We start from the raw sequence: 64,624 nt of genomic DNA, 5'->3' as shown, positions 1-64,624 counted from the left end.
GGCGCCATCTTTGTGATGGAGGGGGTGGCTCTCGCAGCGTCAGCACCTCGCACGTTTGTGAAGAGGGCAGCATCGCCGAGATGGCTGACGGGCTGGTGCACCCGCCCAGGTGAGGTCGACGAGGGGGGAGAAGGAGAAGGAGGGGGGGGGTGGGTTTATTGAAAGCTCCCCCCGTGGTTGGGTTAAATGGTGATTGCCTTGATGGTTGTGGGCGGCTCGAACCACAGCATTATATTTGCTGACGACACCATCGTGATGGTGGGGCTGATCAGTAAGAACGAGGAGGCAGCATACGGTGATGAGGCGTAGTCGCTAACGGGCTGGCGCATGGCCAACAACCTGGATCTGTATGCTAGCCAAACAAAAAAGGTGGTCTTCGGTGTGCGGGAAGCCGAGGCGCCGCTGAGTCCCTGGCGAAATTCTCCGCCAAGTGCACTCCAGGCGGCTTGGTGGCAGCTCCAGAGCCCAGCGGCGCCTCGGCTTCCCGCGAAGGCCTCTCTACGTCCGACGGAGGATGGATCGAGAGCGTCCGGTCCGACTGCATCACCACCCAGTTTGGAAGCTGCAGCCCCTCATACCAAAAGGGCCCACGGAGGAGTGAAGTCAGTGGAAAAGATCGTTGGGGGCTTCTCTTCAACAGACATTCGATGCAGGCAAAAGGCATTAAACATTGTGAAAGACTCACTAAACTGTTCTCCCTTCTCGCATCTGGTAGGAGGTACCTTAGCACTTGGGCCCTTACATCCAGATTGGGCAACAGCTTCTCCCCCCCTCCCCTCAAGCCATCAGGATCCTAAATTCCCAGAATATTTGTGGACAGTGTACCTTATACGTCCTAATATTTCAATGTGTTTAACTTCTATTCTAACTTATATTTATGTAAATAGGCTTGTGGACCTGGAGAAACAAATAAAGATAACTTGACGTAAGAATGGGAAAAGGCATTAAAAACTGCCTTAAGACCTGAGAGCCATTCAGCCCACTGTGTCTGCCCAACCATTCTATCATGAGCCTGATCCATTTTCAAACTTTGTTGCTCTGGCTAATCAAGAACCTCTGTCTTAAATACACCCAATGACACTTGGGCTGCACAGTTAGTGCAACGCTGTCACAGAGCCAGCGACACGGGTTCGAACCTGCCAATGTATGTAAGGAGTCTGTACGTTCTGCGTGGATTTCCTCCAGGTGCTCTGATTTCCTCCCACCCTTCAAAACATAAGAGGGATAGTAATTGGGCGGCTCGAGCTTGTGGGCCGAAAGGACCTATTACTGTGCTGCATGACTAAATAGAAAAAAAACACACCTGTGGTCACAAATTCCACAGATCTACTACCCTCTGGCTGAAGAAATTCCTATGCATTTCTGTTCTAAGCGGACAACCATCAATACTGAAGTTGTGCCCTCTTGTCTGACTCTCCCACAAAGGGAAATAACCTTTCTACATGTGTTCTAGGATAGGGAGAGAAGAGTGAGTTGAGAGAGGTGGTAAAGGGAGTGGAGAGAGGGAAAGAGGAGAAAGTGAGAGATGAAAAGGGAGAAAACATTTTTTATTATTGTCATGAACAAGTCACAAAATTTGTTGTTTTGCAGTAGGATTCAGTGTGCAAACATTCATATAAATTACCTTACAAAAATAAATTAAAGAAATAATGCACAAAAAGTCAGTAAGGCAGGAATCCAATGGCGGAGGGGAAGAAGCTGTCCTTGTGCTACTGAGTGCTTGTCTAGGCTCCTGTACTCCCTTCCTGATGGTAGCAGTATGAAGAGGGCATGGTCTGGGTTGTGAAGTCCTTGAGGATAGAGGCTGATTTCTTGAGACATCGCCTCTTGTAGATGGATTGAAGACTGGTGTCGCAGGTTGAGTTAACCACCCTCTGGAGTTTTTTTTCTTGTCCAATGATGCAACCAGTCAGAATGCTCTCCATGGTACACTTGTAGATCTTTGGGGTGTTAACATCACAGACCAGCAGCAATAGAATCACCAAGACAGCTTTATTTTTTAAAACAATAAATTTATTAATATCTCTGTGTGTGTGTGTGTGTGTGTGTGTGTGTGTGTGTGTGTGTGTGTGTGTGTGTGTGTGTGTATGGATTACCCAAACCATTACAGCTTAGGCACAATGGAAATCCTGTGTTGAAACTCAGACTTTTAAACTTGCACAGAAGTTATCAGGTGAGACACTGAGTGCTGAAAATTCACAAATTGTTATTGAGTTGCTTCCTCAGAACTGTCCTTTCATATTAATGTCACAAATCCCTCTTCTTTGCTTAGGGGAAACAAAACATGTGTTTCATGATCCTTTCCAAAACCCAAGCATGATCAATCGAAATGGTCACGATCCAATGAGGGAATTCTCTTGTTTTCTTTACCCAGATATGGGTCAATCATTTCACCTCTGTGTTCGTGAGCTGACTGGACAGTCAATAATTAATCCTGTTTATCCTAAACATATGACTTTCTTTATATTATATATTACTTATTACAACTTTACAAATTACAACTTATATTACTCACTTACCACCTGTTTTTCTGGATAAACAACCATTCTTCCAAACCATCACTTTGTTTATAGTCAATTCTTAATGGTGCCACCCCATCTCACACAAGCTGCGAATGGTTAATCCTTAAAATGGACAGTCACTAAAAGAAATGTGAGCTTGTAATAGGTGACATACCAAATCTCCTCAAACACCTCACAATGTCTTGTATTACTGTCTTTCTGTGCCTTTCCTGTCTTTGTCCAGCTGCCACTTATATAATTGCATTGGAACACTTGACTGGAGACACTGCTAATTCTGGAGCACAGGTCTCCAGTACCTCAGCTGGAATGCTGTACCATAGCATTTGCTGTATTCAGTCACTCATTTGGCTTCAGTGATGGTGAGGAATTTGGGATGATGTAGAGATCTGAGTTGCTCTAAAGATTGTGGGGGATGAGCTCCCAATGCTACACAAATTCTCTTCACAGCCTCTGACGACCAAGTCAAACTCCAGGCCTTCACATGTGGCATAGTTCTCGTGCCCGGTGGAGCTGTTCTCAGACAGAAGGGGCAAAAGAGCACCTTGAAATCAGTTGCTCCAGGCAGATGAGGCTCGTTAACTCATCTAGGAGAGGGAAAACTCCGATTTCAAACCTCTGCTGCCTTGTTCATGGAAAGGCTTTGGAGTAAACCCCAAAGAAAAATCCAGAGTCCCAAAGGCAGCTGACTGCTGTACCCAGTACTGGCACAGCAACTCCTGCGATGTTGCTGGCACCAAACTGCATTGACTGGTTGTTCCTTTGGACATGTCATTAGCATTGGAGGAGGGGTGCTCACTGCATGGGCAACATATCAACTCTGCCCTGGCTTGCGTCTTAGAGAGGCCACTCCACAGTGACTACCAGAGGCCCAGCACCCATGCTCAACCATGAGCCACACAGATCAGGGCGAACGTGCTGCACCCCACCATTGTCAATAAAGGGGGTGTTTCTTGAAGATCCCTTGTCGCATCTGCTATTTAATTCACAACTAGATGTTGGTAAACTGTAGGTGGTGAGATCATGTCACTTGGACTGTTGGATGCTCTATCAACTGAGCTATCAATCTCTGCTAAAAACACCCAATGACTTGGTCTCCACAACTGCCTGTGGCAACAAATTCCACAGATTCATTGCCCTCTGGCTGAAGAAATTCCTCTGCATCTCTGTTCTAAGCGATGCCCTTCAATCCTGAAGTTGTGCCTTCTTGTCCTAGACCTGGGTGGGAGAACCACAGGCCACATGATCCAAATTTATCCGACAGTACTTGGGCTGCCCCCTCAATATGAGGCTCTTTTCCCCCCCCCCACCCCATCCGCTGTTCCAAATTCATTGCACAGCTCCCCACCCCCCTCCCCGTGCGAGCTCCACCTGTGTGTGGCTCCGCCCCTCTGCATCGAAGACCCCCTGCCTTCTGTTGTGGATACAAACACCACCCCTCGCTCTCTGTGAGAGACTCCTCTCCCACCCTCTGAGCGAGAACTCCCCTATCCTCTGTGCAAGACTCCCCTGCCCCCTGCGTGAGACCCTCGTGTTCCTCCCCTCTCCCACAGTGTCATTCGCCCCCCTCACGGTGACATCCTCCCGCTGTCTGTGAGAGCCTTCTCCTCTGCATGAGACCCGTGATTGGGAATCTACCTGCCTCTTTCTGAAACGTTCTTTCAAATTTTCTGTGTGGTTCTCTCTCTTGAGCTCTCTTTCGCTTCCGGTTTCTGTATGAGACTTTTTCTGTGTGTGTTTATGACACCATCTCTCTGTGTGATTCCTCATCTCTGCAATTATCTGCCTCCCTGGGTTGGACTCCCTCTCTCTCTGTCACTTCCTCTATGCGTGAGCCTCACCCTCTCTCTACGTGACGTTCTACACCCTCTTTCAGTGTATTTTCTGGTTGCTTGACACTCTTACAATGCCTAACTAATACACTTGCATTTAGAATAAACAATTTAAAATACAAAAATACTGTACTGTAATCGCACTGAATAAACTTCACTTACATGAATATATAAACCTTAAAGCATTTTACTTTATTTTCAGTCACGTTCATTGAAAACATTTAACTGTCTCTGCATCTGCAGGTTCCTCCCCCTCCATGGAGCCACCCAAAAGAAGAACAATATCAATATAGATAATTAATCCTTACTTAGTAGGGGACAGTTTGAGAGTCACCCCAACAGTGAGCAGCATCAACGCCATCTTATTCAAACACAACTTTATTCAAACAGCTGCTCCAAGCAAACCACTCTGCTGTCTGAATATAAACAAAGGTTTATGAGTTACTTCAGAGAATTTATTATTTTCCTTGATTTTTTTTTCTGCCGGTTGCTTGAGTTCCAGATGCCATGGAGCTTCAGCCAAGATTTAGCACCATTCTCTGGAATGGGGACTTGAACCAACAGTTGCCCTTTTTCACAAGGAGCTATTGAGCCTTTGCTGCCACCTGGGATAGCCCTCCTGAGCCTGTATTATATAAGATAGTCCACATTACATTCAAACCTGGTCCCTAATTTTCTCTCCAATTAAAAATTGTCTGTCCCTGTGTCATTTTAGATTAAAATGTAATTGAAGATTAGGATTAATTTCCATAAAAAGTATATATCAATATGATTAAAACAGAGACCTGGTGGTTAGCATTTAAAAATGGGCAGTACGGTTGGTGTAGCGGTTAGCACAATGCCTTTACAGCACTAGCAATCAGGACCGGATCGGGGGTTTGAATCCTGTGCTGTCCTTAAGGAGTTTGTATGTTCTCTCCATGTCTGCGTGTGTGAGTTTTCTCTTAGGGCTCTGATTTCCTCCTATCGTTCAAAACTTATGGGGAGTGTAGGTTAATGGGGTGTAAATTGGGTGGCATGGACTTGTGGGCGAAATGACCTGTTACTGTGCTGAATGTCTAAATTTAATTTAAAAATTTAAATACTTAAATTTAAAGCTCTGACAGCGATAGGACAAGTGTTTAAAGCTTTCAAAATTGGCGCCATCCATTGAGGAAAGGTATACAATGTGGGTTCACCTTTTTGAGTCCCAGCTGGTGTATTAAGTCGTCGCGTAGTGGAGACTTGAGGCCAGAAAAGATGCAAAAGTTCTTTATTTGCACAATAAGCAGGCATTCCCATTAAGGAGTTGAACAAGAAAATCTGTAGATGCTGGGGTCAAGTGCAGAACATACTAGAGAACATGCTAGAGAAGCTTGCCTGCAGAAAGCAGAGGGTAGTAGTAGATGGAATGTATTCTGCCTTGAGGTCAGTGATCAGTGGAGCTCCACAGGAATCTGTTCTAGGAACTCTGCTCTATGATTTTTATAAATGACCTGACAAAGAAGTAGAGGGAAGGTGTAGTTAAGAAGGTTTATGGTACACTGGCCTTCGGGGGATTGAGTTCAAGAGTCAAGAAGTGATGTTGCAGTTCTTTAAACTCTGTTAAGACCACATTTGGAATATTATGTTCAGTTCTGGTCTTCTCATAGAATGTAAGCTATGAGAAGGGTGCAGAGGTGATTTATGAGGATGGTGCCTGAATTGGAGAATGTCTTATGAGGCAAGGTTAACAGAAACTGGGGTTTTCTTTTGTTGTGAAGAAAGATGAGAGGTAACTTGGACAGCCAGCGCCTTTTTCCCAGAGCAAGAATAGCAACACCAGAGGTTATCTGTTCAGGCTGAGGGTAGGAAAGTTGAGGGGAAATGTCAGGGTAAGTTTTTTTTACACAATGGTGTTTATGTTAGAGCAAGGGGTGTGGAGTATCATTGTGTTAGAATTAGTAGTATTTAATGGAATAGGCAGTGGAGCATAGCTGCATATCAGGGCAGTATGGAGGGAAATATATGTTGTCCTTTTGTACCTTTATTGAAAATAGTTTTCTTGTTTATTTCTTATTCACTGTACACTCTGGTTACAGCAGGGCGTCCATGGAATCCCATTTTCACAGACTGCAGTGGCGTATGTATCTTGGAGATTATCCATTGTGATCAGTCAGTGGGAGCTTGGAGAAAGAATATTCACGATATTCTGATTAGCAGAATATCTTTCTCTGAAAGATATCTGGGCCAGATGAAGCTATACCTAGCTTTATCTGGCTAAGGTATTAGTGTTAAGGTATTGATTGTGTGTAATATTTGAGAAGGAGGGGAGGGAAGCCGGAGAAGGAGGAGTGGGGAAGAGGAAGATGGGGAAAGGGGAGGGTAGGGGAAAGGAAAGGAGGGGTGGGGGAAGGGAGAAGGAGTGGGGAAAGGAAAGGGGGTGGGGAAGGGAGGAGAAAGGGGAAGGGGAGGGGGGTGGGGGAATTATAAAAGAGGGAGGGAGGGAGGAGTGGTGAGAAAAATAGGAGGGAAGGTGGAAAAGAAGGAAGGGGAGGGAAGCAAAGAAAATGGGGAGGGTGGGATGAAAGGCGAAAAAGGGTGAAAAGGTGGGAAAGGAACTGGGGAGAGAGGAAAGTGAGAGATGGAGGGAGTGAGGGAGGAAGAGGGAAGACTTACCTCATTAAAGAGAGAACTGTTTCTCTGTGTCCGCAGCCTGTAGGCTGTAGGTGATCAAGTTCTGAAACCAGTTTTGCTGTAACTGTTTTCCTGCAGTGTATCTCATCTGGGAAGACTCTAATGAGGCTTCAGCTGATAGTTATTCCCCACATACCTTGCTGGCGAGGAACTTAAATAGATCTGCTTCTGTGCACTGTCAGTTCTCCACCTGACATGCCCCTTCCCATCTACTGCTGAGAATCTGCAGGACGGGGCAGAGGTTCTCCAAGACCTTTTAAATCTGAATTAGAAATGGACACTTTCTCTTGTTACCACAAAGGCATTTTGGAACCCTTCATTTGGCAAGAAGGAAATTTTGACCAGACCTGTTTCTGCAGCCTTTCCGAGGACATTCTGAACAAGATGGGGAGGGGGAGGTGCTTGGGAGACGCAAGGTTAGACCCTTTGATACCCTGATCATTCTCTCACTCCTCCAACAAAAACAGCTCTGTAATTTGCAACACACAAACATGCAGCAGAAACTCAGCAGATCATGCAGCATCCATAGGAAGTAAAGGGTGACTGACATTTCGTGTCATAGCCCTTCATCATGTGCAACTCTGCTCTGGTTTCCTGAGGAAGGTTATCTGGAAAGAGGAAAATTTTGTGGTAAACTGTCCCAGGTCAATGGCGGCCACCTTTACATGTGGAGTAATTCTCTCTCTCTCTCTCTCTCTCTCTCTCTCTCTCTCTCTCTCTCTCTCTCTGAATCATCTTCCATCCATCACTCTGGCCCTGACAATCCTTCTTTCACATACAATTCAAGATTCCTTTAAAACTGCAATATTCCAGAGGATTGCCTTTTGTCTGCTAAATTGCCAGTCAGAGAAAGAGAAGCAAACAAGAGTGTTGTTTCCCCCCCCCCCCCCCCCCCGAGTGAACGTGGATTCACCTCCAGCACTGTCACAGCCCCCGTAGTTACACAGACTCCAGTCTAAATCCTCAGCAACCTGAGCTCCAGATCCCAACCCCCGACCCGATTGGGAGACCCTCTTGCATCCCAGTTCTGATACCTGGTACCCCTTCAGCCAGTCTCCAGCAGTCAGCTGCCTGGTGTGAATCCTTCAACCGCCGTCGCTAGCAGCCCGCATCCTGCTTTTGGGTTCCTTGCCTCGAGTCACCAATAGCCCACTGCCATTGTGCTCTTCAGCCACACAGCCCCTCGCTAGTCTGTCGCCGTGATCATTGTCCCGTGGGTCTTCTCCTTCTGAAATGGTGGGGGGGGGGGGTAGGTTCTCCCAATTTTTGGGTGTCCTGCAGCAGACCTCCACTTCCCCAGAGACTGCAACCCCTCATGGCTGCTGCCGATCATAGACTCCGCCGTCTTGGGCAGAGACCCCGCAATCGCAGAATTTGTAAATAGAACCATGGTCGGCTCCTTTAACAGGCCATTTAAAGCATCCAGTGACCCAGGCTTTACTCCTTCACAGAAGGAAACACTAAAGTCTGCGGCCACTGTGATTACAGTAAATTCCAGAGGAACTCAGCTGGTCTCATGGCATCCGTAGGAGGCAAAGATTTATTACTAACGTTTCGGGCCTGAGCCCTTCAGAGCTTAGGCCCAAAACATCGGTAACATATCTTTAGCATCAGTGGACGCTGTGAGACCAGCTGAGTTCCTCCACACGTTTCTGGAAAAGCAAGATTGCAGCTGCAGGAAATCTGAATGGAAATATTCAACTCTGGCGACATCTGTGGAGACAGAAATGGTTACTATCTCAGCTCAGAAGTGGTTGGAAGGTCTGCAGGATTTGGCCAATGATGCTAGATTGAGAAGCAATGAACAAAATGCTGGGAGAACTTGGGGTGAGGGGCTGGGGGCATCAAGCTGCTTGGTTCCCTCTCTCCACCCAACCTGGTGCTGCAGCATCTTCTATTTCCTTATTTCCACTTTTACTCAGATCTCAGCCCTAACAAATCCATAGGAAAGTGCTTCATATTGATCTATGATTGTAACTACTTGACAAAACATGGGGGAAGGTCAGGGACCGGGGCGGTGGGTGCAAGAGTGGGGACTCGGGGATGGGGTAGGAGTGGGCAAGGACTGGGAGGATGGGGAGGGTGAAAACGGGGGGGGATGGGGGCCAGCGAGGATTGGGGGGGGGATAGAGGAGGGAGGACAGGACAGGGGAGGGATGGAGGAGAAGCAAGGACTAGTGGGGAGGAAAGTGAGAACTGAGGCAGGGAGGGGGAAAGCCAAGCAGAGTTAATGGAAGAGTGATTGGCTGCAGGTGGGTCTTTGGGGAAAGGCAGGGGAATTGGGTCTAGTAGGTCTACAGGACACAAACCCAGACATCACGCACCAAGGACAATTCAGTACTTAGGAGCACCTTGCACCTCCACAATTGAAATGAGGCAGGGATCTCAATGAACAAACAGTCAGCAGGAGTTTGTCCAACTGTTTAATGATAAATATGTGATCTCAGCTACTGTACAGAGTTCCTGTGTGAGTCAGAAACCGTGGCTGGTGGCCAGGAAGGGTCATTCTGCAACTCTTGGTGGAGCCTCTTGTGCTTCACCAGGGAGGCAGATGGGCAGTACACACGGCTCAGCCAGTTCCACAGTCGGTGGTTGTTGGTCACCATCTCCTGCAAAACATCAAAGCCTCAGACCCGAGACCAGACTTTCCTGTCCTAAATATGGTCGTGATGAAGCTTGGAGAAAGGGGATCCGGGGGTGGGAGGGAACAGGGGCACAGTGAGGGAGCGGACTGGGGAACGGGTCAAAGAGGGGACAGAATGGGGAAATAAAAGGATTGTGAAAAGATGCTGTGACATCCTCCTGGAGGAGAGCAGGGAATATCAGTCGGGTTACAGCACTTTCTCGGCACCATCACCCAGAAGGAGTTTGTTAAAAGAACTATCGGAACCTGTGTCAATGAAACAATTGACAAAGTTTAAATCTTACCTCCAGGAAGACAGACAATACAAAATGAGAAATGACCATGAGCAAAATGTAGATCCTCCAAATGTATGGGATGCACACAAACTGGGAAAGAGAGAGAGAGCAGTGAAGACGCCACAGGACTGAACTGTGGGTCAGATCACGACCATTCACACCAATAGCCCCAACGCAGCAGTCAATCCAGACTCCACCCGCCCCCCCCCCCCCCCCCCCCGCCTCCGCTCTTCCTGTATCTGACCCCCCCACAGCAGGCTCCCTGCCCCAGGTGAAGACACCGGACCAGGCTTGGTGGCAGCTTCGATGAAAGGCATTTCCTCTCAGCAATATACAAGGGAAAAATCAAACCACTGACTGGACTCTGTGAGGCGAGGCAAGAGTACCCAGTAAGACAATAAGCTGAGGTTCCTTCAGCGGTTCTAACTCACATACCACCTTAAGTAATCCCTTACTGACCATCGAGTCCCTATGGCGTAGGTCATGGGTTAGTGAGGGATTACTTAAGGTGGTATGCGAGTGGGGAAAAAAGGTTGAGAACCATTAGTCCAAGGCAGTGGTCTTCAAACTTTTACCACTCACATCCCACTTTAAGTAATCCCTGCCATAGATGCTCTGTAATTTCTTAAGGTGGTATGTGAGTGGGAAGGGAATGTTGAGAACTTCTGCTCTAGACCCAATAAGTCAATTAGGTACGATTAAAACAGTGGTTTTCAAATTTTTCTTTCTACTCACAGACCACCTTAAGTAATCCCTTACCAATCAGAGCACCTATGGCAGGGGTGTCAAACTCAAATTCACGGAGGGCCAAAATTAAAAACTTGGACTAAGTCGAGGGCCAAACTAAATATTTATTGAAAATTTTCAACAACATCTGCATGTTTTCTCTTCTTTCAACATATGTAATGTTAAACTTTTTCTTATTAAAATAAATGTTTAATAATAGTTTTGGATAAACTCTTTCATTGTCATTGGCCCATTTCCTTTCGCGTCTGAAACCGTGCACATGACGAGTCAATGAGGGATGAATAAAGCAGTGGTCTTCAAACTTTTTCTTTCCACCCACAGACCACCTTAAGCAATCCCTTACTAATCACAGAGCACCAATGGCACAGGGATGCGAGTGGAAAGAAAAAGGTTGAGAACTGTTGTATTGTGGTAACTCCACATCTGATTAGGTTAATTGTTAGGCAAGTGGTCAGAGAAGGACACCCCCCACCCCAAGAAAGGCTTAAATCACAGGAACAAAATAAGCTTCCGTCTCACTCCTCCCAATCTTACACACAGTCCTGATGTGGAATGTGGGGTCGCAGCTCCACGTTCACCCGAGTTCAGGTGCTGTCAGTGTGGAGTTGGTACGTTCTCCCCTTGTCTTGGACCAACAGGTCGGTCTCCTGACGAAGGCACCCGAACCCCCCGTTGAAACGCCGGCATCCGGGGCGGTGGAGGAATTGGCTGAGAAGAGTGCGTTGCTCCCATCCCCCTCCCATGGTTGGAGAGGGATTAAACTGTGATCTCACGGCGCCGGGCTCGTCTCCATCAAAAGGAGCGGGAGGCAGGGTCAGCCGCGCACGGAGCGAGGGGGAAGGCATCGCCAACGAGACGTTCGGTCTGGCGTCGCCGCTGAAGCGCAGACCCAGCGAGGATGGTCCCCAACTCCAGCCGGATCTGTGTGTCCGGGAGCCGAGCGGGCTGAGTGCGGCACTCCGATCCACGGGATTCGGGTCTCTGAGATCCCTCCACACCTCCGGCGTCTTCGTTTTCACCTTCAGTGTGCATACGCTATACTGGCGCGGCGGCCAGCGGGCCAACTCTAATATATATTTAATATGATCTTGTGGGCCAAATATAATTATATCATGGGCCAAATTTGGCCCTCGGGCCAGAGTTTGACATGTGTGACCTATGGCATTGGGACTACTTAAGGTGGTCTGTGAGTGGAAAGAAAAAGTTTGAAAACAACTGGTCTAAGGCTTCCTTTTTAGACCCAATGGCATTGAAGGGAGATCACTGGGGTTATAGAACTTGCAGTCAAATTATCCACCGCAATCTCCCTCAGAGAGTTGGATGTAATGACCACATCACCAGTATATGAGATGATTAGATGACATTGCTTGAGATCAACACAAATAGTGATCATGGCCCTCCCCAAGCACTACCCTTCCCACAGTGTGGGGCTCCCTCACAGCCCGTCTTTCAGTATTGTCCCTCCCTCCCTCACACGTCCATCTTTCAGTTCTGCCTCTCCCACAGGGTAGAGCTCCCTCAGTACTGCCCCTCCCAAAGGCCAGAGCTCCCTCTACTGCCCCTCCCATGGGGTGGAGCAACCTCAGTACTGCCCCTCCCATGGGGCAGAGCTTCCTCAGTACTGCCCCTCCCATGGGGCAGAGCTTCCTCAGTACTGCCCCTCCCATGGGGAGCTCCCTCAGTACTGCCCCCTTTTTCCCCCCAAAGTATATTTTTTATCATGTGTACATCTTTCTACAAATACACCAAAGTCATCAATTACAATTTCAAGACATAAAACAAGACAACTATATTAAATATAGATGATGGCAACATCATCTGTAAAAGGGCAAGGAAGTGGAAGGTGTGGAGCAGTAACCTGTATTGGAACTTCCTCACTGCCCCTTGGAATGGCACAGAGGGTGTTGACGAGAGATGGCTCAAATTGTGCAGGGCAAGTTTCCGGGTGAGAATCTGGGGCCTGGGTCCAACAGGCTAGTCCTCTAGTGGAGGGGGATCCTGGCCAGAGGCAACCATGTTCCAGACTTTTAGTAGGTTCCAGTAATAGTTGGGCAACCCCCACAATGTGGGGCTCCCTCAGTACTGCCCCTCCCAGTTTGTGGCTCCCTTGGTGCTGAAATTACCAAGTGGAAGTTGCATCCATGAACCAATAGCCCCTTACACACTGCCAACCCTCCTAGAGAGTGGGAAAACCTACACTTCAGGAGCCTTCATTATTTACCTGGTTCATTGGCAACCTGGCAATTTTAAGGGAGGGGGTCCCACCTCCAGCTGAGAGAGCAGGTTGTGCTTTTGCACCGCCAGAAGTTAGTTAACTCATCTGGGCTCTGACACTTACCCCCACCTAGTGTCAGAGCCCAGTTGAATTTAACTTTCCCTGCCAGGTTGGGACATTTCTCACCTCACAATCACTGGGAATGGACCCAGTAAATTAGCTGGTGTGAAAGGGTCTTTTGATTCGACAGTAACTCATGAAGGACAGGGCCATATGACAAGAGCAAGAGATGGATTACCTCAAAAAATGTGTCAAGTCTGTTGCTTGGAAAGAGCATCAGGAAGAGGGTGAAGAGGTAAAGGACGATGAGAACAGCCAGGAACAAATCTGGGAGGAAATGCAAATCAGTGTCACCTTATGCTTGCACAGGCCAAAACACACAGATTAAAAAGGAAATTGCAACCTCTTTCAATAAAGGTACAACCAATAATGAGGGATGTCTTTACATAGGGATCGGGCCAGTCAAATTAGTAATAAGACAAGGGAGGAGGAAGACTTGGACGTTTTGCTAGATGATGTTCCAGAACAATACAGTGAGGAATGGTTGAAAGTGAAGGCACTTCTAGACTGGGCATTGTATCCTGAACGGGTTAATTGGCAAACTCAGTAGATGGGAGCATCTTGGGGAAGAGCGATGATGATGTTGGAGAATTCCTATGAAGATGGATGATGGAACAGATTTTAAAGCAAGGTTTCTGAATCTAAACGAGTGGTTCTCCAAATGCAATAGGCAGTATGTGAGTGGAGGTTGGGGGGTGGGGGGGAAATGATTGAGGACCACTGATGAAAACCAAGAGGCTGCAAGACAAGAGAGTTGGCTGAGATTGATTACTTATGCAGAGTGAGAATAGATTGGCAATGACAAACTGTAGTTGTTCTCTCCTGCCTGGGTAGCATGGTTAGTGTAGAGGTTAGCGCCAGCTACCAGGGTTTTAATCCCACAGTCTATAAGGAGTTTTTACATTCTTACCGTGTCTATGTGGGTTTCTTTCGGGTGCTCCAGTTTCCTCCCACCATTCAAAACACCCATTATCCGAGAATTCAATCAATCAGAAACTCAAACAACCAGCAAAAAAAGGAAATAAATAAATTACATGTAAATAAGACTGGGCAGATAGACCCCGGGGGGGGGGGGGGAGTGATGAGACTTTGTTGAACAAGCGCAGGTTTGCCCTGCTCTATTAGCAATGCCCCTCAATTCACACGCATTGTGTGGAGGTGAGCCAGGTGGTCAGCAGCAGGAAGGTGTGCTGATGGCCTGAGGTAGGTCAGGTTGTCAGTGCGGGGAAGGTGCATCGACTTTCCCAAAGTATCTCCCTATCCCTGCCTAGTAAGAGACTATATTAGTATTCAGTATATTAGTAAGGCTTTAACCATAAACTGTGGGGGTGGGTGCATGGTTAGTGCAACACTGTTACAGCACCAGCGACTGGGAATAAAACTAAATTTTTAGTTAATGGGAACTACCTGATTAAAGTGAACTTTACATAATTAAAAAGTACAATACTAATTTTTTTCTAATTTCTTTACAGTTTTCACTGTCTTTATCTTTTAAACTGTGTATTCTAAAAGCAGATGTATTAGTGTAGTGTGGGGGGGGGGGGTCATGTGACCTCTCTGCCTGGAACCTGCTGGGAAGGTGCTTCACTTGCCAGTCAAATTTGGACTCTGCCCACCTGACCATTGGGCCCTGTTAATTGCCCAGTGATACCTGGGCCAGACCTCCCAGCTTGCTGCAGTATAAAGCCCACCAGATGCAGCCGACCGGTCTCTCTGCTTCTTGGTCCTGATTACAAACACTGCTCTATGCCAGGTCGTGAACTGTGGACATCTCTGGAGGAGTTGTTGGTAAGGTGTGCACTACACTGAGAGTGGAATACTTAGCATTGAGTTGCACCCCACTTGGTACAAGAAATTGAAGACTGTGTCTTGTAAGAGTGCTAGTTACCAAATATATGTAACAGATAGTTACTAGTAACAGGTGGTTACTAGTATTGAGATTGCTGTATCCAATGTGAATGCCTATATAGTATTAATATCAAGTGTTGTTTTGTGTATTCCCCATTATGATTTCCTCATGTGTGCAATAAAGGTCATCCTTTGTTTGTTTAGCCTGTCTGGACTCGCTTCTCTGTGAACCCGATTTAAATCTCACATAATAGTTAGGCATTGGAAGAGTCTCAGTCAACCGGAACATTCACAATCCCCGTAGGTGCTGGAAATCATGGATTTTACTGTATTTCTTTCAAATTTTTGTTTAACCTGGACCCTTTGCTATGGCCCAATATTTATAAAAGGACAAAGAGAGAGAAAAAGGATAGTTTAGCCCAATCTTGGAAGTGGGGAATAATGGGGTCCTGTCAAGATGCAGAGAGAGGAACCAATAAAGTTGGCATGGATTTACACAGGGAGATCCCGCTGGACAAATCTACTGGAACAGTCTGAGAATGGAGGCAGTGATGTGGCTGGGAACAGCGGACTGCCCACTCACAGTTGGTGTTAATAGGCTTGCGGAAGGGTTTTCCTATGGAGAAGACGAAGGCGATAGTGATGTACTGGAAGACAGATACGAAGAAGATGGTGGTGTTCACATAGTTGCTGATCTTCCACTGCACATTGAAGAGGGCACCACTGCCGTCACGCTGCTTGGGAGCAGGAGCTCCATAGAACGTGTCGTTGAAGGCACAGGCTCTGCAAACACACAACTATCGTTAGAATCACACCCCATTGAGTACACACCAGACATCAAACACACATCCATGTTACTCCCATATCTGCATTAACTCCCTGAAACCACCAGCGTTTTACCCACTGATCCCACGTCTTTGGGAACATGGGAGGAAATTGAAGCACCCGGAGATGGGGAAACACACAGTCTCAGGGAGAATGTGCAAACTCCACACTGTATCTGTAATGGGGATCGAACCAGGAGCTGGGAGACAGCGGTGAATAATGATCGGTGAATCATGCCACCACCTGCAGACCAGCCCTAACTCCATGAAGCTTCTCCCAAACCTACATGTATGGGAAGATGGTGAAATAGACAAGATTCCGTTATTGTCACTCAATAGCACAGTTAGTGTATCGGTTAGTGCACTGCTGTTACAGCACCAGTGACCCAGGTTCGAATCCGACACTGTCTGTAAGGAGTTTGTATGTTCTCCCCATGTCTGCGTGGTTTCCTCCCACCATTCAAAATGTACCAGGACTGGAGGTTAATTGGGAGTAATTGAATGGCATGGGCTCATGAGTTGAAAGGGCCTGTTTCCTGGCTGTATGTTTACTTTTTTTGAAATTTAAAAGAACATGTAATATTACATGAAATTGCCTTATGCCTGCTGCAAGGGAGACAAAGAGTCACTTGGTTCCCCCTTCAGTACGGGATAGAAGATAAAGAGTCCCTTTAGAGTCATTGTGTGTCCATGGATTCGCCTCCAGTGCTCCCACAGCCTCTGCAGACACAGGGACTCCTGTTCAATCCATCGGCAACCCATGCTCCAGATCCAAACCTCCAACACAATCAGGAAGTCTTCAGTGCCTTTCTTGACCTCATCAGCCTCGAATCCTGGCTCCAATACACCTTCTTGTCCTTCAGCCGCTGAGCCCCTCGCAGATCTGCTGCATTTGTCACCGTTTCTCCACATACCTGGACGTGTGTGACATTGTCTAGAGCATAGTTTCCTCCACAGTGTGAACCAGCCACAAAATGCTCACAGATGCTGGCACACGCTGCTGTCTCCCCTCCGAGCCACAAACCACTCTTGATTTGGAAATCTATCGCTGGTCCTGCATGTCACTGGCTCTGAATCTAAACCTGCACCACACTGAGACAGCAGCTCAGGAAGGGTGGTGAACTCCAAATACCCTGTCACTCTTATCGCCCATAGTTAATCTCTACCCCTCACACATACTGTGGAGTCACCCACCCACCCACCCCATCTCCCCAGAGTCACGTACTGTGCTCCCTGGTCCCAGGAGTTGTACCATGGCTGCATCTGGACCAGAATGAAGCCCATCAGCTGGAAAGTTGAACAGAGGCCAATGTGCATCAGGACAGAGACCAGGAGCTGGGGCGAGACCAGGTTGGCGTTGGGGCGATGTGACACCAGATGTTCATAGGCCTTATTCCTGCTCACTGAGGAAGGGAGGAGAGAGAGGGTGAGTTTGGTGCATCCTAACCAATACCCCTCCAACACAGAGTCCCACCACACCCAGTGGAGTTCATCTCAGTACAATGCTCTTCTTCACCTTACCAGCTCCTTTATACCCTGACCCCCAACATTCATCTCATTTTACCCAGATACTCATGTAATCGTTGATACCATATAATAGTCAACACCCCACCCCCCCCCCATCTTTTCTGACCCAAAAAATATAACGTAATTTGTATGACCCATGTAAAAATTGATCCCCATATTTTTTGGCCCCAGCCACAGCCCATCCTAGCTCTCAACACCCAGACCGTGGATCCTCGCCCTGGCCATCTGCTCATCTGAGTTCCCATCCTCGGATCCTCACCCCAACTTCCCAACCACAGATTTACCACGTGGTCCTGGCCATCTGAGGTCCAAACACCTTGAACACTGCAGGTACTTACCGTGGTCAAAAGTTTGACCCATGTAAAAGTTGACACCCTCCCCCCTTTTTTGGCCTGAAAAAGTGGTCCATAAAAACTTGACAATTACACGAGTGTACATGGTATTGGAAACATTCTTAAAATGAGAAATTAGGCAAGTTTGAGAAACGAAGGACGAGGGGTCACCCTCGCTGACCCCTCCCCATCCTCACCTCTGCCCTCACTCAACTGCCTCCCTGTCCTTACCCCCACCCTCAGTGAGTCCAATGTCCTGACCTCACCTCTGTTCTCACTACCCCATCTTCCTTGCCCCCTTCCCAGTAATTTCTGAGCACCACCTGCCCTCTCCATCGACCCTCTCTCCATCGGCCCATCCTCCCTGTCACCCCAATTCTTTTCCCCATCCCCAATGCCCCATCCCCACCACCAACCCCATCATTCCTGGGACCCCACCGAGCCCCTTATACATCCTCACATCCACACCCATTAAGCTTCTTTCCTGTCCTGTCCATCCCCACATCAGTCCCCCCTCCACGAGCTCTCTCCCCAACTTTGGCCTGAGCCTCTTCTTTCCCCACCTCACCAGTCCCCCCTCCCCATCCTTCCTGGGCTACCACCCCATCCCAACGTTCTACCACCACCCCATCCAGCCCATTCCCCTTCCCTGACCTACCCCATCCCAATTGATTCCTCCATCTCCACTGTCGAGCTCCTTCTCTGTCCTTTGCATCCCATCTGAGAACTCCCTCTTTGTCCCTTCCCTTCCTTGACCCACCAAGGCTCCTCCCCAATGCCCCCACCTCCCCAATCCCCCACCATGAGCAACAGGTTGTGCAACAGGCAGGTGCAGACCAGACTCAAGTGGGTGCATGAATAAATGCTGAGTTGTTCAGACCCTCATTCCCACAGAAACATTCAGAGGTCCGTGCTGAACCTCAGCATGCCCTGGATCCTCCCTGCAGTTGGAATTCTGGGATGCTGAGGGCAGATTTCAGGGAGCCTTGGGATACTGGGGCAGGAGCCTTTGACAGCAGGGGAAGCAGGGGGGCTGAGGGAGAGCGAGAGGCCGTACTGGTGATGGCAATGGCACTGGTGATGAACAGATCCTCGTACAGGAACTCCCAGTTCCCCAGGTTGCTGGAGATCTGCAAACACAAAAGAGAGGAGCATTAGGGGTTTCGGGCAGCATAGGGGGGGGGGGGGTCCGGGTAGACAGGGGGTCATCGATGTTCACTGCAGTGTCAAGGGTCAAGGAAGTGTCAGATGGTCAGGGGAGCGTTCCCCCACCTCCCCCCGGCATGGTGATGAGCACAGGACTCACCCCACAGCAGAGTGGTCACTCTCAGGGTCAAGTAGAGACACCATCCCCACTCCCTCCTCCACACAGGGAAGCAGCATTACATGAGGGGAATGGGTACAGCAGGTGAGGGGGGGAGATGAGGGTCAAGGAGGGGAAAGAAAAGTCAGGGGTGTAGGGGAGGGCCAGAAGAAGGGGTGAGGGAGTTTTGGGGTAGAGGGGTGAAGGAGCACCCTGGAGGGTGGGGTGGGGGTGACCCAGGAAGAAGGGAGAGGAGCAAGGGAAAGAGTGAGAGAGGTGGGTGAATCATGTGGGATCATGCTATGTGCTGACCTTTGACCCCCCCATCCTCGATGATTCCGTCAGGAACCTCCACGTGTTTCTGATCACAGACTATCTGCTGGACAGCGCAGGCCTGGATTTGGTGTGGGCAGCACAGCATCTGCAGGGTTGTTCAGAAACCCTGTGGCGGGGGTAGAGAATGGAAGGCCGTGTTCAGGAGTTCCCAAACCCTGGACCTGGTGGAAGGTTTCTCAGAGACCCAAGCAGAGCCAGTACTCACGTAGTACAGGATGAGGACACTAACGTACTGGATCATGCTGTACAAAGCCATGTACTTGAAGGCACAGAAGGAGGTCACCAGTGCTGCACGTCCCTCCCTGTGATGGAGAAATCAGTGATTCAAGGCAGCATTCCCACACAGACCCGACCCCTCCGCACCATCCTGTCACACAACCAGGGTCAGACCCAGTGTGAAGCTCCCTCCACACCGTCCCATAACACACTCCCAGGTTCAGATACAGAGTGAAGCTCCCTCCACACCGTCCCATCACACACTCCCAGGGTCAGATACAGAGTGAAGCTCCTTCCACACCATCCCATCACACATTCCCAGGGTCAGACACAGAGTGAAGCTCCCTCCACACCATCCCATCACACATTCCCAGGGTCAGACACAGAGTGAAGCTCTCTCCACACCATCTCATCACACATCCCAAGGTTCAACACAGAGTGAAGCTCTCATCACACATCCCCAGGTTCAACACAGAGTGATTCTCTCTACACACTGTCCCATCACACATTCCCAGGGTCAGACACAGAGTGAAGCTCTTTCCACACCATCCCATCACACATCCCCAGGTTCAACACAGAGTGAAGCTCCCTCCACACTGACTTATCACACACCCTAGGCAAGAACACTCCTCTGGTGATACCCGTCCTCTCTGGGATCTACTGATCATCGGCGGTAGTGGGATTTTGGGAGCTTCCCGTACCAGGTCACTCCCACAGGAGGGAGTGGAATTCCTACTACTGACCTGATCAGGATGGGGATGCACTCGATGGTGGGCCGCTTGGAGGTGAATGGAGAGGCCACAGAAGCTTCCAGTTGAGCCAGAGAGATTCCCACGTGGGCCGTCCTCAATGCCTGTGGGTGTAATTGGACAGCACGAGCTCATGACCCTGTATCTCTAGATTTATAAATTTAACTTGTACATTTAAATTTATATAGGTCAGCACAACTTCATGGGCAGAAGGGCCTATGCTGTGCTGTAATTTCTTTTTTTTTTATTTTTTATTTTTCACACCATAAATCACGTTAGCCATGATATACACTTTTTCTTTTTCACACATATACAGTGACTTTTTCTCCCCCCCCCTCCTCCCAAGCCACCCCCCCACCCCCCCCCCCACTCTCATCCATTTTAGGTATACAATCTAGGTTGCATTAAGCCAGTCAGACAATGTTGTCATTCAACAAAAATACACCAGAAATTCTACTGAGTCCATTCTTTTCTTCTCTTCTCCTTCCATCAACTTAGGTAATGTTTGTTCCCGGTAGGTTTTCGCTATTGTATTTAATGTAAGGCTCCCATACTTGTTCGAATATTTCTGCTGTGCTGTAATTTTCTATGATTCTTTGCCTTATGGCAGATAAAAGTTGAAATATATCATGTATATTACATATTCAATGTGTTATAATGTGACAAGAAAAGGAACCTTTGACCCTAGTATGCCCCAGAATGGCCGTCCAAGATCCTCACGTACCAGGTTTGTGTTCATCCTCGCTGGGAATCAAACTCAGAATCTCAGCAGCCTCCCTGATCTGATGGCTGAACCCTCCTGATGAGTTGGGGGCCACGCACCACCTCTCCATCCAGAGATACAGGGCTCGTCATGGCCCCCGCCTTGGGAAAGCCAGCATGCTGCTAACTGAGATGGGTTTGACTGCCCCTGTGAGAGCAGAGGCAGCAAGTGGGTAAGACTAGGGGCAGTGGAGATACCTTCCACGGTCAAGGAGCCTCAGTCAACAGGTCAAGAGCAATTAAACTCACCCCACAGTCATTGGCTCCGTCCCCACACATGCCGACGATGTACCTGCAGAGAGAGCAGGGCAAAGATTGCTGGGCATCTTCTTGTAGACGCACAGTTTACACTAGCATACAGGAGGGAGATTGAAAACCTGGCTGAATGGTGCATCAACAACAACCTTGCACCCAATGTCACCAAAACTAAGGAGCTGATTGTTGACCAGAGGTGTATGATCCAGTGATCATTGGTGGAGAGGGGGAGCAAAGTTAAGTTTTTGGGAGTCACTATCTCAGAGGATCTTTCCTAAACCTAACACACCAATGGCATCATGAGGAAAGCACGTCAGCGCCTCGACTTTTTCAGGAGTTTGTGGAGGTTCGGTACGGACACCAGAAACCCTGGCATATTTCTGCACACATGTGGTGGAAAGTGCGCTGACCAACTGCATCACAGTTGTGGGGGAACGCCAATACTGTCCAAAAGGTAGTGGACACAGCCCAGGACATCACAGGCAAAACTCTCCCCACTATTGAGTACATCTACAGGGGGGGCGGGGAGGGGAAGCTGCCATCAGAGAGCAGCAGCGATCATCAAAGATCCACACCACCCAGCACACACTCCGTTCTTGCTGCTGCCATCAGGAAAGAGGTCTCGGGGCCACAAGGCTTGTGCCACCAAGTTCAGGAACATCTGCTCCCCCTCCACCATCAGACTCCTCCACGACAAACTCAGTCAGTTTAAGGACACTGACTTGTGCACTTTATTGATTTTCTTTTCTCTATTACACAGTCAGTTTGTTTACATGTTTACGCTGTGTACAGTTTTTTTTCACTGCCAATAATTCTGCCTGGCCCGCAGGAAAAGGAATCTCAGGGTTGGACGTGAACCATGTATGTACTCTGACAATAAATCGAATATCTGAGGCACAGCCAGGGCAATCACACAAGGTTCACACGTGTGCGGACGGGTGGAGTGAAAACATGCCAGTCTCGCAGTGACAATAGGAGGTAAAAATACAAACATTTCAGGCGTGAGCCCTTCTTCAAGGTAGAAGCAAAATACAGGAAGTCGCCAGAATAAAGTCTGACCGAGGGAGGAGTCCAGTCCACCAAAAGGTGTTAATAGGATATGATGAGAAGTGAGAATTGATTTTGGCTCTGTGAGAGGAGATGGAGAGGGGAAGGATTCAGGGAAAGGAAAGAAGAGGGTTGGGGGGGGGGGGGTTTAAACAGAGACCGCAGAAGTCGATGTTAACACCATCCAGTTGGAGAGGGCCCAGACGAAAGATGAGGTGCTGTTCCTCCAGTGAGGCAGCAGACAGAGCCGAGGTGCTTAACGAAGGTGGAGTGACCGCTGCTGTTATTCAGCCCAAGGAACCCCCCAGCACTGAGGGAGAGCTGCTGCAGGTGGACTGTGATATGGTGTGCAGGGGTCCCAGAGGGGACTGCTACAGGGAATAGGGGTCCCAGAGGGGACTATTCTACATGGGCAGTGTTTCCAGAGGGGGCAAGGTTCTCGGAGGGGACTGTTCTACATGTGGTGGGGGTCCCAGAGGAGTCTGTGCTACAGGGAACAGGGGTCCCGGAGGGGACTGCTCTACTCAGGGTGGAGGTCAGGGAGAGGTCTGTGCGACAGGGAACAGGGGTCCCAGATGTTCTAAGTGGGGCAGGGGTCCCAGAGGGGACTGTTCTACGTGGGGCAGGGGTCCCAGAGGGGACTATGCTACGGAGAAGGGGTCCAGAGGGGAATGCTCTGGGAGGGGAGTGCGCTACAGTGGGGGAAGGGGACCTGGAGGGAACTGTGCTACAGGGTGCTGGGGTTTCTTCTCCAAGGGGTGAGAATCTGGGGAACTCTTCCCCAGGGTGTGGGGGTCCAGAGGATTCTTCCTCAGGGGTCAGCATGGCAGTGGATGAGCTAGGTGCAAGAGGAAACCAGGACATAAACCCAGACCTCACCCGCACCGCTTGGAGCCCAGGGAAAGCGGAGACTCACGCACTCGAGGCTCTGCAGGCCCTTGATCAGCTTGGACTTCATGTCCGGAGACATCCGGGTGAACACCGTCCCGTACAGAGCGACCTGTGGAGGAAAAGGGAGGGGGTGGGGTTGAGACAGTTGTGGGGGAGTCCTGAAGAGGGGGGGGAGGGGGCACGAGCATCAATGGGTGGGGTCAAAACACAACACTGGAGAAACTCAGCAGGTCAAACAGTTGCCAAGGTAAAGATACAGAACCAGCGTTTCGAACTCGAGCCCTTCATCAAGGTACGGAAAAATGTCAGCAGTGCCTGTGTCAAAGGGTAAGGTAGGGAGGAGCACGGTTCCTCTGGCAGGAGGTAATAGGTGGATGAGGGAGGGAGGGTACCCCAGCCAACGGGGAGGGGGGATGGTTCTGTGAATGGAGACGAAGGGAGTGGGCCAGCAGAAACCGGGGAAGTCTATGTTAATGCCAAATAGCTGGAGAGCGTCCAGACAGACAATCAATTTGCGGGTGGTCTCGGAGGGGCGGGGCATGAGGCCATCGACAGATGTGTCAGCAAGGGAGTGGGGCGCAAAATTGGAATGGTGGGCTGCTGGGAGATCCCGGTCACTGATGCGGACAGAGCGAAGCGATCTCCCAGTCCACATCCAGTCTCTCCGATGTAGAGGTCCACATCCAAGACCCGTTGCCCCTCCCCCCCACCATTTTGTTTGGACCCCTGCTGATATTTTGCTCATAGCTCGCTTAAGCCTGTACCTTTGCTGTATAAAGGACAGAGTTTCTCCAGCGTTCCTTCAACCACGGTGCCTGCAGATGCTCGTATTTCATGTGCATCCACGACTGGGGACCCACCTTGGGCAGGAGCTCGGGGAACTTGTCTTCAATCACTGCCAGGGAGGGGCCATCGATTACAAGATGGGTCCTGGGCTTGGCTGCCTCCGTCCCGCCCTCTGGGTGAGGGACTTTGATCGTCTCACCCCTTGGGCACCGGGCTTCCTCCATCTCATTCTCCGGATGAGGGTCTTCCTGAAACAAAGACAAGAGCACTGAAGGAACTCAGCTGGACTCTCAGCATCCATAGAAGGTGAAGATACATTACCAATGTTTCATGCTGAGTCTTTCCTCAAGGTTTAAGCAAAGACCAGGTGGACTGAAAAATGGGGAAGAAGGGGAGGGTTCCAGACCAACAGACGTAAGGTGTTAATTGGATACAATAAGAGGAAAGGTAAGAATTGATTTTGGCTCTGTGAAAGGAAGGGAAAGAGAGCGAGAAGGTGGAGAAGATGGGAGGGGGTTTTAACGGAAACTGGAGAAGTCTACATTAACGCCGTCAAGTTGGAGGGGGCCCAGACGGAAGATGAGGTGTTGTTCCTCCAATTTGTGGGTGGTCTCAGTCTGGCCGTGCTTGAGACCATGGACAGACCTGTCAGCAAGAGAATGGGGTGGGAGATTGAAACAGGTGGCCACGCTGTTGCGGCGGATGGAGCTATGGTGCTCAACGAAGCAGACCTCTGTGCTTCTGCGAAGGGAGGGAACTGGAGGGGGGGGATTGGAGGAGGAGGAAGAACTGGAGGAGGGGATGATGTGGGCGGGGAACTGGAGGAAGGGGAGCTGGAAGGGAGGGGCATTGGAAGAGGGGTGTGCTGGAGGGTGGTAGGGGTGTGTTTGGATGTGGAGGGGGCTGAGAGATGTTCTGGGGCTTCTGCTCCCCCCACCCCCAGGGAGGACACAGGGCTCTCACCTGCTGTGACAGCTTTGGCCCAGTTCCCGGAGGTTCCCTCACACTCCTCCAGGTGATAGAGGCCTTAGAAGTGGCACTGGAACCCCTGGCCTTTACCCAGACCACCTTCTCTGTCGAGCTGATCATTCCCGACTCCTTGGCCACATGGATGGCCGTCAGTGTGCTGTCCCCTGTAACATTACAAATTAATTTCCTTCAGTCCACCGCAAGGCAAAGATTTGCCATCAGCAGGAATTGCCTGGCACCCCTTACAGTCAGAGAAAAGAAGCAATAGAGAGGGGTCTTTCCACCCCCCCACTCCACCCAACCAGAGTCACCAAGCGTCCGTGGATTCACCTCCAGCACTCCTGCAGCCACAGAGTCCAGTCCAACCTGAGCTCCAGATCCGAGACTCCGACACAATTAGGAGCCCTTCAGCTCCCTCGGCACCCCTTGTGTCCCGGTTCCGATACCTGGTACCAGTCTCCAGCAGCCTCGCCTCAAAGCACCAACAGCCACAGAGCCCCCTCACTGATTGCTGTCCCGAGGGTCATCCCCTCTGCTTCTCCTTCTCAAATGGAGGGTGGTCTCCATTCTCTGGTGCCCTGTGCCAGTCCTCTATTTCCCCTCACAGCTGCGGCCGATCACAAGCGCCGCCATCTTGAGCCCAGACCCTGCGGTCGCCGAACTTTAAAGACCACCGTCGGCTCCTTTAACAGCCCATTTAAAGCCTGTATGGAGCCGACAGCTGTCAGACTGGACGGTTGGACCCTGTGGGGGAGAGTGTATCTCCGCTCCCTGTTCCCCCTGGGTCCACACAGCATCGATCCTTATAAAAGGGGGGGGGGTCATGGGGAATTCGGGGAGGGTGGGACCTTGTGACTGGGCTGCTGGAAGCCAGGTGACAGCAGCAGTGAACTCGTCCAATGGACGACTCGAACAAATGTCACGTGCCCTGGGCTACAGGGAAAGGTTTGTTCTGCATGCAACCCAGGCAAGTCATCTCACTCTTAAGTACATCAGGTAGCGGAATAACCAGAGTCCATTCTTGCCATCAAGTGGACTAACAGGCTTTAATGGTTAGAGACTCAGTCACTCTCCCGGGCAGTGACCACCACCATCGGGGTGAGGGAGGGAGAAACTGACCAATGACACAACAGAGAGGGGCGGCATGGTCAGCCCCAGCGGCTGGGACCGTGGTTCGAATCCCGGGCTGTAAGGAATTTTTACGTTCTACCTGTGTCTGCGTGGGTTTTCCCTGGGGGGGGGGCTCCGGTTTCCTCCCACTGTTCAAATGGGCATAGGTCAATTGGGTGGCAAGGACTCATGGGCCGGTTTCCGTGCTGTAGGTCTAAATATTAAAGAAAAATTAAAGTGAGGGCCTCTTTGGTCGATCGGCTCGAGTAGATGCTTCTGACGTGTTGGAGGGACAGGCCTCTGTTCCCATGCTCCCTGCTGCCCCTCAAACCCCGCCCCCACCTCCCCTGGGTACCTGTGATCATGACCAGCCGGATTTCCGCCTGCAGGAGTTGTCGGAAGACGGAGGAGGTGTCCTTCTTCAGTCGGTTCTCCAGAATCACCAGGCCGGTGAAGATCATGTTCTGTTCCACAAACTCCCTGAAACACAGGCACCAACCTCAGTCACTTGCTGCTGGAAGATCCCAAGACAGCACAGAACAGGCTCTTTGGCCCAATTCACCCCTGCTGACCACAAGAAACAGGAGCAGGAGTTGGCCATCTGGCCCGTCGATGTGATTATGGCTGATGGAATTCTCTGCCCATTGAAGCAGTGGAGGTGACCTCAGTAAATATATTTAAGACCAGATTGGATTGATTTTTACATGGTTTACACGCACGGTTGGCGAAGCATTCAGCGCAACGCCTTTACAACTCCAGCGATCGGGATTGGGGTTCCAATCCCGCGCTGTACGGAGTTATGCGCACACAATGAACAGTCCAGAGCTGGCTCCTCCGTGGACATAACAGAGTCTGTCACCACCTCCAGCCCATCATTCACCCCTCCCCCACCCCACCTCTGCCTGACACCCACCTGTTGACATTATTGATGTCAGATTCCTGGAGGGAGCCTTTGAACTCTCGGAAGGCCAGTCCAATGACCCGGTATCCACGTTTCATGAAGCTCTCTGTCACTGCCTGGAAATCATCGGGGACTACTCCGAGAAATAGGGATGCCAGGGTTACTGCAGTGACCCAGCCCAGAAAACCCCAGGGAAAAGGGTTGGGGGGGGGGGGAGAGGACGTGGGGGAGGAGAGTGAGAAGGGTTACCTTTATGTGAAGGAGAGGAGGGTAGGGTGTAAGGGGGAGGGAGGGAGGGAGGGGGAGATGGAGAGGGAGGTGGGGAAGATGGAGAGGGAGAGAGGGGGAAGGGGAGGGAGAGGGAGGAGATGGGGAAGGAGGGGGGAAGGGGAAGGAGAGGGGGATGGGGAGGGAGAGGGGGGGAGGTGGGGAGGGAAGGGGGAAAAATCAGCCCTCACCCATCTCCCTGATCAGCCCTCACCTGCCCCAAACCCATCCCATGCACACCCCCAGTCCGGCCAGTTAGTCCCTACCCATCCCTACCAGAGTCGGGGGTGCAGAGCTTCACCAACGTCTCGGGAGCCCCCTTGCAGTAAGCCACCAGGCTCTGCTCGTCCAGGTTCTTGGCGATGACAGTCATGCGCTGCAGGGCTGAGGTGAAGGGGAACTGGCGCAGAATCCCAATCCCAGAGCGGAAACGGCAAAGCTGCAATGAGAGGGGAGGGCCTGAGGTCAACGGAGAGGGGAGGGGTGGAAGAGTCTAAGTGTGGCAGGCTGGGGTGGGGGGGGGGGAGGGAAGGAGGGAGGGAGAAGGCTGAGGGGAAGGAGGGAAGGAGAGAGGAGGGGAGAGTGCATGGGAGTGGGAGATGCCAGAGGGGCAGAGGGAGAGACGAGGGACCTCAGTGATGGATGCGCTCCCACTCACCTCCCCACGGCTGCTTCCGGGGTTGGGCTCGGTGCTGGGGCTCGGCTTCACAACGATCAGAGGGTTTTGCTGCATCATCCGCCGTTCCCGGGAAACCATCTCCTCCAACACCTGGAACCGAGACGGCCGGAGACATGGGTCGCGCACGAGACAGGGGGTCAGAGGCGTGGGACGCGCACAAGGCAGGGGGTCAGGGACACAGGGTATGCATGACATGGGGTCAGAGGCACGGGATGCAGGCCAGTCGTGGGATGCGTGCGGGGCTCTGTCCATTGCCTGGGAGGACAGGGGGAATGGACGGTGTCATGATAATGAATATGCATGAGATGTATGCAGATAGAGGTTGAGCTATTAACCTGACCGGAAGTTAAAGGGCATGCGCGCGAGGGGCGAAATGGTGGAATAATGGAAGCAGAGAAATAAAGACACGCTGATATTCAACGGGTAAATCATGTGTTGTTGGTGCTATCAATTTCACATTTCGGGCCACAAATGTGACATTGGCGACGAGGAGAAACATTTTGAATTTTGAATCTGTGGCTTTGAGTTGAAACGTTTCATCATGGCAGTCACTGGAGCTGAATTTCTAGCACTTCGCGGTATTCCTCGTTTTGACCCGATGGGCGATGCAAGCACTGTGAGCGTGAAGTAGAAGGCATGGCTTGAAGAGTTCGAAGCTTACGCCAACAGTCATGGCCTTTTTCTCGATGGGAGTACGGCGCAGCAGAAAGCGCAGCGGAGGGCGTTACTTCTCTTCACCGCAGGACCTGCAGTTCGGGAAACTTTTAAGACTGGAAGGAAGGAGGAATACCAGAAAGCTGTAGATGCATTGAATGCACACTATGTGGTGACACCGAATGCCACATTTCAACACCATTTGTTTCGCAAAACAAAACAGGAAGATGGGGAAACGGTCGCCCAGACGTGACGAGATTGCGACAACTGGCTGTTGGATGCAATGACGTGGCAGCTGATTTGGACAACCAGTTATTGGATCAAGTCGTGCAGCACTGCAGATCAGACAAACTCAGAAGGCGACTGCTGGAAAAAGGGGGTGAATTGAAATTTACCAATGCCTTAGCAATTGCTGCTGCATTAGAGGCTGTTGAGGGGCAATTTCATACCATGAAACTGAAAGACAACTCAAGCCAGCCCAGTAAAGACAAAGTTGGTCAACAAGTAAATAGGCTCTCGCATAGCCATAGCCAGCCAAGTAATATGCCGACATGTGACTTGGAGTGTTAAAGATGTGGAGACAGAGGTCATTTTGGAAAAGACCCATGCTGCCTAGCAAAAGGCAAAGTTTGTAGAAAGTGTGGAGGTAAAGACCACTTTGCAAAGAAGTACAAAACCAAGTCAAATGCAAACCAGAATGGGAAGAGTACAGCTTCTAACGGCAAAGCTTGGGGGAAAGGAAAGCCTCCTGGAAAGAAAGGCAATTATGGACAGAGAAACCAAAGCATTATTCTCCATATAGAAGGTGACCCAGAAAGTGACGATGATGACGACAACCAGGATGGGCAGAAATACTATCAGTTTACATTGAATGATGACCATCATGAGAAAGTCCCATTGATAATTGGTGGTGTGACAGTTCTGGTCATTGTAGACTCAAGCAGTGACAGTAATGTAATTGACCGACACTTATGGGAGAAATTGAAAAAAAAGATAATTTGTACATCAAAGAAATGTTCAAAGAAACTGTATCCATACATAGCAACCAAGCCATTGCAGACCATTGGATGTTTCACTGTGACTGTTGAAGCTGGTGACAAGCACACCGAAGCAGAGTTTGTTGTCATAGACGAGAGGGAAGAACCATTGCTGAGTAGACGCACGGCGCAAGATCTGGCAATACTTCATATTGGAGCTCGTGTCAATTCAGTTCAGTCATACGAGGATATGAAGCAAGAATTCCCCGCAGTTTTCCAGGGAGTAGGAAAGCTGAAAGGTTGATAACTAAAGCTAGCAGTGGACAAAACGGTCAAACCCAAGGCACAACCAGTTCTCAGAACCCCATTTGGACTTCGTGGGAAAGTCGAGGCCAAAATCAAAGAGTTGATTGAGGAAGACATTATTAAACTTGTAGAACATTCAACGCAATGGGTCAGCCCAGTAGTGATCGTGCCCAAACCAAATGGTGACATGAAACTGTGTGTTGATATGAGGATGGCCAATGAAGCTATAATTCGAGAACGACACCCCATACCAACAATAGAAGAAGTACTCCAGGAGTTAACAACCAGTCAGGTGTTCTCAAAAATCGATTTAAAATGGGGCTATCATCAACTAGAGCTGGACCCAGAATCCAGGGACGTGACAACATTTGTGACTCACTGTGGATTGTACCGGTACAATTGTACTGGATTGTACCGGCTATTGTTCGGCATCAATGCAACTCCTGAGATCTACCAGTATGAAATCCATCGAGTGATTCAAGGCATTCCTGGAGTCGCCAACATTTCTGATGACATCATAGTCCATGTGGCTACACAAGAAGAGCATGACAGATGGTTGAGGCTTGTGCTATCCAGACTACAGGGGACAGGCCTTACTGTGAATGGAGACAAGTGCCAGTTCGGTGTCTCAGAGATGGACTTCATGGGACTCAGGCTTACACGGGAAGGACTGAACCCAGCTGATGCCAAGGTGAAAGCTGTTGCCGATGCACGTGAACCCCAGAATGCAACGGAGATGAGGAGTTTCTTGGGATTGGTCAATTATTGTGCAAAGTTCATCCCTAACTTTGCTACACTGGCAGAACCACTGAGGAAACTAACCAGGAAAGGTGTACCATTCCATTTTGGCCCTGAGCAGAAGGAAGCATTCACAGCTCTGAAACAAAGTCTGACGAATGCCAATACTCTTTGGTATTATGATCCGGATGCACCAACCGAAGTCATAGCGGATGCTAGCCCTGTTGGTTTCGGAGCTGTGTTGGTCCAGACGCATGATGAGGGACCAAGAATCTTTGACAGACGTTGAAAGGAGATACTCTCAGACAGAGAAAGAAGCACTCGGACTTGTATGGGCCTGCGAGAGATTCCATGCATATTTGTATGGCATTGAATTTGAACTCATCACGGACCATAAACCATTGGAGGTGATCTACGCCGCCAGGTCCAAACCGTGTGCCAAGATAGAACGATGGGTGCTCAGACTCCAACTGTACAAGTACAGAGTAGTCCACATTGCTGGGAAAGCAAACATTGCTGAGCCGCTGTCCAGATTGTTGAAAGATGGATGCCCACAATCCAAGTCAGAACTGGGGACAGAAGCAGAGAGCTTTGTACGCTTCGTAGCTATCCAGTCGACACCGGGAGCTGTGACAACGAGGGAAGTGGAGAGAGAGTCCGAACATGACCCAGAACTCATGGAAGTTAGAGAATGTATCCAAAGTGGACAATGGGACAAGTGCACTCACAAGGCATATGTTCCCACTAGAGACAAACTTTGTTGCATCGTGCAGTGTGTGTTGAGGGGTTGTAGATTGGTGATACCACAGAGGTTGAGACCAAAGATCGTATCATTTGCTCATGAAGGATACCTAGGTATTGTTGGTACCAAGCAAAACCTCAGGAGTAAAGTATGGTGGCCAGGTTGTGATAAAGATGCGGAGAAATTCGTCAAAACCTGCCATGGGTGTCAACTCACAAGTAGGAGTAATCCCCCAGAGCCGATCCGGAGTACGCAACTCCCAACAGGACCGTGGATCGATGTAGCTGTTGACTTTCTCGGACCTTTACTAACTGGCGAGTTAATCATGGTAGTGGTGGATTACTACACCAGATACTATGAGTACTCTGTGATGAGGTCAATGACCACTGAAAAAACATTACAAGCATTGGCAGAGATCTTCGCGAGACATGGATTGCCTGTTACGCTATACTCTGACAATGGTCCACAGTTCATCTCAGAGACATTTGCTGAATATATGAGGACCACAGGCATCCACCGTCACAAAGTATCTCCTAAATGGCTGCAAGCCAACGGAGAAGTAGAGAGACAAAATCAGTCCATCGAAAAATGACTACGGATCGCTCATGCAGAAGGACAGAACTGGAGAGAAGCATTGCTATCTTATGTAGCTGTCTATCGGGCAACCCCTCATGCAACCACAGGAAAAAGTCCAGCAGAAGTACTCTTCGGGAGGAAAATCCGCACAAAAATGCCCGAACTGAAGGAAATCAGGGATGACCAGGAGATGAGGGACCACGATGCTGAAAAGAAGGGGGCAGCAAAGCTGGATGCTCCAGAAGCTGCAATATGGTGACAGTCAGGTCTCCAGCTGGAGTCCTCTATAAAAGAAACGTGTCTGGTGTCAAAAAGTACCAATCCAGAGCGGCACCGAGTGAAGTGGTTGGAAATCCAGTACGAGTTGCTCAACCTGAGGGACCAGACGACGTTCCAGAGGTAGTTACCAGTTTTCCTGATGAAGTGGCCAGAGTACCAGAAACACCAGAGGCCGGAGCGAGCAGTGTTTCCGGTGCTGAGGGTGAGCAACCAAGTCACAAAAGTATCATTGCAGGAAGGCTGAGACGGGACAGGAAACCACCTAAGTGGTATGAAGATTTTGTGCCATATTTCTAATTGTGCCCGCATTATCATGAAAGTGAAAGTTTGTGATAGTTGGAATGAGTTTCAATGAAGAAAAAAAAAGTGCATTGATTCAGTGGAAGCGCAGTAATGATACACGCCAAGGAAAAGTGGAAATGTGTGGTGATTGTGAAAAAAAAAGAGAAACAATGTAAAGGGTGTACGCCGAACGCTGCCCTTGTGAAAAATGCAGTGAATGCATATATGTGGATGTCAGGAAGGAAACCATCGCGAACTCCGAGAAAGAGACCTTTGTGAAGTTGTGCTATGATTACCTGGATCATCGCTGTTTTGTTGTGATTAGCGTTATTAGAAAAAGAAAACTGCACCGAACATTTATTTTATACTTGACGTGGTTTGACTTTGGAACATCAGTAGCAGTAGCCAACAATCAGAAGTATTTTTTTTTATTTTTATTTTTTTTTTAAAATTTTTTATTTTTCACACCATAAATCACAATAGCCATGATATACACTTTTTCTTTTTCAATCAGAAGTATTTTGATGCAGGAAGACGAATGATAAGGGGAACATTTGGACAGTGATTTTGATAAATACATCATAAAGTACATGTATGAGTGCTGTAAGAATTGCATTTTTGTTTTGGTCGACTCTTTGGTATTAAATGAAAAAAAAAACCATATAATTTTAAACGTTTACATTTTGCATATGAGTATTAGTATCACTACAGAAGAAATGTTGAGCCATTATTACATTTGGATATAACATGGTTACGTTATATTTTGTGAAGAGGGAATTTGATGTTGCTTTTGTTGGTTTGAAGGCAGAAAAATGCTATTGATAGTGTTAAAGTGTTTGCATTTAAACAGAAAGAAATTCAGCAATGTATTTTGTTCGGTGATATTCATACAAGATATACACTTAGATTGAAAGGTTAAGACACATAAAGATATAAAGTTTATTTCTGGTGAAAGGAGGGATGTCATGATAATGAATATGCATGAGATGTATGTAAATAGAGGTTGAGCTATTAACCTGACCGGAGGTCAGAGGGCATGTGCGCGAGGTATGCAGGCGCGGAATGGAGGAATAATGGAAGCAGAGAAATAAATACACGCCAATGTTCAACGGGTAAATCATGTGTTGATGGTGCTATCAATTTCACATTTCGGGCCACAAATGTGACAGACTGGACAAGCCTCCACTCACCCAGTTGGTGGCCCGGAACATGGCGAGGTCGAGGGGCTGCCCCTGCAGGCTGCTCTGGGACGAGGTGAGGGTGAGTGAGTGGCAGGTGGCCATGGTGGCCAGGACCTGATCCTCCGTCAGCACCCGCATCCACAGCTCCTCGTCGCTGCACAGGAAGCTGAGGCCACAGAGCACAAGGTCAGAGGTCAGGGAGCATGGGGTTATGGGGTCAGGGGGTGCTAGGGATGCACAAAGGGGTACAGGACATGGCATCAGTGGGTGCAGTAGGTCGGGTATAATTGGGATCATGGTGGGCAAGGGTTTCAGGATGGGCACAAGATCAGGGAGTGTGGGGGTTTAAGCATGGAGTGGAGGGGAGGGATCCAAGCTCGTGGCGAGGAGGGGAGGGGGTCCAAGGTCGTGGCAAGGAGAGCAGGTTCCGAACTCTGAGTAGATGGCGGGGGTCCAGAGGGAGGAGTGTGGGGTTCCGCTCAGGGTGGGAAAGGAGGTCTCAACTCAATGAAGATGGGTGCGATCTCGGGGGAGGGGGAGTAGGGATGGGGTTCTGGGGGGATAATGATTTAGATGAACCCCCCCACCCTCACTGGTGGATACTCACCGCCGGTCCCGGGCCCTCACCACGCTGTGCAGGTCCATCCCGTTCTCTGTCAGCGTCCCTGTCTGCACCAGGACAGGCAGTCAGGCACAGAACCACATCCCCTCTCCCACCTAGTAACCCCCCTCCCAGTGGGCTCACCACCTCCCCTGCCCAACAACCCCCCCATCAGGATCCCCTCCTCCACTAGGACCCTTCCCCGATGCCTCCCCTCCCATTCCAGGACCACCCCCTCCACTACTGGGACTCTCCCCATCTTCTCCCCCCATCCATCCCCCAATGGACACTGCCCTCAATTGGACTCTTCTCCCCCCCACACTGCCCCGACCCCTCCCCCATCCTTTTCCTCCCAAAACCCGCCTGCCCCACACTGACAGCCTGAACGAGGGTGAGAGGGAAAGGAGGGAGGGAACTATGCACGGAAGATGGAAGGAGCTCCGCGTGGAGGGGGGATGGTAGGGAGGGAGCTCCAGAGAGGGCAGGGGAAAGGGAGAGAGGAAGCTCCACGGGGGTGGGGGGGAGAGTGAGGGAAAGGCATTGTGGGGGAGGGGGACCCCAAATGTTGGGGTCAGGTGGGGCCAGGGAACCCTCGTTCCCCCCAGCAGTTCTCTGAGAAATGGGGGTCAGGAATCAGGGACAAACTCTCACGTGCCCCCTCTCCCCCAACATCAACTCCTCGAAGTATGGGGGTCAGGAGAACTTGCGCACCTCCCAGCAGCTCCCAGAGGAAAGCAGTGGAGGAGTCGGGGAGGACCCTGGTACCTCCTCCCCCCGCCCCCAACAGCTTCGAGAACTGAGGGGTCTCCCAGCACCCACCTTGTCGAAACAGACCAGGTCGAGCTGACCGCAGAGGTTGATGCGATGGGGGCTGATGCAATGAATGCCCTGACCCTTCAGTCGCCGCTGGGCGTACACCATGCCCACCGTCACCGCCGCAGGCATTGCTGGCGGGACCACGATGGTGATCACGTCAAAGGATTTCAGGAGGATCTCAGAGATGGGCTCCTGTGTGGGGGGAGGGGCAAAGAGTCATCTGCAAGGGAGAGGCACGGGGGCAACACACCCCTAGAATCATCGAACACTACAGCACAGAAACAGACCCCTTCGGCCCTTCTAGCCTGTGCCAAACTATTTTTATACCTCACTGACCCAGTCCCTATTCCTCCAGACCCCTCCCATCTATGTACCTGTCCAAATGTTAAAATAGAGGCTGCATTCACCACCTCAGCTCATTCCACACCCCCACCACCATCTGTGTGAAGAAGATCCCCCTAAACCTTTCCCCTTTCACCCATAACCCATTCCTCTGGTCTGTATCTCACCCATGCTCAGTGGAAGAAGCCGACCTACATTTACTCTATCCATCCCCCTCATAATTTTAAACACTTCGATCAAATCTCCCCTCACTCTTCTATGCTCCAGGGAATAAAGTTTAACCAGTCCCTGAAGTCCGGGCAACATCCTAGTAAATCTTCTCTGCCCTTTTTCTATCTCATTGATTTCATACCTGTAGTTTAGTGACCAAAACTGCACACAATTCTCCAAATTTGGCCCCACCAATGTCTTGTACAACTTTAACGTAACATCCATCTTCTGTACTCAATACTTTGATCTATGAAGGCCAATGTGCCCTAAGCTCTGTTTACAACCCTATCCACCTGTGTCAGGGAATTATGTATCCATGTTCCCAGATATCTCTGTCCCACCGCAAGTGCCCGATCATTCACTGTTTACATCTTGTCTTGGTTTGTCCTTCCAAAATGCAACAGCTCGCACTTGTCTGCGAGTTGACAACCCAACAGAGGTTGCTGAGGGAAACTTGCCTTCCCTGGGTTTCCATGTCCAACAAGGCCGAAATGACCCACTTTAGGAGGCCAAAACAAGGCTGGACGTACACAGTGAACACGGGGCTCAGCAGAGTGCCAAAGGACGGAGAGATTGAGGGGTGCTGCTATCTTCTTCTTTGACTTGGCTTCGCAGACGAAGATTTATGGAGGGGTAATGTCCACGTCAGCTGCAGGCTCATTTGTGGCTGACAAGTCCGATGCGGGACAGGTAGACATGGTTGCAGCGGTTGCAGGGGAAAATTGGTTGGTTGGGGTTGGGTGTTGGGTTTTTCCTCCTTTGTCTTTTGTCAGTGAGGTGGGCTCTGCGGTCTTCTTCAAAGGAGGTTGCTGCCCGCCGAACTGTGAGGCGCCAAGATGCATGGTTTGAGGCGATATCAGCCCACTGGCAGTGGTCAATGTGGCAGGCACCAAGAGATTTCTTTAGGCAGTCCTTGTACCTCTTCTTTGGTGCACCTCTGTCACGGTGGCCAGTGGAGAGCTCACCATATAACACGATCTTGGGAAGGCGATGGTCCTCCATTCTGGAGACGTGACCTGCCTAGCGCAGTTCAGCAGCGTGGATTCGATGCTGTCGGCCTCTGCCATCTCGAGTACTTCGATGTTGGAGATGAAGTCGCTCCAATGAATGTTGAGGATGGAGCGGAGACAACGCTGGTGGAAGCATTCTAGGAGCTGTAGGTGATGCTGGTAGAGGACCCATGATTCGGAGCCGAACAGGAGTGTGGGTATGACAACGGCTCTGTATACGCTAATCTTTGTGAGGTTTTTCAGTTGATTGTTTTTCCAGACTCTTTTGTGTAGTCTTCCAAAGGCGCTATTTGCTTTGGCGAGACTGTTGTCTATCTCGTTGTCGATCCTTGCATCCGATGAAATGGTGCAGCTGAGATAGGTAAACTGGTTGACTGTTTTGAGTTTTGTGTGCCCGATGGAGATGTGGGGTGGCTGGTAGTCATGGTGGGGAGCTGGCTGATGGAGGACCTCAGTTTTCTTCAGGCTGACTTCCAGGCCAAACATTTTGGCAGTTTCCGCAAAACAGGATGTCAAGCGCTGAAGAGCTGGCTCTGAATGGGCAACTAAAGTGGCATTGTCTGCAAAGAGTAGTTCACGGACAAGTTTCTCTTGTGTCTTGCTGTGAGCTTGCAGGCGCCTCAGATTGAAGAGACTGCCATCCATGCGGTACCGGATGTAAACAGCGTCTTCATTGTTGAGGTCTTTCATGGCTTGTTTCAGCATCATGCTGAAGAAGATTGAAAAGAGGGTTGGTGCGGGAATGCAACCTTGCTTCACGCCATTGTTAATGGAGAAGGGTTCAGAGAGCTCATTGCTGTATCTGACCCGACCTTGTTGTTTTTCGTGCAGTTGGATAACCATGTTGAGGAACTTTGGGGGGCATCCGAGGCGCTCTAGTATTTGCCAAAGTGCCACTATACGGTGAGATGAAAGTGGCGACACTGGCAGGAGTGTGGTGAGACAATGTTTGGCATGCATGCCTCCATCGGTCAGGGCATCAAGAATAGGAGCTGGGTTACAAATGTACCAAATTCTGAGACCAAATTCCAGACACCCTGGTGTTAGGTTCATAACATCACCCTGACTGGTCAGGTGGAATTATGAGAATCTGGAGAAACTGAACCTGTTCTCGCTGGAGAAGAAACAGGAACCTTCTACACCAGTGGTTCTCAACCTTTTTCAATTCTCATACCACGCAATTAAGCACAGAGCACCTATGGCATCTTAGTGGAGTTCCCTCTGCACCGTCCTGTCACACACTCCCAGGGACAGACACAGAGTGAAGCTCCCTCCGCATCATCCCATTACACACTCCCGGGGTCAGACACAGAAGGAAGCTCCCTCCGCTCTGTCCCATCACACACTCCTGGGGTCAGACACAGAAGGAAGCTCCCTCCACACCGTCCCATCACACACTCCTGGGGTCAGACACAAAGTTAAGCTCCCTCTGCACCATCCCATCACACACTAAGGGACTACATCACATCATAAGTGAGTGGGAAGATGTTGAGAACCATTGTTCTAGAGCCCCACTTTCATCATACCCCATCAGGAGGTGGTGTCCCCAGGATGCAGGTATGAGCTCCACCTTCAGAGGCAACCCCCAACCCATCCCCTAAATCTCTAGGTCCCTGACACCGGGGAAACCCGGGCGCTCTCACCTCATGGACACTGCTGACAACCACGGTGTAGACAAACCCCAGCACTGCGACCATCACCATGCAGGCAATGAAACGCCTGGCGTCGCGGAACAGCTTGAAATCCACTGGCTTGGGGAACAGGATGGACCTCACCAGCTGGCCCTTGGACGTCAGGAAACCTGCACGGGGGTGGGGGGGATGAAAGTTGGAGAGTGACCGCCACCTGCTGGGATGGAGAGCAACGCGACCGTGAGGCCAGGCCTGAGGATTGGTTAATCAATAGAACGCAGAGAGGTGAGGCACAGGGCTGTTTTTCAGGTTGGCAATCGGTGAGTGAGTGGGGGGTGGGGGGGAAATCGCTGCTGGGCCCACGATATAAACGACCTGGAAGAGGTTATGTGTAAGTTTGCTGATGACACAGAGTGGAAAAGCAAATTGTGCAGAGGGGACGGAGCGTCCTCAGAGAGATATAGATAGGTTAAGCGAGCGGGCAAGGGTCTGGCAGATGGAGGACGTGAGGTGATCCACTTTGGAATGAAAACTGGATGATCAGATTTTTATTTAAATGGAAAGCGAATGCAGCCTGCGGCCATGCGGAAGGACTCGGGAGGGCTTGTGCATTAATCGCAAAAGGTTGGTTTGCAGGTGCAGCAAGTTATCATGAAGGCAAATGGAACATTGGCCCTCACCGCTGGAGGGGTTGGATTTAGGAGAGGGAGGTTCTGCTGAAATGGTACACGGACCTGGTGAGGCCGGATCTGATGAACCGTGTGCAGTTCTGGTCTCCTTACTTGATGAAGGATGGTTTGGCTCTGGGGGCGGTGCAGAGGAGGTTCACCAGGCTGCTTCCAGAGATGAGGGGGTCGGCCTATGAGGAGAAATTGCGTCGTCTGGGACTGTACTCGTGGAATTGAGAAGAATGAGAGGGGATCTTATAGAAATGTATAAAATTATGAAAGGCATCGATAAGATAGAGGTGGGTAAGTTGTTCCCATTGGAGGGGGGTGAATAGAACTAGGGGGCCATGGCCTCAAGGTTTGTGGTAATAGATTTAGGACAGAGATGAGGAGGAACTGCTTCTCCCAGAGGGTGGGGAATCTGTGGAATTCACTGCCCATTGAAGCACTGGAGGCAACCTCAGTAAATATATTTAAAACAAGGTTGGATAGATTTTTACATAGTTGGGGAATTAAGGGATGTGGGGAAAAGGCAGGTCCATGGAGATGAGCCCATCATCAGGTCAGCCATGATCTCATTGAATGACGGAGTAAGGTCGACGGGCAGAGGGTGGGGATGGAAGGGAGGGGCAGAGGTGCAAAGGAGCAGGAGTGCGGAGGGTGGTGGGGAAGGGCGGGGGCATGAAGGGGCGGGGATGGGGAGATGAGGAGGCAGGGGGCAGAGGGAGCGGGGGGGTCTTCATACCTGTGCGGATAACAACCGCTTTGACGAAGCGCTCGTACGGACGCACTTGGATGATTAATGTCCCACAGAAGAGGACGTGGCGCTTGTAGTCCCTCAGGCGGAAGACGGGGTCGGTGTGGGTCCCAACATCACACAGGTCAGGGAGGGGGGTCTTGGTCACAGGAACGCTCTCCCCTGGGGACACAGACAGAGGTTGGTGTTGGCCCCCAACTCACCCCGTCCTCCCCCAACCCCACACCCATCCTCCCACTCACTTTCATCCCTCCCCCACCCCCACTCCCTCCCCAGACCCCCACCGTCCCCAGCCACCACATTCTCCCTCCTTCACTCCCACCATTCCCACCCCAACACAATCTCGGCCCCTTCCCCAACCCAACTCCCCTGCCCCTCCCCCCCCCCCCACACTTGCCACATTTTCCGCCCCCTCCGCACCTGTGAGCATGCTCTCATCTACCACCACTGCTCCGTTCATCAGCACCACGTCGCAGGGCAGGATCATCTCCTGCTGGGGAAGGATGATCATGTCTCCAGGAACTAGTTCCGATGAGCTCACCATCTCCGAGGCTGCGGGTAGAGCCAGGGGGGGATTGAGGGGAAGAGTCACGGACTAAGATCCCCACCCCATAGGTTGGCCTGGCCACACCCCGGGAGATGCACTTCCTCCTCGCCCCTCCTTCCATCTCCCCCTCCCCTCCCCCTCTCTTTCTCTTCCCCTCCCCCTCTCCTTCCCCCTCCCTCTCTCTCTCCCCCCTTTCCCTCCCCATCCCCCTTTTTCCCTCTCTTCCCCTTCCCCTTTTCCTCTCTCCCCCTCCTTCCCCTCTCTCTCCCCCCTCCTTCCTCTCTCTGTCCCAATCTTCCCACACCCGCCCCTACCTATCTCTATCTGCCCCTCCTCTCTTGCTCCAGGCAGTAGGATGGAGACCTCTATCCCCCACCACTGATTCGTGGGGATTGCTCCCCACCCCCCTGGGCTCTAGCAAACCCCACCCCTGGCGATTTTGGATCCTCACTGTCACCGCCACGCCCTCCCAAGCTGTGTGCCTGCAGCACTTACTGCTTCCCTTTCGGAGGACGGAGACACGGATGGAACTGTGGGACTGCACCATGTCATGAAGCATCGTGTATCGCTGGGGAGAGAGGAACAGAGCCATCGGGGTCCACAACTCCCCAGTTCATCCACTCCGGGAGCCCAACCACCCCTCTCACTGCTCAGGATCGAGAGCAAGAACTCCCTTCACCCCTTGTCGACTCACCGACCCTCTCCAAAACCAGGCTCAGTTTGAGAACCAGGGTGAATAGGGACCAAGCATCCCACTCCCCACAGCCACTGCATCCTCCCTGACCTCCGGAGAGCTTCCAGTCCAGCGCCCCAACCACTCTTTGCACATTTCTCAATAAATCCCTGCAGACCTCTATACCCCACCCCTTCTCTGTAATCCCTTTGGTCCCCTCAGCCCACCCCATCACTGTAACCTCCTCCAGTCCCCTACACCCCTCCCCATCTCTGTAACCCCCTCCAGTCCCCTACACCCTACCCCTTCTCTGTAACCTCCTCTGGCCCACCCCTCCCCATCTCCATAGCCCCGTCACTCGCCAACCTTGCGAGTGGTGTATAAAGCGAGGGTGATAGATGAAATGCTCATGGTAATGATGACTGCAGCGTAAGGGTAATATGCCTCCAGGAACCACAGGATGACGCTGAAGGCCTGGAAGGCGTAGAAAGGGTTCAGGATCTGCAGAAAGAGAGAGAGCAGTTCAGCTTTCCAGGGCCACTGCTCAATCCCCTGCCCCAGGAGTGGAACGACAGTCACTACGAAAACCCTGACCATTGTAGGATCACACTGTGCACACGTTGACCATTGCCTGCTATTCACTGCTATCCACGCTCCCTCTCTGTTGTGGAACTGCACAACCCTTCCCCCATTCCAAACACAACTGGGATTTGAGGCAATGCCTCTCCCTCAGGTAGGGTGGACAGGATTGGCTGGGAATGTTTGTCAGTGCAGGCAGCGTCTGATGGGGGAGAAACAGAGCGAGAGTGTGTGTGGGACCCGTCCCCCAGTGAGGGTCAGTGTGTGTTAGATCTGTCCCCCATTGAGGGTCAGTGTGTGTGGGAGAGAATGTTTGCTGAGATTGTTCTAACCTCTTTTCCAAGTAGTTTCCAGTATGGAGGCACCTGAATGGCGATAATATTCGGCCCATAAATCAGTTTCCTGGGAGAAACATTGGGGGTAAAAATGGAATCAGCAATGAGACAAATCTCCAGAAATGGAAAAATCTCCAGAGATTGGGAATTTCACTTTAACTTGTCAACAACCTGTTCTGAGATTCTTGGTAAACTAAACCATCCCGGTAATTCTTGTGGAGATCGGAGCAGGACACATTCTGTTCCAGACCCCTGCAATACAGCAGGATATCGGAGTAAATCCCAGATTTCGAGGGGTGGGGGGGAGGAAAAGAAAAGGGGAGAGAGGGGGTAAGGGAGAAGGGGGAGAGGAGAGTGAGAGGGAAGAGCGGAGGAGGGAAGAGCGAAGAGGGGGAGAGAGAGTAAGGGAGGAAGGGGGGTAGGACCTGACCTCAAATCCTCAATGGAAGGATGTGACAGTTTTAAGTGTCTGGGCTAAACTCAGTCAGGGGCTGTTCCCACCTCAGCTCGATGAAGGATCTCTTGTTGGGGTCCCAGATGTAGCGGACACTCTGGTGTTGCACATACCGTATCTGCAAAGACAGGAGGAACAAAGCCATGATGGGAACACACTCTGCCCTGCTCCACCTCCCTCCTCCTGTTCTCCGTCTCTGCGCCCTGGGTCCCGAGGGGCAGCCCACCCCTCCCCCTCCTACAGTGTGGGAAGAGAAGAAATTTGGTGGGTTCAAAGAGCAACAAGTCTGGACATATGCTGAACACATGATCTTTATTAAATTCACGTAAGAGGATCATAACACATGCACAAGTACGGGCAGTCTCCGGGGTTACAAATGTCTGACATACAGACAACTCATACTTGACGGACTACACACGGCTACATCTTAACGTCAGCTCGAGAAAGGAGAATGCTGTCTGCCATTTTAATGGTTCATGGTTATTAACCCTGCCTCCAAAGCGTGAATTTGATGCAAGAAAAACTCTGTACAAACCTCCCTTGATGCCTGTTTCAAGAAATTTACTGATGCTGATTGAGAACCATTCCAACTTACCTACAACTTCTATTTAAAGACTTGGGAACAGACCTTGTTCATAACCCAGGCACGGCCTGTACTCTCTGTCACACAGTCTAATCATTCACATCAGACTTAACGCTACCAGCAACTACCCGCCGTCCCTTGTCTGACATGGGCACGGCCCCAATGCTATTGAACAGCTCTGATCCCTGTGTAGCGCCCGCTTTAGCAACGACTCCTCCGGCCACGTCCACAGTTCATGACCTGGAGCAGAGCAAGGTTCCGAAATGCAAAGAGCTACTCCACGTGGTGGACTCTATAGTACAGTGAGCTGGAGGGTCAGGTCCAGGTGATTAAAGGGTCAGGTGTGCACTAATGGATGGACAGATTCCAACCTTGATTGGCAGGCGCGGCGACACCCGATGAGGTTCCAGGCTGTGCGGCCCCTCCCGCCATCCACCCCTCCCCATGCTCACCTGGATCCCAGTGAAGGAAATGTTCTTCCGCAGCAGGGAGAACTCGTCCGTGTCCTCCGGCGTTACCCGGTCCGGGCGCTGCACTTGCAGGCTGTACTTCAAGTACATGAACTTGACCTTCTGCCAGTGCCACTCCCGGAACTCGTCCTGTTCGCAGGGAGGGGGAGAAGAAGGGGCAATGGGGAGAAGGGCGAGAGATCGCCTCAGTGAGAGAAGATTCCAGATTCCTTTATTGTCATGTAATAAAGACATAGTAATACATAGAATTTGTTTTAGTCAGCACAAGGCAGATTTGCCATCGAGAGAAATTGTCCGAAGCTCCTCCCCCACCCCAGTTACCGAGCGTCTGTGGATTAGTCTCCAGCAGCCCAACAACTCAAGCTCCAGATCCGAACCTCCAACACGATCAGGAACCCTTCACCACCCTCGGCACCCTCTCACACCCCTTCAGCCAGTCTACAGCCCAGTGTGAATTCCTGGACCCCCATCACCGGCAGCCCGCGTGGGTTCTTTGCCTCGAACCTCCTTACTGGTCCGCCGCCGTGGGTCATCTTCTCTGCTTCTCAAATGGGGGGAGCTGAGGGGTGGTCTCCCCATTTTCTGGTGCCCTGCGCCAGTCCTCCGCTTCCCTGCAACCCCTCGTGGCCATGGCCGATCACAGGTGCCACCATCTTGGGCCCAGGCCCCACTGGATTTTTAAACAAAACCCCTGTCGGCTCCTTTATACGAGTCGTTTAAAGCCTGCAGGGAGCTGGCGGCAGTCAGACCAGGCGGTTGGACCCCGCGGGGGAGCACTGTCTTCCCGTGGGTCCACACCAGCAGCAGCCCTGCTATTTTCAAGGAGGGATACGAGCTTGAAAGTGACCACTTGCACCCCCAGCTCCCTCCTGCTCTTCCCCCACCTTCCCTCCCCTGTTTCTCCAGGCTCCCTCTCTGGTCTTTGATCCCAGGTGCAAAGACCATGAGGCATAGGAGTAGAAAGAGGCCATTCAGCCCATCAAGTCTGCCCCCGCCATTCAATCACGAGCTAATTTGTTCTCCCACTCAGCCCCACTGCCCGGTCTCCCCATAACCTTTGATGCCCTGGCTAATCAAGAACCTATCAATTTCTGCCTTAAATCCACCCAACGACCCGGCTTCCACACCAGACTGTGGCAACAAATTCCATAGATTCACCTCCCTCTGGTAGAAGAAATTCTGCCACGTCTGTTCTGAGTGGACACCCTTCAATCCTGAAGTTGTGCCCTCTTGTCCCGGGCTTTCTCACCGTGGGGAAACAACCTTTCTACATCTACTCTGTGCCCCCAGCTTCCAGAGTTTGACCCAGTGCCCCAGTGACTTGGTTCCCCAGATCTGACCCAGCACCCGTCCCTCCTGCCCAGGGCTGCCTGCACTCACCGTCGTCTTCATCAGGACATACTCAGCGTCCTGAAGGTCGCAGGGTGAGCAGAAGCACTTCATGTGCCACTGGGGTCTCCAGAAGAAGACCAGGGCGAAGAGCCCACAGGAGAGGAGAGTAAACAGAGCTGAGGCAACCGCTCGCAACCAACTCCAACAGTAGCCATAGACAACCTGCCAAGAGAGAGAGAGAGAAAGAGGGAGAATCCTTCCCCAACCGGCCCATGACATCTTACACCTTCCTCACTGCACCAGCAGGTCGTCCACGCCAGGCTGTTCTGTTAACGTCAGCCACACTGTGAGGAAACACATAGCAGAACCAAGTGTAGAACCTTATTCAACCTTGGTAATGCTAGCGGGAGTGAGGGGGTGATAAGAGGGGATGACTCGTTCTCGACACTGAGCCCCACACTCAAAACATTGGAATGATAACCCTACTTTTATACACATTTTGGGTATGGGGTCTGCATGACACCCTTACAAGTTTCACACATCTGTCAATTTTCTGTTTTCCATAACACGTTACCCTATGGTGTCTGGAAACATCTGGGAAATGTCCTTCATTCGAGGTACATTTACATTCTTGCAGATTTAGCTACTATCTCACTACTGTGACAGATTGTGTTGTGCTTGGATTGTATACAGATACGTTTTTGGGGGCTTGTCCGAGATCTGAACCCGGAACCTCTCACACCCCAACTTCTCCAATTCCAACTCAAAAAATCTATCCTCCAGAAAATTATCTAAGTCTTTTTCAACAAATTTTCCCTCACCTGTAAATATTTCACTATAATCCTCTGAATTTGTATATTCCTCATCCAATGTTTGACTTCACTCAGTTTTAATGCCTTGGAAATAACCATTAGTTCCTATTTTCTCTTGCTCTGCAGGTGATGGTTGTAACAAAAATGTTCCAACCTCCATTACTGCTGTTTTTTTACCAGACACCAGCTTTAAATTAGCTTGAAAAAAGAACCAATCAACAAATCACAAGAACTTTCAATCCAAAAGGACGAGGCCCCAAAAAATGTTACAAGCCGAGGAGTCATGTGATGGAGTAGTGGCCGGACGGTGAACTCCAGCCCTCTCCAGAAAAGTCGGAAAAAACAAAGGAAAACACAAAGGCACAAAAATAAAAATTAAAGTAAAGTGAGTATAAAGGTGGAAAGAAGATGGCGACGAAAAAAGAAAAATCGAAACCAACGGTAAGAAGAGAGGAAGAGAAGACAACGGAAGAAGAAGGAGAAGGCCTTACCTGTTCGAAGAGGCCCGCGGTGGAGAGAGAAACCCGCTCCCTCAGGTCGGTAGAAAGTGGACTACAAAAATGGCTCGCTGAGCCGAGTAAAAGTGCGCAACCGCACATGCAAAAAAACACACCGACGGGAGGGGGGACCAGCTGGGGAGTCGATCTCCACAGCCGGCAATAACAGCTGCAGAACAGCTGCAGCAAGAGGAGAACATAGAAGACAACGAAAACAAGAAAGAAGAGAAGAAAAGGGCAACAAAGAAACAACAGATGGCCAACCCAGAGGAAGAAGAAGAGGAAGAGGAAGAGTACAGTGAAATAGAAGAAGAAGGGAAAGGCAAGACAAAGGATATACTTTCTCTTATTAAAGAATACATGGAGTCATTTAAAGAATGGCAAGCGCAAGAATTTAATGATTTAAGAAGAAGAATAAACAATACAGAAGGGAAAATGAATAAAATAGATATGACCTTATCAGAAATGGGAAAAAGAATGGACAAGGTAGAAGAACGAGAATCAGCAGTAGAAATGGAGGTAGAGGACTTAAAAAAGAAATTAGAGGAATCTAATAAAAAAGTTAAAGAGACACAAGAGCTGTTAGCTCAGAAAATAGATATAATGGAAAATTATAACAGAAGAAATAACATAAAGATAGTGGGCCTTAAGGAAGATGAGAGAGTTTATAAAAGATTGGATCCCCAGGATCCTAGGATGTCCAGAACTGCAGCAAGAAATGGAAATAGAAAGGGCACATAGAGCATTGGCCTTTAAACCACAACCACAACAAAAGCCAAGATCTATTTTAGTAAAATTCCTAAGATATACTACAAGAGAAAAGGTACTGGAGAAAACAATGGAAAAAGTAAGAGTGGACAACAAGCCACTGGAGTACAAAGGGCGAAAAATCTTCATTTATCCAGATATAAGTTTTGAACTCCTGAAGAAGAGAAAGGAGTTCAATACAGCAAAGGCGATTTTATGGAAGAAAGGGTATAAATTTATACTAAAGCACCCAGCGGTATTGAAAATATTTATTCCAGGACAGCAAAACAGACTATTCTCGGATCCAGAGGAAGGACGAAAATTTGCAGAACAATTACAAAATAGACTGAGAGATGAAGACGTGTAACGAGTGTACAAAAGACTGCGAACTAAAAAGACACATAAGTTTTGAACTCCTGAAGAAGAGGAAGGAGTTCAATACAGCGAAAACGATCTTATGGAAAAAAACTATTCTCGGATCCAGAGGAAGCAAGGAAATTTGCAGAACAACTACAAAACAAGCAGAGAGATGAAGACATGTAATAAGAGTAAAAATGACCACGAGGTATATGTGTGTAAAGAGGTATATGTGTGTATATGTATAGTGTGCATACATGAATGTATCTGCAATTAGAGGAAAATATAGAGAGTATAGACAAGAATTAATAAGGGAAGGAAATGGAATAGAGGGAATAAGGAGGGAATTAAAAGAGTGACCTTTGTTACATATGAAAAGTGAAATCTTTTCTGGGAGGGGCTGGGTGGGGAGGAGTTACGGTCTCTGCAAAGTCAGCTGACGCTTGTGAGTGAATTCGCAAATACAAATGGAGAGGGGAGATGTGGTTGTCCGACAAGGGATAAAGGACAACTCAGGAGGGGAAGGGGAGATTGGGGCTAAAGAAGTTTTAAATAGGAGAATAAGGAAAATGTTTGATGTTTTAGGAATGTTGTCTTATAAAGGGTTCAAAACAAGAAAACAGAAATGGATAAGAAGGAAAGGTAATGATGGAGAAACGGAAAGGGAAGATAAACAAAGTATAAAATGGCTACGTTGAACTATATTACTTTAAATATTAATGGAGTACATAACCAAACTAAAAGGAAGAAACTGCTAAATTTACTGAAAAAAGAAAAAATTGATATAGCATTTGTGCAATAAACACATTTAACTGAATTGGAGCACAAGAAATTAAAGAGAGATTGGGTAGGACACGTAACAGCAGCATTGTATAATTCAAAAGCAAGAGGAGTAGCTATATTAATTAGTAAAAATGTGCCATTTAAAATAGAAGAGGAAATAATAGATCCAGCAGGGAGATATGTAATGATAAAATGTCAGATATATTCGGAGTTTTGGAATCTACTCAATGTATATTCACCTAACGAAGAAGATCAAAAGTTTATGCAAGATATCTTTTTGAAGATAGCAGATACGCAAGGGAACATATTAATAGGAGGGGATTTCAACCTGAATTTGGATTCAAATACGGACAAAACTGGGAAAAAAAATTAACAGAAAGAACAAAGTAACCAAATTTATAATTAAATCGATGGAAGAAATGCAACTTTTGGATATATGGAGGAAACAACACCCAAAGGAAAAGGAATATTCATATTACTCGGCTAGACATAAAACATACTCAAGAATAGACCTATTTTTGTTATCAGCTAGTATGCAAGATAGAGTAAGAAAAACAGAATATAAAGCTAGAATACTATCGGACCATTCACCCTTAATATTGACAGTAAAGTTAGAGGACATCCCTCCAAGAATGTATAGATGGAGATTAAACCCCATGTTACTTAAAAGGCAGGATTTTAGAGAATTTATTGAAAAACAAATTAAAATGTATTTTGAAATAAATACGAAATCAGTGAAAGATAAGTTTATATTATGCAATGAAAGCATTCATTAGAGGGCAAATAATAAGTTATGTAACCAAGATGAAGAAGGACTATAATCAGGAAACAGAGCAGTTGGAAAGGGAAATAGTAAATATAGAAAAAGAATTAGCAATGAAGGAAGATACAACTAAAAGAAGAGAATTGGCGGATAAAAAAAATAAAATATGAAACACTACAAACATATAAGGTGGAGAAGAATATAATGAAGACAAAACAGAAATATTATGAACTAGGTGAAAAAATGCACAAAATCCTAGCATGGCAGCTTAAGACAGAACAAGCTAAGAAAATGGTATTGGCATCAAGGAAAAAAGACAAACAAATTACATATAATCCAAAAGAAATTAAGGAAAACTTTAGAGAATTCTATGAACAATTATACCAAACTGAAAACGAAGGGAAAGAAGGGAAAATAGATGAATTTCTAACTATAATTGAACTACCAAAACTACAAATAGAGGAACAAAATAAATTAACAGAGCCATTTGGAATAGTAGAAATACAAGAGATAATAAAAAAATTACCAAATAATAAGACACCAGGAGAGGATGGATTCCCAATAGAATTCTATAAAACATTTAAAGACTTATTAATTCCGCCCCTCCTGGAAGTAATCAACCAGATTGATAAAACACAAAGCTTACCAGATTCATGTAAAACAGCAATAATTACAGTAACACCAAAGCAAAGGAAAGATCCACTCACACCAGCGTCATATAGACCAATACCTTTACTTAACACAGATTATAAGATAATAGCTAAACTATTAGCAAACAGATTAGCAGAGTATGTACCGAAAATGGTAAATCTAGACCAAACTGGATTTATCTAAAAAAGACGCACAACAGACAATATTTGTAAATTTATTAACTTAATTCATGCAGTAGAAGGGAATAAAGCACCAACAGTAGCAGTTGCTTTAGACGCAGAGAAGGCCTTTGACAGAGTAGAATGGAATTATTTGTTCAAAGTATTGCAAAAATTCAGTTTACCGGAGAAATATATTAATTGGATGAAAGCATTATATAAGGGACCATTAGCGAAAGTGACAGTAAATGGACATGTATCAAAGCAATTTAACTTAAGCAGATCAACACAGCAGGGATGCCCACTATCACCTTTATTGTTTGCGTTAGCTATAGAACCACTAGCAGAATTGATAAGAACAGAAAATAATATAAAAGGGATAAAAATAAAAGACAAGGAATATAAAATCAGTTTATTTGCGCATGATGTTATAGTATACTTAACAGAACCAGAATTATCAATAAAAGAATTATATAAGAAATTGAAGGAATATGGAGAAGTGTCGGGTTACAAGATCAACGTAAATAAAAGTGAAGCAATGCCTATGAATAATGCGGATTTCTCAAAATTTAAGAAGGAATCACCATTTAGATGGCAAATGCAAGCAATAGATACCTAGGTGTACAAATAAATAAAAATCTCGGCCAACTATATAAACTCAATTATTATCCACTAATGAAAAAATTACAGGACGATTTAGAGCATTGGAAAGATTTACCACTAACACTAATAGGAAGGATAAACTGTATTAAAATGAACATTTTTCCAAGGATATTATACCTATTTCAGGCATTGCCAATATAACTGACAGAGAAATTCTTCAAGGAGTTAAAGAAAATAAGAAGGAAATTTTTATGGAAAGGGGGGAAACCGAGGATAGCACTAGATAAATTAACAGAATGGTATAAACAAGGAGGCTTACAACTGCCAAACTTTAAAAATTATTATAGAGCCGCACAATTAAGATACCTATCAGATTTTTATCAAACAAGGGAAAAGCCAGATTGGACTAGATTAGAATTAGATAAAATAGGGGAAAAGATACCTGAACACATATTATATAAATGGGATGAAAAATTGGTACAACATAGAAGTTCTCCAGTATTACATCATCTACTCAATATTTGGAAGAAGATTCATGTAGAAAGAAATAAAACAAATTATCAATTACCAAAACTAATATTGATGCAAAACAAGTTACTCCCTTTTACAATAGATAACCTTTCCTTTAGAGAATGGGAGAAAAAAGGGATTAAAAGAATAGAAAATTGTTTTTCAGGAAATAGATTATTATCCTTTGAACAAAGGGCATATTACCAATTGAGATCCTACTTGAAGGACAATTAGGAAGCAGTCTGAGTTTACCAGAGGGAAGTAACTTTGAATATGTGATTACAGATACAATGATAATCAAAAAATTTATAACAAATATGTATATTAAACTGCAAGAAAAGGAGAATGAGGAAACAAATGGTAAAACTAAACGAAAATGGGAACAAGATTTAAACAAAGATAAAGAAGGAAACATGGGAGAAGTTATGCTCTGGAACTATGAGAAATACAATAAACACGAGGTTACGTATGATACAATATAACTGGATACACAGGCTATACATTACACCTCAAAAGTTAAATAAATGGGACCCAACAGTATCTGATAGATGTTTTCGATGTAAAAAAGAAATGGGAACAACAATTCATGCAATCTGGACATGTGAGAAAGTAGAAAAATTTTGGGAAGATCTAAATCAGATATTAAATAAAATAACAGAAAACAATATACCAAAGAATCCAGAGATCTTCCTCCTAAGTAACATTAAAAACAAAGAATTTGGAATTGATTTGGAGGATGCACAAAAAAGATTTGTTAAGATAGCTCTAGCCGTAGCAAAAAAATGTATTATGTCAACCTGGAAATTGGAAGATAATTTGAAAATACAACAATGGTATATAGAAATGAATAAATGTATTCCATTAGTAAAAATAACATATAGTTTAAGAAGTAATATTGAAATATTCGAACAAATATGGGAGCCTTACATGAAACACAATAGCGAAAACCTACCGGGGACAATCACTACCTAAGTTAAAGGAAGGAAAAGGAAATGAAAAGAATGGACTCAGTGGAATTTCTGGTGTATTTTATTGAATGACAACATTGTCTGACTGGTTTAATGTATCCTAGATTTTGTACCTTAAATGGACGGGAGGGGGGATGTAGGGAGGGTGGGATGGGAGGAGGGGGGGGGCGGGGAGAAAATGGCACTGTATATGTGTGAAAAGGAAAAAGTGTGTATCATGGTTAATGTGATTTATGGTGTGAAAAATAAAAAATTTAAAAAAAAATGTTACAAGCCCAGATGTTCCGAAGGCAATTATGTTCCCACCATCCTACAATCAGCCTCCATATTTTCTCACCAAATCCATTAACCTTTTGTTGAACATATTCATTAAACTCGTTCTGTCACAGTTCAGCCCACCTCAACACCATCCCTTCAATCGGACGTCAGCCGTGCTCCCGAGGCCCTGTGACTGAGCCTCCCTTGACCTGACAGCCACACGGGCCCTCCCACCCAACCTGCCCCTGCTGACCCACCTGGCAGCTTTTGGCCCGTATCCCTCTAAATCTGTCCTGTCCACGGTCCTGCCCAGCTACATTGCAGTAGTCCCTGCCGGCCTGTTCCACACAGACCCACCACTCTCTGTGTTTAAAAAGATTACCCTCAGGTTCCTGTTCATTCCACCCCCCCCCCCCAATCCCCCTCACCTTGAACCTAGGCCTGGGACTTTTAAAATTTTATTTGCCCCTGCACTCCACAGTTTTAAATTTGTAATCAAACAATTTGCATGTGATTAAAGTGCACATTTCCGATTTTATTCAGTTATTTGCGGACATTTTGGCTTGACCGTGTAGAAATTACAGCACATTTCATACATAGTCCCCTCATTTTCAGGGCACCATAATTTTTGGAACGTGGCAGTGATGTGCATATTAAAATAGTCGTGTTTAGCACATTGTTTCACAGCCCTTCCCTGGAATGACTGCCTGGATTCTGTGATTCATGGACGTCAGCAGGCGCTGAGCATCTTCTCTGGTGATGCTCTGCCAGGCCTCTACCGCAGCCATCTTCTCTTCAGCCTATGGAAGGTGTCCTCAGTTGGATTAGAGTGGGCGACTGACTTGGCCATTCAAGAATTTTCTAGTTTTTAGTTTTACAAAACCCCTTTGTTGCTTTAACAGTACGTTTTGGATCGTGGTCTTGCTGTTGGGTGAAGGTCCGTTCAATGGGTTTGGGGGCATTTGCTCGAACTTGAGCAGATAAGATGTTTCAGAATTCATTTTGCTACTGACGTAGGCAGTTAGATCATTGATGAAGATCAATGCGCCAGTACCTGTGGCAGCCAGTCATGCCCAGGCCATAACACCCCCACCGCCAGGTTTCACAGATGAGATGGGATGATTTGGACCTTGGGCTTTCACACTTTGCTCTTTCCATCACTCTGAATCTGGCTCATCTTGGTCTCATCTGTCCAGAAGAGCTATTTGAAGAAATTCTGCAGACTCTTTTAAATATGTCTTGGCAAACTGTATCCTGGCCGTCCTGTTTCTGTGGCTAACTCGTGGTCTGCACCTTGCAGTATAGCCTCTGTATGTCTGCTCATGAAGTCTTCTGCAGACAGTCACCATTGACACGTCCACACCCACTTCCTGAAGAGTGTTTCTGATCTGTCGGAGATTTTTCTTCACTACGATAAGAATTCTTCTGTCCTCAGCAGTGAAGGTCTTCCTTGGAACACTAGTCCCTTTGCGATTACTGAGCTCACCAGTTCACTCTTTCTCATTAATGATGTTCCAAACTATTGATTTTTTTGGTCATTCTAAGGTTTGGGCGATGTCTCTTCCTGTTTTATTCTCGTTCTTCAGCCACATAATGGGTTCTTTGACGTTCACTGGTACAACTCTGCTCCTCATGTTGAAAAATGGCAACTACAGACTCCAAAGGTGATCGACAGCTTCGAACCAAGCCCAGCTCCCTTCTACCTGCACCATTGAACCAATTAAACATACCTGGGTTCTCACAAACACCTGTGAAGCCAAATGTCCCCAACATTATGGTGCCCCAAAATGAGGGAACTATGTATAAAAAGTGCTGTAACTTCTACACGGTCAAACCAAAATATCCACAAATAACCTTGAATAATATTGGGAATGTGCACTTTAATCGCATATGAATTGTTTTATTACAAATTTAAAACGATGGAGCACAGGGGCACATAAAGAAAAAAATGTCTTTGTCCTAAACATCATGGAGGGCCCTGTAGGTCATCTGGTTGCCAATTCCTCTACTCTGGGTGAAAGACTCTCTGCGTTCACCCAATATTTTTCTCTCATGGGGAGAGAATGTCAAACATTTAGCACCTTCAGGATACAGAGATCTCTTCTGCTCCCATTCCTGTCTGGCTGACCCCTGTGTTTGGAGACAGTGACCCCATGTTCAAGTCATGCCAGGGAGCGGGAACATCTTCCATGCAACCTCCCTGTATCGACCTGTGAGCATCTTGTACACCCCTCGTTCTTCTCAACTCAGGACTGTCTGTTTAATCTCTCTTCGCGGGACAGTGCACCACCTCAGGGATTCTATCTGGAGAGTGTCCTCCGCACTCCCTCATTCACAAGTACAATCCACTGTAGATTGGGGAACTAGACACGTCCATACTATTCTCATCCAGGCTCTGACCTATGGCCCTGCTATACAATTCCCAGCGTAGGGGCAGCATGGGTTAGACACAGGGTGAAGATCCCTCTGCACCATCCCATCACACACTCCTGGGGTCAGTCACAGGGTGAAGCTCCCTCCGCACTGTCCCATCACACACTCCAGGGGTCAGAGGAGTCACATGATGGAGTAGTGGCCGGTCAGGGAACTCCAGCCCTCTCCGGAAAAGTTTAAAAAAAACAGAGAAAACGCAAAAGCAAAAACACGAAAATTAAAATAAAGTGAAAGTAAAGGTGGGAAGGAAATGGCAACGAAGAAAGAAAAGTCGAAAGAAACGGGAAGAAGAGAAGAAGAAAAGACATCGGAAGAAGAAGGTGAAGGCCTTACCTGTCCGAGGAGGCCCGCTGTGGAGAGAGAAGCCCGCTTCCTCAGGTCAATCGAAGTCCAGAGCTCGGGACTACAAAAATGGCTCGCGGAGCCAAGCAAAAGTGCGCAACCGCGCAAGACAAAAAAAAACACTGACGGGAGGGGGGACCAGCTGAGGAGTCGATCTCCACAGCTGAGAATGACAGCCACAGCACAACAACAAGAAGAGAACATAGAAAACAACGAGAACAAGAAAGAGAGAGTAAAAATAAATCAAAGAAACAGCAGATGACCAACCCAGAGGAAGAAGAAGAAGAAGAACACAGAGATGAAGGGAAAGGGCAAGACAAGGGATATATTTTTTTTGAAGAATATATGGAATCAATAAAAGAATGGCAATCACAAGAATTTTGTGAAATAAAAAGGAGAATTAAAAGTACAGAAGAAAAAATGAATAGATTAGAGATGGTCATGTCAGATATAGGGAAAGGAGTGGACAAGGTGGAAGAATGAAAAACAGCCATAGAAATGGAAGTAGATGACTTAAAAAAGAAAATAGAAGAATCTAATAAAAAAGTTAAAGAGACACAAGAGCTGTTAGCTCAGAAGATAGATATAATGGAAAATTATAATAGAAGAAACAATATAAAGATAGTGGGCCTTAAGGAAGATGAAGAAGGCAAGAATATGAGAGAATTTATAAAAGATTGGATCCCCAGAATTACAGGAAGAAATGGAAATAGAAAGGGCACACAGAACATTAGCCCCTAAACCACAAGCACAACAAAAAACAAAATCCATTTTAGTAAAATTCCTAAGATATACAACAAGAGAAAATATATTGGAGAAAGCAATGAAGAAAATAAGAGAAGACAAAAAGCCACTGGAATACAAAGGTCAAAAAATTTTTTTCTATCCAGATATAAGTTTTGAACTCCTGAAGAAGAGGAAGGAGTTTAATACAGCAAAAGCGATCCTATGGAAAAGAGGATATTTTTTCTTTGGCTTGGCTTCGCGGATGAAGATTTATGGAGGGGGTAAAAAGTCCACGTCAGCTGCAGGCTCGTTTGTGGCTGACAAGTCCGATGTGGGACAGGCAGACACGGTTGCAGCGGTTGCAGGGGAAAATTGGTTGGTTGGGGTTGGGTGTTGGGTTTTTCCTCCTTTGCCTTTTGTCAGTGAGGTGGGCTCTGCGGTCTTCTTCAAAGGAGGTTGCTGCCCGCCAAACTGTGAGGCGCCAAGATGCACGGTTTGAGGCGTTATCAGCCCACTGGCGGATATAAATTTATGCTAAAGTACCCAGCGGTACTTAAAATAGTTATTCCAGGGCAGCAAAACAGACTATTCTTGGATCCGGAGGAAGCAAGAAAATTTGCAGAACAACTACAAAACAGACAGAGAGATGAAGACATGTAACGAGAGCAAAAATGACCATGAACTACATGTATGTGTGTATGTATATATGTGTGTACATGTGTGTATGTGTATTTAAAAGAAAATATAAAGAGTATAGATAAGAATTAATAAGGGAAAGAAAGGGAAGAGAGGAAGTAAGGAGGGAATTAAGAGAGTGACCTTTGTTGTATATGAAAATTAAAATCTTTTCTGGGGGGGTGCTGGGTGGGGAGGAGTTACGGTCACTGCGAAATCAGTTGACGCTTGCGAGTGAATTCGCAAATCCAAATGGAGAGGGGAGATGTGGTTGCTCGACAAGGGATAAAGGGCAACTCAGGAAGGGGAGTGGATAGTAGGGTTAAAGAAATTTTAGATAGGAGAATAAGGGGAATGTTTGATGTTTTAGAAATGTTGTCTTATAAAGTGTTCAAAAAAAAGAAAGCAGAAATGGATAAGAAGGAAAGGAAAGATAAACAAAGTATGAAATGGCTATGTTGAACTATATGACTTTAAATATTAACGGAATACCCACTCCCGGGGTCAGACATAGAGTGAAGCTCCCTCCACACCATTCCATCACACATTGTCAGGGTCAGACCCAGAGAGAAGCTCCCTCCACACCGACCCATCCCGCACTCCTGGAGTCAGACCCAGAGTGAAGGACCCTCCACACCGACTCATCCCACACTCCCGGAGTCAATCCCAGAGTGAAGGTCCCTCTACACCGTCCCCTAACATGTGTTAGATGCAGCATGACCCTCCCTCTGTGGTAAATTTCCCTCAGTGGTTCCCAATCTCTCGCTGCCTCTTCCCCGCTGCATGAGACGATACCTAATTCCTTACCATCTCATTGCCTTCGCCCACGTTGACCACCCGATAATGTTGATGCTCCACAGGCTCCGCGTCCCCCGACCCCACGTCCGTCCCCCTGACCCAGGTTGGCTTGCCAAAGCTCAGGAGCTCAGTGATGCTGTGCTGGTCCGTCCCACTGGGCCCAGATCCCTCCTCTCGGGGACTTGGGGATCTCTCTCCTCTGGTACTCCGTTTGACACCGCTGTCACAGCGGCCGCCGGCGGGTTTCTGCGCGCTGGCGCTCTGGCGAGCATCTGCCTCACCCGTCCTTGGCATGCCGCTCACCTCCGTCCTCCCTGCTGTCTGTGAGCCTGTGTTACCTGCCATGAGATGGGCCTCAGAGTGCAGTGAAATCACAAAACCCACCCCGGCAAGCACATTCAAAGGTGCCATCACCATTGAGGGGACAGGATAGTGAAGACAGTGCCTGCCTTCATTGGACGAGTTAAGACATCCTGTTGCAGCTGCACAAGACATTGCTTAGGCTGCAGAGAGCATTTTATGGGTTCGAATCCCACACTATCTGTAAGGACTTTGTACGTTCTTCCTATGTCTATGTGGGTTTTCCCCGAGGACTCCAGTTTCCTCCCATCGTTCAAAACATACCGGGGGGTTGGAGATGAACTGGGGGTCAGAGATGAACTGGTGGTCATTGGGCAGCATGGGCTCGTGGGCCGGAAGGGCTTGTTACCGTGCTGTGCGTCTCCGACTCAATTTAATTCTTGGCCACATTTTTACACAAAGAGGGTCAGGAATATCTGGAACAGGCTGCTGGAGGCGGGGGATTTGGACCGGCAGGTGGATGGAAAGGAGCTGGCACAGGGGATCAGCGAGGATGGGCATCGTGTACAGCAGGGATGAGATGGGCTGAAGGGCGTGTTTCTGCGCTGGACGTGTACCTTTCTGTGAGGCCTGGGATGCTCGGTGCACCGTTGTAGTGGATGAGGTCAACAGATGCAGGCCAGGTCAGCGCAGGGGTGGCACGGTCAGCGCAACGCCTTTACAATGCCAGTATTTGGGACCGGGTATGAATCCTGTGCAGTCTGTTGGGAGTTTGTATGTACTTCCCCTCCCCCCCCCCCCCTCATCGTGTCTGTGTGGGTGTCCCCTGGGCTCTGGTTTCCTCCCACCTGTACCAGGGATTGTAGGTCAGTTCGGTGTAATAGTGCAACAGGGGCCATTTACCGTGCTGTACGTCTGAATTTAAAATTGAAATAACAGGTCACAGCAGCTGCTGATCTAAGCTCTGGGATCACAAAACTCCGGCAGGCTCATCCCCCCCCCTCAAAGGGCTTGAATGGACAAGGCAGATTACTGCCAAAGGTTTTAACTCACAGTCCCAATTCATTTTTTAAATCAAGTTCCTCAGTGGCTGATGTGGGATTTGAACCAGATTTAAATTTTAGATGTAGACCGACAGTGCAGTAACAGGCCCTTCCGGCCCACGAGCCCATGCCGCCCTATTAACCTACAACCCCCGGTATGTATTCATGGACTGAAATGGCCTGTTGCCGTGCTGTATGTTAGTAATAGGTTGGCCACCCTATTTGTGTTGGATAAACTCGAGATTCTCCCAGCCTTCTGAGATCCAGGGAGAATAAACCCTGCTTTTCCAGGCCTCAATACCAGGCAACGTCCTGGTGAAGCTCTTCTGCCCCCTCTCTGACATGACCACATCCTTCCTGAGGTGCGGAGACCATAACTTAAATTGTCAGAGACCTACAGCATGGTAACAGGCCCTTCCGGCTCATGAGCCCAGGTTGCCCAATGACCCCCCCTTCCTGCTATGTTTTAAACATAGGAAACTGGAGCCCCCCCCCCCCAGGAAAACCCACCCAGACACGGGGAGAACGTTACAAACTCCTGACAGACAGCACGGGATTCAAACCACCAGTCCCGATCACTGGTGCTGTAACAGCGTGGCGCTCACCGCTAAGCCAATCGTGTCATCCTGACTGTTGACTTAATCACCACATCCCAGCGACAAAAATATCTTGCAGTGGAATCTGAGCCCCACTGGTTCAGAAGAAACCCCCCCCCCCACCATCTGTAGACAAGGAGGACTGGATGAGAGAGCAGGGTAGGGTGGGAAGGAGGACACATCCAGGCAGGGTTTGGACGTCAGTGCTATGGGCAATACCTTCCGTCCCATCAAGAGCTGGATGCTGACTGGCTGCTGCCTTTGCCCAACTGCCAGGCCCCCTTCATTGGCCAAGTCACATGGGCCTCCTCGCCCAGTGAGGTCACAATGCGCCATTGTTGCGAGTTGCTGGAGACTGACTGAAGGGGACCCAGATATCGGAACTGGGATGCAAGAGGGAGCAGAGGGTTTTCTGACCATGCTGCAGGTTCGGATCCAGAGCTCGGGTGGCCAATGGCTTGGACTGGACTCTGTGGGGCCGCTGGAGGCAAATCCATGGACACTCAGTGACTGAGGGGAGGGACTCTCTTTTGCTTCTCCGACTGTAAGAGGCACTTCAGGCAGTTTCTGCCGATGGCAAATTTGTCTGCCTTTACAGCAGATAAACTCCATGTAATATGGCACTCATTACATGGATAAATTACAAGCTAAGGGAGGGCCAAAGCGATGCCCAGAGAAGCAGAGGCCATGCAATGGTTGGCCCAGTTACGATGGGCAGAAAAGTCAGTTTAGATCTGTGTAACATCCCTCATGCAGTATGCACGGATCAGCTGAGCTTTGTTGCTTCCTGAAGCAAGGATCCTCAATGTCATAGAACACTACAGCTCTGAAACAGGCCACTTCGGCCCTTCTAGTCAGTGCCGATCCAATTTTCTGCCTCGTCCCACTGACCTGCATCCCAGTCCACATTCCTCCCATCCATGTACCTGTCCAAATTCTTCTTCAGTGTTAAAATTGAGCCCACATTCACCACTTCATCTCGTTCCCCACCCCCACTCCTCTCTGTGCGAAGAAGATCCCCGTAAATTTTTCCCCTTTCACCCATAACCCACATCCTCAGGTTTGTATCTCACCCACCCTCAGTGGAAAAAGACTACATTTATTCTCTCTTTGGTTACACAAGACCTGGCCAACTCCAAGTCCTGGGCCTCAACACCCTACTGTGTAATTGGATCGTGATTTCCGCACCTCCAGACCACAATCAGTGGAGATCGGTCAGAACATCTCCTCCACGATCTCTGTCAGTACCAGAGCACCACCAGGCTGTGTTCTTAGCCCCTTGCTCTACTTGCCATACGACTGTGGGTCTCGGTGCGACAAGAAATTCACTGATGATACTGTGGTAGTGGGTTGCATAAAAAAGTGTGATGAGTCAGCCGACAGGAGTGAGATTGAAACCTTCAGCTGAAAGTTGTACCAACAACCTCGCCCTCAATGTCACCAGAACCAAGGAGCTGATTATTGACATCAGGAAGGGAAAGCCAGAGGTGGACGATCCAGTGATCATTGGGAGATCAGAGGTGGAGAGGGTGAGAAAATTTAGGTTCTTGGGAATCACCATCTCGAAGGATCTTTCCTGGACTCAATACATCATCAGGAAGAAAGCACGTCAGTGCCTCTACTTCCTCGAGAGTTTGCGGAGGTTTGGTACGACACCAGAAACCCTGGCAAATTTCTAGAGGTGCGGTGGAAAGTGCGCTGACCGACTGCATCGCGGGGACACCAGTACTCCTGAGCGTAAAGCCCTGCAAAAGGTCGTGGACACAGCCCAGAACATCACAGGTAAAACCCTCCCTACCATCAAGAGCACCTACAGGGAACGCTGCCGGAGAGCAGCAGTGATCATCAAGGATTCCACACCACCCAGAACACGCTCTGATCTCGCTGCTGCCATCAGGAAAGAGGCCACAAGACTCGCACCACCATGTTCAGGAGCAGCGGCTCCCCCTCCACCATCAGACTCCTCGACGACAAACTCAACCATGGACTCGTTGAAGAACTCTATCGTGATTTTTTTTTCCTCTCAGTATTGCAGTTTGTTTACATTTCTTAGTGCACATTGAGTTTTTTTTACACTACCAAATAAGTAGTAATTCTGTCTCACACACAAAAGGGTTGGATGTGATGTCCTGTTTGTACTCCGACAATAAGTGAGAAATCTGACAAGGAGTTGGACCAGGGGTTTCTGCAACTCTTGGATATGTTTTAATGCCAACGGTACAACGTACAGGCAGATCTGAAGGTGAGAAATGGTCAACATCATCTTCGCTGACATCGTGATTGTAGTAAATACACGAAAGTGCTGGACAAACTCCAGCTCCGCACCGTCCTTGGGAGGCCAAGGTATAAGCAGGCTATATATCTTCTTACCTCTGTTTGAATAACCTCGGGTGCTGACAGGATTCAACGATGGCAGCTGGGGATTGGGACAGTGGCCAAGGCTGGGATGTGGAACACAACAAGCACCATCTTTGAGATCGGAAATTATTTTGACCATTAGGAATAGCTGGTTCAATGTGGGGCTGTCCATTGCAATTCCCCATCCCATTTCCTTGCCAATGTGTCTGCCTGTATTGTCTTGGGTAAACTTGTACCTCTCACTTTGTTCGTTTTAGATTGGTCACAGTGTTCAAGCTACCGAAAGAAAATAGACACACACACCGAGAGTAGTTCAGTTTATACAAGTCTTTATTACTAAATCTAAAGCTGAATTCACACTACAACATGCAAGCCCTTCCCAATTAAACTTATCCAATGCCTAGACTGGTCCCAACTGCCAAAGCGAGGCGATGACTGCACACTTGTAGTAGGTTGTCTGGGTGCCGGTAGCAGCTTCTCCACCTCCCCAGACCGGGACGTCGGTTTGGAATCTTGAAGTTCTTCTTCTTCCTGAGAGATGTTGCCACCTCTTGGAGTCTCAAACTTCAGCAGTGGGACCATGGCTTATATTACCCAAAAGTTGTTTACTTCAGATCTTATCTCTTTGAACAAATGATTTAATTATCTTCAAGGTCTCCTGACAGTCTGCGACCAACAAAAGACAACTGCATCTCTTGACCTCATGGTGGAAGTTGGATAATGTCTACTGATTCATATGCATCCGTGGGCCCCATAGTGGAATTGAGATTATGTCTTCTGATGCAACTGCATCCCTTCTTGCATAAGCTGGTCTAAATCCTCCATTACATTCTACCCCTTGGTCGCAGCCTGTCACTTACGAGATTTACAAGCATTTGAGTACAGAAGGAGCGACAAAAAGAAAATAAAACTATAATAAACACAAAAATAAGCAATAATGCGAGCAACCAATGGAGAATATTGTGGCCCAATCCCCCAAATGTACCAGCTAACCATGAAAAAGGATTCCAACTGTTAGAAACAGAAGTACCTTCACAGAAATTAAGTCATACAGAGAAGAAGAAAGTCCCTGTAAATATTTAGATATGTACTGGTCATTAGCCTCAGGGATAGGAGTATCAGTGTGGAATCCCATGTAAGGAAGACCAAACATCATTTCATATGGTGAGACAGCAAGGTCCTTACGAGGAGCTGTGCGAGTCCTAATTAAAGCTAAGGGTAAGTATTTAATCCAGGAGAGGCCAGTTTCCTCATGAAGTCGAGTGAGTTGATTTTTCAGGGTCTGATTCATCCGTTCAACACGGCCTGAACTCTGGGGGTTCCATGGGGTATGTAACTGCCAATCTATTCCCAGGATTTTACACACACCCTGGAGTACCTGAGAGGTAAAAGATGTACCTTGATCTGAGGCAATGGTTTGAATAATGCCATAACGCGGAATAACAGACTCTAGTAATATCTGGATAATGGTGCTAGCACGATCATTAGGGGTCGGGAAAGCCTCAACCCATCGAGTAAAATTATCCACCATCACCAGGAGGTATTTATAAGCCTCTGTCTCAGGTAATTCCGTGAAGTCAATCTGTATTCGTTGAAACGGGCGTACGGCTATATTGCGACCGCCATGTATTACCTGGCGCATGACTTTCTTATTCACTCGCTGACAGATTGGGCACCCCCGAGTACTTTGCTTGGCTATGGTGTATAATCCCCGAGCAATTAAAGGACCGTACAAAAGCATCAACAAGTGCCTGAGTTCCCCAATGTGTCTGCTGGTGGAGCTGATCAATAATCTGACGAGCCAAGGCTTTGTTCAGTACTTGGCGTCCCTCTGCCGTCCACCACAACCCGTCGGCAGTTTGACGCATTCCCTGGTCTTTCATATAAACCTCCTCTTCCCGTGAAAAGATGGGAGTCTTTTTAACCTCGTGGGGTGGGGAGTAACAGCTGCATGTCTATTTTTTCTGTGAGTGCAGCCTGTTTGGCAGCTTCATCTGCCCGTCTGTTCCGGACTGTCAATAATTTGATGGCCCCGTACATGAACTACAGCTATCACCTCAGGTAACTTAAGAGCATCTAAGGATTGAACAATTAAGTTTTCATGGATCAACTTTTGTCCTTTCCCAGTTATCATTCTCCGCTCTTTCCAAATCTTTCCAAAGGTGTGCACTACACCAAAAGCATACTTTGAGTCGGTATAGATTGTGCCCACCTTTCCCTCTAAACCCTGGAGAGCTCTACAGAGGGCATATAATTCACAGGATTGTGCCGACCAATGACCGGGAAGACGACCGGCTTCAATCACAACTCCTTCATTCCCATCCACTACACTATACCCGCTATACCGAATGCCGTCAATGCACCAGGAAGATCCATCAATAAACCATCTTTCACACTCCCGTAAAGGTTCATCACTTAAATCATCTCTAATTTTTGTCTGTAAATCTATCACTTCTAAACATACATGCTCTAAATCATTGGGGAGAGTATCAGAATCTGGAGAAACCAAGAAGGCGGCTGGATTCTGTTCTTTGTTCATAATCAGTGTCAAATCATCCCTATCCATGAGAATCGCTTCATACTTTAAAATTCTAGAATCAGTAAGCCACCTTCTGGCCGGCACGTTAAAATTGGGGTATTAAAAGGTGACATACAAGGTTCGAGTATACCATCTTTCACCAATTGGTCAATTACTGGCTGCAGCCCCTTTCGGCCAGCCATAGGAATTGGATACTGTTTTCGTCTAATTACTTGGTCAGGGTCTTTTAAAGTAACTTGCAGGGGAGGAACATCTAATCCTCCTCTATTGCCTCTTTGTGCCCATGCTCTAGGATTTATTAGTTCCCGATCCTCCTCTGTTAGTACATAAAATTGAACCCCCGATACCTGATCTCTGTGGTCTGGTACCGATAAGCCAATTGGTCCTGTAAACCCCGTCCCAACAAGCAAACTCCAGCTTGGGGAACTAGTAAAATATCCTCTGTTATTATCTTTTCTCCCATTTGTATCATTACATTCTTTAGTATAGGGACCGTAAAATCTCTTCCTCCCACTCCCAAAATCATCACTGTCCCTTCTGTTTTAACACCCTCGGGCCGTTGTAAAATACTAGACCGGGCTGCCCCAGAATCTACTAGTAAAGTCATCTCGTCACCGTGGGGTCCTATGCTTAAATTTACCAATGGTTCTCCGTGCAGCCCCACGGTGTGTATTGACTGAGAACCGTGACCCCCCTATTCATAATCTGCCTCCATCAATGCGTAAGATCGCGTCTCCCTGGCTCACATTGGGCATTCCCTCTTAAAGTGTCCCTCCTTTTTACAATAATAGCAAACTAATGCTCCTGTTTCCCAATTTCTACCAGGGTCTCCATGGGGTCCCGGGAATGGTCGTCGTTACCGGAATTCTCCTCTACCCCTGCCTGTGCTCTGGTCTCTACTTCCCCACTCCTGGCGATCCTCCCAACATCCAGGAGCTGAAACACAGCTCCTAACATTTCCCTGCTGTCCCTCCACAACTTCCTTGACTGCCTGCATCAAAATCTTAGCCTTTCCTTTCTGTTTATCTTCAGACCTCTGGACGTATGCTCTTTGTGCGATCTGTAAAAGCTGTGTTATTCCCTGTTCATGCCAATTCTCTGTCTTTTGTAATTTCTTCCTGATATCTGGGGCTGAATTAGTAACAAAGCCCAACT

At 48.3% G+C, this 64,624-nt stretch overlaps 1 protein-coding gene across 9 annotated transcripts; it reads right to left on the bottom strand.

Moving 5' to 3' along the window:
• Positions 1-9,413: 9,413 nt before the first annotated feature.
• Positions 9,414-58,863, bottom strand: LOC138754962 (polyamine-transporting ATPase 13A3-like). Of its 9 annotated transcripts, none has more exons than XM_069920037.1 (32): positions 58,792-58,863; positions 56,643-56,971; positions 44,601-44,774; positions 43,203-43,349; positions 42,215-42,285; positions 41,885-41,965; positions 41,711-41,780; positions 41,166-41,300; positions 40,622-40,694; positions 40,000-40,131; positions 39,568-39,741; positions 38,167-38,324; positions 34,965-35,153; positions 34,152-34,213; positions 33,554-33,710; positions 27,789-27,899; positions 27,407-27,569; positions 26,876-26,996; positions 26,318-26,442; positions 26,063-26,176; positions 24,847-25,016; positions 23,958-24,131; positions 23,127-23,206; positions 21,154-21,196; positions 20,137-20,246; positions 19,383-19,479; positions 18,596-18,668; positions 16,905-17,082; positions 15,439-15,638; positions 13,186-13,274; positions 9,935-10,015; positions 9,414-9,615 (listed from the first exon to the last, which is right to left on the bottom strand). In XM_069920037.1, the coding sequence occupies exons 2-32, from the start codon at positions 56,925-56,927 to the stop codon at positions 9,454-9,456; spliced, it is 3,999 nt and encodes a 1,332-aa protein (XP_069776138.1). In that variant the 5' UTR covers positions 56,928-56,971; positions 58,792-58,863; the 3' UTR covers positions 9,414-9,453. The 9 variants fall into 9 exon arrangements, with proteins under 9 accessions (XP_069776138.1, XP_069776139.1, XP_069776141.1 ...); XM_069920038.1 differs by lacking the exon at positions 58,792-58,863 and adding an exon at positions 58,582-58,766; XM_069920040.1 differs by lacking the exon at positions 9,935-10,015.
• Between the last annotated feature and the right edge of the window lie 5,761 nt (positions 58,864-64,624).

The sequence above is a fragment of the Narcine bancroftii genome, chromosome 2 (genome assembly GCF_036971445.1).
Source record: "Narcine bancroftii isolate sNarBan1 chromosome 2, sNarBan1.hap1, whole genome shotgun sequence".
Classification (NCBI taxonomy): Eukaryota; Metazoa; Chordata; class Chondrichthyes; order Torpediniformes; family Narcinidae; genus Narcine; species Narcine bancroftii.
This window is presented reverse-complemented; position numbering and strand designations above follow the sequence as displayed.

Coding starts and splice junctions, on each gene's coding strand:
- LOC138754962 (XM_069920037.1), bottom strand. CDS start 56,927: ATGCCAAGGACGGGTGAGGCAGATGCTCGCCAGAGCGCCAGCGCGCAG. Junction 26,997..27,406: donor GCTCTGCACCCCCGACTCTG/GTAGGGATGGGT, acceptor TTCTCGGAGTAG/TCCCCGATGATTTCCAGGCA. Junction 21,197..23,126: donor AAGGGCCTGCAGAGCCTCGA/GTGCGTGAGTCT, acceptor CTCTCTCTGCAG/GTACATCGTCGGCATGTGTG.